Here is a 72,089-nt window from a genome sequence, read left to right as displayed (position 1 = left end):
AACACTGTTAATTCAAAAAAAATCAGGAAACTATTTTGTCTCTTTGATATATATAATCAATAAACAAAAACGAGAAAGATGGTAAAAGATTTTTTTGAAGATAACAATGTTAAAAGAAAATCACTCTCAAATTAGATCATTTCATGAATTTCTTTAATGAAATTCCAGATAGCATAATATGGTTCTATTGCCTGTTGCATTGTTTAACCCTTTTGCTATGGTTATATCATGAGGCTTGTTGTGTTTTCCTTGTGGTTTTTTGATCCAGCTATATGATTTGTGGTCATCACATATAGCGTTAAAATGGAGGAATACCCATATAATGGTCGCTAAGTTCGCAGCTTGTTGTGTTCGTAAATAAAATTGAGTGTCAGCAAAGTTATTGATCTAGCCGCAACAGATATTCATCGGCCGCTGAACCAGTGCTGCAGCCAAAGAAAAACCCAACCCAACAAAGTGGCCGCCATCTTGAATTAGTAAAATGATGGTCTTAAAGCATTGTCAAACCCTGATAGATTTTTAAAAACTGTCTTCAATACGCTTAGATTGTCGATAAGATTATACCAGGTATTTTAGAGTTAATCATAATTTTATGGACTTGGTTTGAACACAATCTATATCTTTCTTAGGAACTTGAATGCAAAATGAGCGGGAAAACAGAACTTTGATCTTGAAAATTTGATCGAATGTGTTGTACAAATGTATAAGAACAACTTTTTCTTTTTTGTTGATGTTCCTAATTTTTGTTGTTATTCTGTCCTGATTCAGCGGAATTTTCCCATTGTCTTTAAGTGATCGTGAGTCATTGTAAGAGACCTCGTAAACGTGGATTGACTCCGTTGTTTTTCAGACTTATACAGTTCACAGTCTTGTTGAGTTATACGAAACAACTCGGACAAATATCAGGGGACAATAACCTCCACACTCAAGCGTCCTTCAGGTCAAAAATACAAAAACTTAAAATATATACAATTTTATTGGATAAAACCCGCCCTCTTCAGCCAAGCGAGACAAGCTTGAGCTACTGAATTCAATTCGTTGCTTTCTCATTTCCCTACCACATGCACTGAATGCCGATTTTCTGCTGTCCGTTTGCTGACGGTGGTATAATAGGAGTAGAGCAGAAGAGGGTTTCTACATCGGAATTCTTTCAGATTATCACCGGCGCGCCAACCAAACAAGTCGGGCTGTAAAGGGTCAGCCAGAGTTCGCCTCCGCGAATGTCAACACATTGTACTGAGGCCCTTTCGTATTGGATCAATGGAATAGTCCTCGCAAAACCAGGCAAGTACAAATTAATTAATCAATTTTTTTTTCATTTCGATGTTTGAATTCATATTAAAAAAATAAAATAATTAGTTGACACATCTTGGCTAAAAAATGGGTTTTTGTAAAATAGCGGACATGCAATGTCCGTCTTTTAAGCTGTCCTTTTAATTTTCATAGATATGGCATTGTGTCTGAAAATAGTAAAGCAAACATAGTTTAATATTTAATAAAATTAAAAGTTCACGCCGAGTGGATTTTAACCATGCCTAATGTCTTGTGGAACTGTGGTCTGGTATAATCAAATCTTAGTTCAGAAGCCCGTTATTGAGAGGTCATGATGTTCACTAAATTAAATCTAACGGTCTTCTCTTTTAAATATGTCCACCAATAATTTCTTTGCAATGAATTTCATAGGAAAGAAGGAAAAAGAAATGGGGGGATAGGTTTGTCCAGCACGCCAGGGATTTTTTTGTCGCTGGTATTTAAAATTGATACAAATGACTGTTCAATCATTGAATAAACATCTATGAGATATTAGTTGTTCGTTGAAATCGGTAAATTTTACGACATATATTGCTAAATATGTATAAATTAGTTTTTTAAGCTCTATGAATCTGTCAAGTTTATTAGGTTGGTTTTAAAGATTACAGCCTATGTTTGTTAATCTCTTTTACCCTGTGGCGAGTTTACTCTGAATGTTATTTCAAATCATTTTCAATGGAAGAAATATATGTACATGTACACTAGTGTCTGAAGAAGTCGAATAGAGGTCACGTGACAAAATGGCGTCCCAGGTCAAAGCCCTATGATGGCTGCCGTGGAAAGGTCCTGGCCGATTATTGCACGCTGTAATCAGTTTTTGCATGCCAACACTCGTTGGTTTAATGCTAGATCATTTTGTTTTAACTTGGGTCATTGTTGAAATGAAATTCAATAGGTTTTTTTCTCATTATTCTATTAAATCATGTTGTCATGCTTGAAAATATTAAGAAAGTGTCTTATGAATATTAAGTGTTTTCATCACTGTGTCCTCCTTTTTGTGCCTACATTGTTTTAACCAATCACATGTCAATTAATAAGTGTACACAAAATATCAAATCTGTGACAATGAAGAAACCTTTTGGTTTATGTTTTACTTAAATGTTGTGCCCTTTACAGATAATTTTCCAACAAAGCAAGGTCGATCAATAAAATTGCTTAAAAGGAAAAGGATTTAGAGCAAAAATGGGTAAATAAAATGGTGTCATTTCCTCAAGGATATATTCAAATGAAATTAAATTGATTTTTAACGGGGGGAAATCAGGGTATTGATATGTTTTAGGTGTTTTGATCTTGGATTGTGCCTGTTCCAATGATAAACAGGTTTACGCAATTTTTTAACTACATCGTATGCTTGGCAATATAAATTGAAACTGTCTTTTAAATTACATATTTCTGTATTAAATACAAAACTTACAAAAGAAGATATAAACAGTTGTTTTTTTAGAATGTTTCGTGATTTTTATAATGAATTTCCTTTGTGATTAAATTAGGAGGCATTAATAAAGATTGTAAGTGGCTAAAATGGAAGATGGTTTACGCATTGAACCATTTTATTTATTACATCAAAGCCCATGGCCTTGAAACTTGTTATTTTCGACAAACAATTTTGCTATTTTTTATTTGGACATGCGCAGTAGATTGTGGTGAGAAAACAGCGGTATAAAACGCTGCCATGCTTAAGGCGCTTCACTTGAGAAAGAAATTTTAATGATTGTATAATTTTTCACTTTGGAAGACCATTATATAAATCGTTTTCTGAGCAATGCAAATTGCAATAATTATCAATGTTTAGAGTAACTACATGTATATATATATATATGATGCTGCATGTGGTATGAAACTGTTTTTTAATTAAATTTGGATTTATAACATTAGATTTTTCATACTCATGTCACTTTGCATAAAGGTATTTCCATTTGAAAATATTTTTAATTAAAAATTGTTTAATTACAGATATAGTTACAAAATTAAACACTGTCTTATTTCTAATTACTGAGTATCTTAGATTGAGATTTCATATTAAAATTACTTTTACTTACTCTTGGTAATAAAAAGTTCGTATGCATTGATAGCAATTTCGCTTTTGCTTGTTACTTGTTCTTGAATTTACACTCTGATATTTAAGTGAATATAGATTATCTTGATAACAGTTTCTTTGATTATTACTTTTACACCAGTATAATAAATATTTTTAGATCTAAGCAATTTTTAATAGCAAGAGTTATTCGCCGTTGGCCGCCATGTTCGAGGTCCACATGCCTAGATTCTTTTATTCAACCAATTTTAACTTGTCATATTGAGAATTATGGTGTAAATAACACTAACTATTCGAACGAACATTTGTTAGAGGCTAATCTAGTTACCACTTCTCCTATTGGTAAGATTTTCCCCGGTATACATCCAAGATGGCGCCCAAGGAAAATAACTCAGATGGAAAAATAACTACAAAATCAATCCATTTTTAACATGTTTGGTTAAAATGGAATTTTTGAACAACAAAAACACTAAATAAAATTATTAGGAATACAAACAATACCCAACTAGTGTCTGCTTTCAGGTTTAACCCCGGTTGGTACCACATGTATATCGTAATGATTATGTAATAGATACATGTAATACATTTGCTATTTTTGTACATGCCTGATGCCTGCACGTGTAATAACATAAACATTTATTCACTTTATGATTAAAAAATACAGCAATTCTATTGGTTTCTAATTACATTAAGATTGGCATCGGGCTGAGAGCTGATGGAAACTACTCACTGCTATTTCTAAGAATCTAAGAAAGAATGGTAGAGATCTGTACTTTGTGAATGAAGTTGTACGTTGGCTTGCTACATTACATACATTTTAATAAATTATTGTTAGTTTTGCATTTTTAAAGGTATATTTGTAATAAAAATATATTTTAGTTCAATTCACATAGTTTTATATCTTTAAGGAAATAAAACACAACGATGATGTGCCAGACACGATACTTAAATTCAGAAACACCCACATTTCAATCACTGCCATTTCATTATATTTGTTAGAAGTAGGTATATAGTTTTTTGAACGAAATTGTCTAAGAATGTCTCAAGTTACTTTAAGATGCACCGATTACATATACATGTAACTGCTTTCGTTCATTTTTAAAACAAAATGAGTTTCAAAAAAATTGACTTTGTTTAGAAATTAAGTCGTTATTTTAAGGTGGCTCTATACACCCACAGTTTATTCCAATTTTCAATAGAGGACCACAAAACATATACTTATCAAATATTAAAATGACGATAGAGATACTATAGGTATTTTTAAAGAATTTTTTAATGTTTTTTCGTGTTTTTGTAAAATATTTTTTAAAAAGACAGCTATTAACAAATTGAGAGAAATTATTTTGTCATATGATGGATATCTCCTTCGGACACATAAAAAAAATATAACAATTCTTAACATTCAGAAATGTTATTATTGCAAATTATTTTTGTATTTCCCCAAAACATATTTTTTCATATTTTCTTACTCTGTTGACAAATCATCTGAAAAAGTTGCTTGATGTTATAAGAAAATGTATTTTAATGAATTTGACATAAAAAAAATTGAATGAAAACCATTGCAAATAAACACAAAAAAGATCTTAAATTTTATTTGGTATGAAAGTTCCTCATGTAAGGGTTATCGTTCCTAAGTCCCAAGGCCCAAACACCTTGGGGACTTTTCATTTCTGAGTTGAAGAAAATTTCCTGAATATAATGTTGGAATGATAAATACATACATATTTCATTATATACTTTGCCCTGTATAAGTGAATATATTCGCTTTAATGCAAAACTAAGTCAAATAAATAAAGGGGAACATTGACTAGGCTAATAGGATTTATGTATCCCAACCTGAGAGAAATTCAAAGCAACCCTCTCATCCCCGTAAGGTGTCGATATTAATGTGCATTAAAGTATAATTGAAATATGTTCACCTGTTTAGAATTTTCTTTAATGGTATTCAACCAAAAAATACGTTTTAGAAATTTTTGGAAAGTTAAAAAATGTATTGTTCTCAACGGGAATCGAACTCATGACCCACTGGTTTGTAGTGCACCCACTAACCCACTGCGCTACGGTGTAACATACCGATGATGCTAAAGAAACTCTTTAAAAATTTATAATTGATTTTATTGTTTGTTTCGAAAAATAATACCACACAACGTGAAGGTGTCACATACCACATTACTTGTAAGTAATGAATTTTCCAATTATCAAATTAAATCTATCCATTTAACAAATTTTTCAAAATAGCGGTTCCCATACAATTCACCTCAGTTTAAATCAGCCAGTACCGGAAATGCATGTTTCCAGATTTACTTTTTTGCGTACTGCGTCATCAAAAAGTGGTGTATAGAGCCACCTTAAAAAGATCATTCCGTATAATGATTATGTCTTCAGAACATCATAGATAAGATATAAAATCGTATTTTTGTCAACGTATAATTTGTTTTTTGCTTTTTTGCAGGTAGATGACTTATGACGTCATCGGATCCAAGAATTCGAAACTACTAGCCAGAAAATGGTATTTGAAGATGACGTAACAGTTAGGCATTGATGGTGAGTCGGAAGGAGACAACCTATTCAGGTAAAATTATCCAACAGATTGATTATAGGTCAATGAGGACAATAATTGAGGTTGAAATTTTTGGCATGGCCAAAAAAAATAAAGTTTCAGATTAAAGATTGCGTCGGTTTTCCAATTGCTCTACTGTCGTCTGACTTTACAGATGGCTTGATGATTGTTGCCATTTTAAGACAATTTTCTGATCTATAGATCTCTTTTAAAGCTGCTTGGTCCGATTTGCCAAAACATTTTTAAGGTATCCAATCCAGAGTAGGTCCTAATTTTCTTACCTTAAATATATCCATCATGTATTAAATACTCTGATATTAATTGGAAGCATTTTAGAGTAGAAAAGGATTTACCAAGAAAAAGTTTCAAAAATGTTATTACCTAAGCAGTAATTAATTAATGAAGATTGCATTAATGTCTGTTGGGACAAGCTGATTTTTGGAAATGAAAATTTTAAAGTAAATACGAAGAATATCAATATCAATGCTCTTGTGGAAAGATGTATTTAATCATTAGGAATAGAAAAACTAAAATTGAAATTGAAAACTAATTTTATACCGGAAAGACTTTTTTAGAATTGATTTTTATAGATTAAAAGCATTGGGACAGTTCTTCGAGAACAAGAAATTGTAAGGACACATTCCGCTCTTACACATGAAAAATATTTCCAAGTACACTGAGTATTAAGCTCATACAAATCTTTACTGCATCCAGATCCATTGAATCTGGAGCTGTGATGGATCGGATACCTTAAAATCTTATTTCCTTTATTTATAGCGAATGTCGAAGTCGTAACACAATCACACCTGCCACGACGTCGGGGAGGGTGGGGGGCTAATCTTAATATGGTGCGATATCGCGGTACCCTTGTATGTAAAGTTTGTTTTGTAAACAAATTTTGTATATCATTTTCCCATTGAAATATGGCGTATTTGACTGGGGAAAACTACTCAAATGCCTTTTATTATACACGTACTAAGGAAAATCACCATTTAAAAACGTACATAAAATTTGACATAAAATCGGAAATAGCGGCTTTAAAAGAAGAGCATAAAACATTTATAATTTAAAGGTAAAATATTTGGAATTTTCCTTTATTAAATAATAGTTTATAGCTAAAACAAAATCATATCTAAAATTTAAGGTAGGTGTGATGATCAATTTGTCGACTACGTTTAATTTTAAATGACATTGTTTTGAAAAATAAAATGGATAGGAGTGTAAAACAAGCACTTTATTATTAGAATGTGATAATCATGATATTTAAGCACGTGTTCACGGTGTGAATTGAATTATATACATGTACGAATTATTTACTCGTATATAGTTTTTTTTTATGTTAACTAATTAGCTTGCTCCGCAAAGTATTTTTCATGAGCGTCTTACTTTGTTTTTGTCTTGGCAATGTCTGCTACATGTACAATGTAAATAATTAAATTGGACATCACACATAAAACGGCTTAATTAAATTTAATGGATTAATTAAAATATAACGGGTTTTTTCAATGTCTGTATATGTTCAGCCTTGTCAGTATGAACTTATCAAACCAAAGACTAATATCGTTGGATTAAGGTGTTGTCAAACCATTATTCAATCGAAATTAGATTCGACGTGCGCTACATTTTGTATACATGTGTCTTTTTACATGTTTTATACATATGATTACTTCTGCGGCTTTCCGAAAAAGGGTTTCAGTGCGGGGAAAAAAACTAATGTAAGTAGATACTTTCACTTGTTGCATGTTTATTTACATCATATTATTTATAAAAATACAAAATGAAAAGCGATCAAATCTGAAATTATGTTAAACTCTAATGGGCCACACCAAGAAAGAATGCGATAAAATTTTAAGTAAAATAAAGTTATCTCCCTTAAAGCGTAAAATACCGCTGAAACAGACAAGTATATTTTCACATCTGAATTGAGTTTTGAGAGACTAAAATCCAACTTATACTAAATGTTCCTTGTTAATCTATATACCATTGTAGATATATATCCATAGATATCTTGAATTGTAGTAAAGAGATCTAAATGATATCTTGTAAAGAGATGATATCGTTTATGAATGAAATATCCGATATCACTTGTTCGATGATATCTCAATGCTATGATATTACGGTAAATGAATGGGTTGCTAAAGCACTATAGTATTGTGAAATCGTTGTATAGCAATAGTAATATAATGATGTCTAAAAATAAGAACAGGTGTCTATGGTGATTAAAACATTACTTATGCAATTGATAATTGTTAAAAGAAGAATGAGCAAATATGTGACATACATCAAATAGCACACATTTATTTTTTTTTTGGTTGGTATTGTTTCGTAAATACTTCTTTTATCAACAATTGATTTGATCAGACAATACATTAGCAAATTCGAACATGATATCGATATCTCGAGAAGATTAAGCGTGTAAATACGAAAATGAGTCAATGCGGTTCATCTTGAAAAAGAGAAAAAGATAGGGCAAGATATAACAATGCTATCCACACAAAATACTGATACTAGTAATACTTTCTTTAAAATATATATTATTTGTGATTCAATATCTTCCCGTAATAAGTAAATGTATACCAAGTCTTAGTTAAATAAAATAAAAGCGTTTAATATCTTTTATAGGAAAATTAAGTATAATATGACTTAAATTTTGTATGATAATTGTTACTCTTGAAAGGAATGGTTTTTAGCTTGAACTGGGGTCAATCTATGGATGAATATGTAGACTGTGTTCGGTTCAGTACACCTTAAACTGGATTCATTAAAATATTAAAAAATCTCTTCATTGTTTGAAAATTAAAAAAAAATAAAGATTTCCTTTTCTCTTTGATGGTAGTTTGTCTTTGATATTGGTCTTCATTATGCACATGCACACCAATTTTTGATAGCTGTCGAGAAAAAGGTAGATATTTGGGTGAGGTAATCGCTAATTATTTATTATCACACACGCCCAATGCTACAGCTTTCTTTTGGTTGGATCAAGAGAGATAACTCGAAATTTACCGTACACCTAGCACCTCACCTGGACATCGATTGCAAAAAAATCGATATTGTAACCGGTTTTTGTGTTGAACGAAGAAGGAATTTCAAAATTAAGGTACACTATGTTGGGGTACCATGGAGGGCAGATAGAACAAAGTGAAAAAGAGGGCGAGAGAGAAAGGAAGAGAAAAAGAATATTGCAAACTTTGCAGGTTGATTTGTTAATCTATTTCATCATTTTGTCAAGTTCATCGCAAGTGCGCAACAAAACGATGCCTTTACAGGAATTTGAACCAGGTTGTATTTTAAATTAACGCTTTCTCTTCTTCAAAATGGAGGCGACATTCCATAATTTTTAAAAAGAACATTTATCCCGAGTTTTAAATATCACGTCTTGAGCAAACACATTGGATCTTTTGTATAAATATGCAGCCTTTTGTTGGCGTTCAGAAACCGTAATAAGAAAGCCAAGCCAAGCGAATCTTTTCTAAACCTGATTTTTAAAAGCAGTCGCCTATTCATTGGGTATTTATAGAAGACTCTTCTTTTGTCATGGGTTCAACCAGTGACCAAGCGCATTCTACCTTACCGTACTCGTCAGAACCCTTCTGCGGAGGAATATCTTTGGAAAAAAACATTTTGAGCAAAAAATTCAAAGTCGTCAAACCGTCCTCGGCGTCGAGTAAAAGAATGCGTTTTTGATAATATTTCGAGGGAATGTCAATTGAGGATATAATTTCAACAGTGTATATACCTTTCCGCGCATGCGCCCAGGTGACAATCTAAATCCATTCACCGTACATTGTTCGAATGAATTCAAAAGTTATTATGCCAGTGTTCTGAGCAGAGGAATGCGCGTCCCGAGACAGAACGGTCCACAAAAACCGACTAGTCGTAGGAGTTCCGGCATCTGTAATGGACCTATCGCCATTTCCCCGTTGATATTGTCGCTCCGTAACTTAATTTGAGCACAGGATAGTTTCCTCTGTAGGGTTTTACAGGTAAGGCTCACACCTGGACGATTGGTCGTCCCACCTTAGGCGCGAGCACTGACAGTTAAGTCTGCGTAATGGACGAGAGAAGGGAATTGGAACGTTAGAATTTATAATCGCTTTTTCGTAGTAGCCTCTATTTATAATTTTTCACATTTGAAGATGTTACGACTGTCAAAATATACACAAGTTTTATTTCGTTCACGCTTGGCATAACAAAAGGAATTACCGTCGTTTTGGTCCTGATAATTGGTTAGTGACTTTTTATCTACCGGTGTGCTATGGCGTTCCTTGCAGAAGTTTGCTTCATATAAATATTATCCGGCTTGGATTTAATCGTCAAATCCCTGTGTAAAATTGATATTGTGACCTGTTTAAAACTTCCATGGAGGCCAACGACGGGAGTTTGAAGTGTTTTAAAAAGGCGGGAAACAAAAATTTGTAAGGAAGCACGTGCTACTTAGCGTAACTCGGAACTCTACTACTACGTTTGGGCTTTCGTCATACGAACACAAACATGAAGGAACATTTGTTTATAAAATTTTATTTCTTATGCCCTTTCCTCGGATGGGTGTGTGTCTATTCCATGTTGAAAATGGCCATGACTAGATCCACACTCATCCAAGAGGAGGGAAATCACTGCAAAGTTTGCAACCAAAAAAATGTCAAGAGGCGTGAGAAAGTGTGAGAGTTTGCGCAATTTGTCATACATTGTGTGAATGAAATAAAGTATAGAAACCTTAACAGTAACACAATACTGGCGTTACAGTAGTTTTTTCTCTCTATATACATGTTCAATTAATAGCAGTTGTTTGTATTGTCTATAGGACTTATTTACCAGCTGAATGAATTGACGAGACTTAGGTGTTTGTACTATAACAATGACTTTCACTTGGCAATTTATTTTTAACAATAGGATTTTCCCTGCGGTGGCGGATTGTGTAAGAATTGCGCAACCCCCCTACTGAGCCCCACAATTGTGGAGTAGATAGCCATTGATTTTCTATGTGTAAATACCTTAGATAAATATCTCAATCTAAATACTTTCGCCGTGAAGTAAAGCTCGATGTTTTATGGTCACTGGCTGCATTGTACATGTATTAGGAAGTCCCTTAGTGTTTCACCCAAATTCGCCCTTCCCCATGAATTGAATTTTAGAATTATTTTTAAAAATTATTTGAGTTTCTACCTAAAATTATAATGTCTCTTTTAGAGGTAAAAAGAAAAAATGCAGGAAGATTGATAGTATAATCATCACAATTTATGACTTGGTCTCTTGTGAAAAGGTTTGAGTCATCTGAACATGAAACCTACATGATTTTTTTGTATGATATTAAATTTTTTTATGGTCCATAAATTGTACTAAGTGTACGCAGTGAAAGGCATCAATATACATTAAAATATGTGATCAACGAATCGAGAGAAAAATAATGTAAGTACCTTTTTAACAAGTCAGCAAAATTATATTTTCCAGGGTGTTTTTCCCTTCGCGGGCCCCCATTAAAACGTAAAAGGAGCTGTTTGATCGCTGTTGACCAAATAAATGCAATTACTTCACGGATGACTGACTCTGAAAGGAATGCAATGAAATTCAATATAAAAACCGAGAGAAAATATATTCCAAACTTTACAGGGAGATTTTTTTTCTTCACCTGAACAAAAGCTTTTAGTGTGCTATACCTCGTCGGAAGCTAAGTTGCATTTGTAAAGAACAAGTGACTCACTATAGATTGTAAGGAAAAATCTTAAATGGGTAATGAATCGGTTATGAAATTTATATTTTGTTAAGGCATTAATATGTATAAACTATTTTTTATGCATCAAAATAAAGCTATATAACTTTAAAAAAAAACGTTCAAAATAAGTTTTCCTCATTACTGACTAACAATAGTTAAACTCTTTATATATAATGACATCAAGTGATCTTATTTCTTCGAATAAATACAGTTGAAGGAGTTTATTTCCCATGTGCTTGAAGTAGCTAAAACTAGTTTTTTGACCGATGTATTGAGATTGCTCTCACGGCCCGTGATCACGAATAATGGCCACCCCAAGACCCCAGCCATACACTGCATGCAACATTGGTCAGAGGAGAAGCCCTGAAAAGGAAATGGGGTGTTTTATTTCGCTGTCGAACTGAGCCGTTTTTGTCTGGCTGCCTAGAGCCGGGTATAGGGTTTTAGACTAGGCATTGCAATGAGACGCGCCCTAGATGCGCACTAAACAAGCAAATAGCCGAACTGAGATTAAAAAAAAGAAAGAAAGAAGTCGAGTGTTTCAGAGGTGACCTTGAACGGTCATTGGGCCAGTGTATATTGTCCAGTCCAGGTAACCGGCCCACCTTTAATGCTATTAAACACAGACAGATTTTAAGGGGCGAATCGATGGAGAAATTGGAGAGGGTGAAGCGCTTATTTTATTTGCACAAAACTTCGCCTCCCGCAATGTCGGGAAGTTTATTGTTTGCAATGACAGACTTTGAAATTCGTGCTCTTAGAGCTTTTGATTCCTGGAAAAAATTGTTTTAAATTTGTTACATAAAGGTGGAAATGAAAATGCAGGTTCTGTTTTTTTCTTTCTACGACAAGTCTCCGCATTTCCTGCATGGATGCATTTTCTGAATACCCATGGAGAATATATTTTACGATCCTCAAAGGGTTAAACTATGTTTTACAGCATTAGAATTAGTCAATGGGCGCTTATAAGGGTATAACAAAGTATCACCCTTTTAAGTATTTGGCTATATTTAAAAATACCATTTTCGCGGAAGAATAAAACAATGGTCTTTTTCTAACCAAATGGAAATAATTGTTTCATTTTTTACATATCAAAACCAAACAAATAATATAGCATTATTTAAATTAGTTGTAGCTTTTGTGCAAAATTCGGAATACTTCATTCACTTCAGGGGTATCCCTTCGGCGCCCCACATCGCAGGTACATTCAAAACCAATGGGTTGAAACGAGCTACCGGGTCGGTACCTTTAATAACTCCAATAATACAGCCGCTCTGCTATAAGAGAATACATGAAATTTTTTTCTGCTTGAAGATTGTAAAAAGATAGGCTTTAACTGCGCGTTCTCAAAATATCACGTGAGGTTCAGATTTTAAAAAGAACTGATGGAAATTCTACCTCTTAACGTTTTTTGTATTTTTATTTCGAGTAAAACACGAAAATAAGGTGGGAATTTTGGACAAAAGAATACCTGTATGCAACTGATATCAAAACTTGGTTTGTAATAATGTTTTATATGTACATAATTTGTTCAAATATGCACGCAAAACTATTTGCTAAACAAGCGTGTCAATTACCCCGGTATTATTTTTATTTCGATATTATCTCAAAACATTATACCTACATTTATTAACCCCTTAAATTCACCTTTGTTATTCTAAACGCATCTCTTTGAGCAACTTTATTCTTAGATCTACTCAAAAGTTAGGGGAAATGCTAAAAAGCATGAGAATGGAATCGGCTTTACCTATAAGGCTATAAGCATTGAATTTATGCCTGCCTTTAAGTACTAAATGCACAGATAATTACCAAAGAACCCCTAGCTACATGTAGTAGTTTTCAAGTGTACACAGATTCAGTTTTGGCTGCGTAAAAAAAATCACGGCTGACAAAGATTCAGTTTTGGCCGCGTAAAAAATTCACGGATGAAAACTGCGAAGTAATTGTAGCTCGAATGAGTACAGTGGAAAACCCCGAACTTCTGTATGCAACTAAAACTGTCTCCACGTCACAAAAGATATGCTTCAAACCCAATTGTAAGATGAGTAATTGTATATTGACACAGTAAAATAGCTGGTAATTTTAATTTTACACAACGAATTTTTTTTTTTTTAAAGTTTCAAATTTCAAACCAGAAAGGGGTGGATTTTTCCCTTTGCAAATCACGCACGTAAGACAAATGAAAGTTGTCCTTTATCGAAAGCCGTGTTATAACATTTTTTCTGCCTGAAAATTGTTATTGTTGAGAGAGAGAGAGAGAGAGAGAGAGAGAGAGAGAGAGAGAGAGAGGAGAGAGAGAGAGAGAGAGAGAGAGAGAGAGAGAGAGATTTTCATAGATATGACATATCAACCATGCATTGCAAACTCATTGCCATTTCATTGCCATTCAAATTAATAATTGTATCAGTGGAATGGCTTTAATACATCGGTTCTGGATTGCATTTTTTTTTAGTAATTTATACCTATCGTCTGCTCAACATGACGCCTTGGTAACATGACAGAGCTTATGGCGATCTTTGAGTCGGGTTGTGATCTGTAGCAGTCGACACGGACGCTGGGAAAATTCAATAGTCACACCAAATGTGCTCTACATATTTATAAAACTTTCATTCATTTTTTATCTAAATCCAACATACTTACATTTATATTCATGAGTATAAGGACTGGTATATCTGAATCAGCAGTTGTTGAATTTGTGATTTTTTTCTTTTGTAGATGAAGAAATTTATTGAATATCGAAGGGATCCATGGATGTGTTTTAGAGGAGGAAATCTTTAGGTTTTGTGCGGATGGTGTATACTCGGTTTGATGATGTCATACTCCATCACCGGGTAAACATTCATCCGCATAAAGTCTGAACTTTCAACAAACTGGATGGCGCGTGGAATCTGTGAAGTCACTTTGAAGATGCATGTAAACCGAAGAAGTACACATACCAACGTGCGAAGAGAAAATAATGGGTTTACTTTAACAGGATTGGTTTTACATTAAAAGACGCTTCCTGTTGGTTTAATCCCAGTTGTAATGTCTGCAAACGAAATCTTCCCAAAAGTCTATAAGCTATCTATAAAAATCTATAAGCATTGGTTATTATATATCGATGCCCAATCAAGGAGTGTTGCAAGAATACTTGTCTCTATAGTTAAAAATTCCTTCATGTTTTGACACTTTCATCTTTATTCTTATTCCTAAAATTGACATGCTTAAATAATGATAATCATAATAAACCTTTTACCATTCTTTAGTGTACATGTAGTTAGATTGCGATTGTTTTGAAATAAAACTTCGTATTAATATCTATACTTATAAATTATAAATTTTGCAAATAAACTACGAAATGCCTGCACCAGAGTAACTGCTCACACCTTTAGTATTTCAACAGGTGTGATTTGATGTCTGTAGAGATGAATATATTTACTAGGAACTTATTTAGGGTGTACATAGAATTAAAATGACAAATGTTGAATAAATCAAATGATCCATTTCGTTTCTTGAATGAACGATTTTAGTTTTGATGGACATAACTGAACGCGATTTGACTAATTAACGTCATGGCGGAAAGTGTAACGGGGAAGTTGAATTTGGGGGGGGGGGGTCTTCTATCTAGTTCTTATTTGGCACAGTGATAAAAGTTAAAGTAAGATTTCACCCTAAGTCTTATAAAGTGTGAAGTTTGCATGATTTGAGATAAAAAAGGTAGGCAATTATCTGATGATATTTCATAATATACACACGTCATATAATACATAACAATTGATATCGTTGATTGCTAGACTAAGTATTCAAAACTAGCAAGACGTCAACACGTTCTGAGGTTTAAAACTGGGAAAAAAAACAAGATAATGAAATTAATGTTTTCAATACAAAAATGATGGAACTAGCTTACTTGACTTACTCCACTGGTGGAAAAAGAGGTGGGGTGGGGGGGGGGGGGGGTAAAGGGCGATCGTAGGATTTCGATCTCCCCCTGTCTTGAGCGATTGCTCTTGCCTCTCCTCTAGTTTTGACAACCTTTTTCAAGTCTGATGTTTAAACTCTTCGCAAAGTATATTTTGGCCTTGCACACTGTCCTTGAGAGTCCCATTCTAAGGCTTTCAATGCAGATGATTGAATTTGCCTTGTCCAGTTTTATCTGCGTGTTCTTGTGGTTACTTTCATTGGTTGTTGTTTGGACCAAGGGACCTTCTCCACAAAGCCGCCTTGTTCATGGCATTTGGCCACCTTTAATATCCCATGGATGTTTTTTAGGCATCGTTTACAATGACTTTTACATCTTTGTTAAACGGTCCCCTGAACCGATTGTTTCTCTCCAGGTTTCAGATGTATATTAAATATTCTGAGCTTGGTACTTGTTTCCATTGCCTTGCCCTTCCCCACACTGGACGGTCCTAGCATGGTCAAAGCTTGCTGAGCTTTAGTTAAATTGATATTGCTTAGCCCACATTTCCTCTAATTTTCTTAAATTTTGAAAACATTTTGATTACTTTTTTATGCTTCCAATATCAAAATATTCCTGATTTTACGTATTATGAAGAATTTATATAAAGATTTACATGGACAGAAAAGCTAATATATTGATCATTTAATAAGAGAGAAAAAATAATTTTAGTGATTTTTTCACAACAAATCATTGCATATAATGGGCGCTTTAAAAGGCTTTTAAAAGTGTAATTTGATAGGCAAATCATATCTTAAAAACATATTCTGAAACTCAAGTAACATATCATTAGTTCACAATAGTTAAAAAATCCAACGTTAATGTTGTTTTAAAAATGATAAAACAGACTCATTAATTAATCTACTGCAATTTTGATTTGCGACACATATTCCGCAAAAAATATAATCCCTGTTAGATTGTGAACATTGATTACTTTTTCTATGCCAGGTTGTATAATAGTAAAACAGATAGAAAAATATACTATTTTAATTCCCTTTTATCATGAATAAATTTAATGAACAATTAGTCAAATTTACGTTTGATAAGTCGAAATCCAGACAAGACCCCTTCCTTAATCAAATACATGTATTAGTACCTGAATATACGTGGGTCGTTTAAAAATTGGTAGATAATGACATTTTTCTTTTTAATACCGGTATTTTAAAGATCCAACACATTTTGATATTTAAAAGTATTACTTTGATCGATATCTTGTTTCATTCCATTCGAAAAAAAATATAGAATTAATATTTTATGCTACCTGATTTAAAATAAGCATGTTTTGTTACTGAATAACATTGTGACGTAAAAAATATAACATCAAAGTTGCGTATGTCAGTCTCTAAACCTACACTTTCATGATATAAACCTCTTAGTGCCATGCCAAACTTAGTTTCATAACATTTATTTGAGTATCATTAGTTAGGTCTCTGTTGTATGATTTTTATATTTATATATAATAAAAAAATGTTTTCACTGCTAGTATATGGTGTCCCTAACGGCGTCGAGGACGTCATCTTTTTTCGCTCCTTTTAAATGATCGAGAATCATCCCGGGGGGCCTGTCGTCTGTCAATAATATTTCTTCAATCAACCAATATATTATCGGTTTAGCGCCATAACTTTAGACACAGTTTTTATCTTAACTTTCAATTAGTGTTTGTCGTGATGACGTCTTTGCAAAGTTCAAATGATTTTAAGATTATCGTTTATATCCATTTCAATTAAACATAGGTAATCACAGATTACAAAGCTCACCGAGACGAGACATCACCCTTATGAGACTTCACCTTTATGAGACCACCTTTATCATATTAAATGAAAATCATACTTAATGATCTTGGATATTCATTGATTCTGTTTTGACACAATATCGTATATCATCTGTTAAAAAAATGTATGATAATCATATGTTCATATGTTAATCAATACAATAATATAAAATTAAATATTGCATCCTATCATATTTACAACATATATAATATAATACAATAAAATACCATTATGAACAATGATGAGATATATGATATTGTAACGTATGATATGACATTGTATTGTGTTATACGTTATTGTATTGAATCACATAATACAATATCATAATATATAAAACAATATAGTATTATATTACAATATCATATTACATAATACATCATAACATTGAAACATATGATATTATATGGTATAATAAAGTATAATATTGTATGATACTGTATAATTTTTGATACATAATATGATATTGTATCATATGATACAATATAATTTGATACAACATTGTATCATATCAAATGATACAATATTATGTGATAAAGTAAAATATTATATAATACAATATTATATTATACATATTGAATCACATGATACAATGATATATTTTACAATATCATACCATACAATTTCATGTGATGTGATAATATATCATATTATAAACCAATATCATATTATACAATATCGTATGATACGATATAATACAATATTACAGTATCATATTATACAATTTCATGTGATATAATTCTATATTACAGAAACTATTATCATTTTATACAATATCGTATGATACAATCTTATTGAATATACAATATTGTATCATAGGATACAATATTATATTTTGCAATATCTTATGTAATAGTTTCATGTGATAAAATAATAATAATAATACGATAAAATATTATACAATATTGTATCATAATATACAATACTATACATAACGATATCATGATACAATATCATTACATAAAATATAAAAAAAATTGATACAATTTTATATCGTATCATATAACTTTTTATAATATTACATATGATATTATATTGTATCATATTAAACAATATTGTTTCATACAATTCAATACTATATCATAGGTATCATTGTTATATCATTTCTAAACAAACACATCTATCTATCGAGCAGGTTTGAGTGAGGTAGGAGATTTCTTTAGCATCCTTGATAATGGAGATCAGGCTCTGCATCTGAAGCAACCTCTGCCTTTCATTTATAATATAGTTAAATCAACTATGCAAGCTATTAACTATAAAACATGTGACCTGTTCCAAAAAAACTAAACCTCATCCAGCATCCGAAACCTATGGCTCAGATTCAGCATTCAAGCCTGTCAGGTACATCAGTATACATAAGACGCATCTCCATGCAAGTTTGGTAAAGTTCAGACCAGTAATAACTAAGATATTATCATCAGAGGGCACTAGCAATTTAAACCTTAACATGCTCCAGCATCCGCAACCTTTGGCTCAGATTCAACATCCATGCCTGTCAGGTGCATCTGTATCATAAGACACAGCATCCATTCAAGTTTGGTGAAGTTAGAACCTGTAATGACTAAGATATATTTTTTAGCATCTTTGATAATGGAGATCAAGCTCTGCATCTGAAGCTTCCTCTGTGATTCATTCATATTACAGTTTAATCACGCAACTATGCAAGTTTGAAATAGTACTATTATCTATTAAACATGTGACCTGTTCCAAAAAACTTAACCATATCCAGCATCTGAAACCTATGGCTCAGACTCAGCATTCAAGCCTGTCAGGTGCATCAGTATCATAAGACGCACCATCCATGGAAGTCTGGTGAAGTGAAGACAAGTAATAACTAAGATATAATCATCAGAGGGCACCTGTTTTAAAAACTTTAACCAGCTCTAAAAACCTTAACCTCCTCCAGCATCCGAAACCTATGGCTCAGATTCAGCATTCAAGCCTGTCTGGTGCATCAGTATCATAAGACGCACCATCCATGGAAGTCTGGTGAAGTTAGGACAAGTAGTAACTAAGATATAATCATCAGAGGGCACCTGCAACAAAAACTTTAACCTGCTCTAAAAACCTTAACCTCCTTCAGCATCTGTAGCCTATAGCTCAGATTCAGCACCCAAGCCTGTGTGGTGCATCAGAATCATAAGACACACCATCAATGCAAGTTTGGTGAAGTACGGACCAGCAGTAACTTGGATATTGCTATCAAAGGGCACCTGCAACAAAAACTTTAACCTGGTCCAAAAACCTTAACCTCCTCCAGCATCCGAAACCTATAGCTCAGATTCAGCACTCAAGCCTGTCTGGTGCATCAGTCTCATAAGACGCACCATCCATGGAAGTCTGGTGAAGTTAGGACAAGTAGTAACTAAGATATAATCATAAGTTGGCACCTGCAACAAAAACTTTAACCAGCTCTAAAAACCTTAACCTCCTTCAGCATCTGTAGCCTATAGCTCAGATTCAGCACCCAAGCCTGCCTGGTGCATCAGTATCATAAGACACACCATCCATGCAAGTTTGGTGAAGTACGGACCTGCAGTAACTTAGATATTGCTATCAAAGGGCACCTGCAACAAAAACTTTAACCTGGTCCAACCACCTTAACCTCCTTCAGCATCTGAAATTTAGGACTCAGATTCAGCATCCAAGTCTTTCAAGTCCATAAGTAGGTCCAGATGCATCATCCATGCAAGTTTGGTGAAGATAGGACAAGTAATAGCTTAGATACCGGACCTGCAACAAAAACTTTAACCAGGTCCGGACGCCGACGCCGACGCCGAGGGTATAGCATAAGCTCCCCCTGACTTCGTCTCGGTGAGCTAAAAATGCATTGAAGAATAATAAGGCTATTAATGCGCTTCTGATCTCGCCCCTATGCATCGGATGCCGCAACAGTTCTGTATGTAAAATCGAGATTAATATACAAAGGAAGTATCTAAACAAAAGCTTGGACTTTGGGTTGTTGTGTCAAACAGCAATGTGACGTAAGCCTGTCTATTTTATTGCTGGCCACTCGGCCCTGGCTTTTTGAAATCTCTGCATATTTCACTTGAAGCAGCATCATTTTAAGCTTCAAGGTCTTGTCAAAATGGCTCTGTGAACTTCATTGTTCTTAAGGTCGGCATTAGATATGACGGAAGCTTCCTCTCTAAAGAGGTATTCATTAGGTTCTGTAGTGATTGGAGATTATTGATAAACGGTTTCTTTATTAGGTCCTCAGTCAGTTTTTTTTACTGAAGATCAGAATACAACTGATGACTACCTACGAAAGTCATCAACAATTTTGTGATATACCGTATAACTGCAGATTCGGCATCTTGCTTGATGGATTTCAGTGTTCCGAGACTTGAAGCAGGCATTGTGGTAAAGAGGAAATCGATTCAACCTGATCCGCAACAGTTAATGCAAAGCTGGTGCCCCGATATTTATTTCATGTGGAGGGTCAAATACTCTCTCCACATTATTAATAGGATTGGGTAAAGACAGTTCCCGTTCAACTAAATGAACTAGTTTTCGACATTAACGGAGGAAATGTTTGATGGGTGAAATTGTGTTAACCATTTTACATACATACATGCACGGTGTAAATCACGCAATAATCCCACGTCAAATATAGTCGTTATAATATTGAACGATATCAAAGTCCACTCTTATAGAGATACAAAATGCAAAATCGAATTCTAAACAAAATCATTTTAAATAAAACTAATTAAGACCAATTGCAAATTGAGTGCATGAATGCAATACTGCACATTACTATTAATGCAAAAGATAGGAGAGGTAACGAATTGTTTTTGTTTTGTAAAGAAAGCAACTTGCAGAAAGTGTCCACAAATAAAGGAAAGCTTATAACAAGTTCAGCTTCTCTCTCTATCTGAACCATCGACCTTGAATACGACATTGAACGATGGGACTAAATTTTTCTCCGAGACCGAGACGCCATGTTTCTCCAATAGAATTACAACTGTGAAATAGTATGCATTTCTCATGATTTTCTGCAGTAATAGGAAACCCATCTTGGTATAAATGCAGTGGACGCTACATGTAAAAATATTTTTCGTCATCCCTCTACCCATTTTATACGAGAGCTGACATCAAATTTCCTAGTAATGCAATTTCTGAGGAGAGAGAGCCATGGCAACAACTAGGACGACAACCTGCAACTAATCCGGCTGTATTCGGGATCCGGTTTCTGTAATTCTACACGGTCGTCGACCTTGAAGTGAACTCTCCCACCGCTTACGTGACTCTTCAATTAAAATTTCATTTTTTTTTTAACTATTTTATATTTTCGACAATAAAAGAAAATACACCAGAGTTTCATTTTTCAAACATTTAATAATGAAATTTAAAAAAAAATAAAGAAAAGAACAGAATATTTTTTCGTGTGTTTTTACATTGCTGACAATGAATAAAGCAATGGAGACAACGGAAAAACACACCAGCCGCTTTTAAAGGTAAATCAAGTATATAGCAGAATTAGAATGTGAAAGAATGAAACACTTCCTGGAAAAGCCTGTTGGTTGCTTCTCTTTTAGGAAAACGAACCAAATTCTATAAATAGAATCAAATGAATCTAAATTTCGATACAAAGGACAATCTCTAAAATTTCTTATCAAGAAGATCTTCTTATACTAGTACTTGATTTACCTTCTGCAGCACCAAACAGGATTAATAATTGTAGTATACAGGACAGGCCAGGTCAGACAGAACTACTAGTATCTTGTGTTTAACCTTTACTTGCCCTTGCATACCACATATATGACTATAAATGAAGACAATTGACTTATAATAAACATTCCGGGCAAAATTAAATTGTTTACATATGGCAAACACTGATAATAATTTGTATGGATAATCAAACCATGTACAGTAGACTGTAGGATATAGAATAACCCTGGATACTTTCAATGATAAACATATTTACAAGTAGTCTGAAGACAACTCAATTAAAAACCTCCAGAAAGATTTTTTTTATGTCTACAAGTACAAAAAATGTGTAAACTCCCATCCTAAATAATCATTTGTATCAGAGTATCCAAACTGTTACACTAACATCATGTATTACTGTGACATTCAGTTAAAATGGGGTGAGGGTAAGAACAGTCATTCAAAAGTTGATTTGCCTACAGTGAGAAATCTTCTCACATTTGATTTGTGCATAGGGGTTTAATTCATTTTTTTTTTAAATACTTATACATAAAGTTTGTCTTCACAAATAATCACATTCTGGATACAACATATTAATTATGATCAATCTCCAAAATAAAAATCTAAGACATACACAAAGATTTCCCTTTTAACATTTACTGGATGGAGCATATCAGCTATTGGCTTTTCATTCCAACAGTTTATTTATATTTTGGGACTGAACATAAAATTTATCATTGAATCCAGTTTCAAATAAAACTAAACTTTGAACTATCAAATTAGAATGAGCAGGTTACATTAGAAAAAACAATAACCAAATCATAATCAAAAATAAAATTAAACAAGAGACTATTACTTGTAATCCATATTGTATATAAGATAAGCTACTCATTCTGTCAACATTTGAGGGTTTTTAAAAGCAAAACAACAGCAATTAGCTCATTAGAATGAAACAAGCCTAACAACATCAATGAAAAATTCATTATAATAACACAGGAAATTTTCACAGTTCTAATTAATACAGAATAACATATGTACCAAACTGACACAAAAATGCATAAATATGCAATATATGACATGACTTGTTTAAGTGTGTCAGTATTAATATAAAAAAGACCAAAAAAATGCAAAAATATCATACTTCTTCTGCAAAGTATTGCTTAGAACATACAAAATTTCCTGATGATTTTTTAAAGATCAAAAGCATGTTAACAGGAAAATGGATAATTTGAAGTGATTTAAACCACTTTTGAGTAAAAAATAAATCTGAAAAACAACAGCATTCAAAGTATCCACAAACCAGGCTCTTCAAAAACCCTCAACATGGAGAAAAAGTTCAAAGTTTAAATCGGAGTCCTTCTACATGGTGGCTGCCCGAACAGAGTGAGCGCCACCTAGTGAGGGAGTCATGGCCAGATCTCCTTCCATCTTCACTTCCATCTTCACTTGTGGCACTTGCGGACTGAAATCAATGAGAAAAACTTCAAAGCCATGACTAATTAGAAATGATGAGATTATTTGTAGAGAATGCAGTAAGCAGTAGTCTGTAATTTATTCTTTGGTCAGTTTTGTAATCATTATTTGTGATACATCCAGGATGAATCAGTTTGTCCTACTGCTATTGAAATACTGGTTCACTGATATTGTGATGAAGCTAAGCTGGCTTTAAAACAGAACTTCTGTTCTTTTGTTAACAGATATGTAAGAGTCTAACGTAATTTTTTAGGAAACAAGTTTCCAGTAATTCAGGAGAATTGTGTACCCCACTTAAAGAAAGAAGAGGATGTAAGATAAGGAAAACAAGAGGCCCAGGGGCCACATCGCTCACCTGAGCAACAATTGCCTTAATTCTGATCAAATTAGCATTACAGTATCAAAATATCTTGACAACTAAGTACAGTAGATCTTGCTAAAAAAAAATTGAAAATCTGCAAATTTTTATCCACCTCTTTTTTTTGGTAAATACCAAGCCCCTTTTGTTGTTGTACCTGTAAGAAGATTTTTCTCTATCCTATATACCCCTACCCCCCATTTCGTGGCCCCACTTTTCTCTAGGGAATCATGGTTTCATCAAACTTAAATCTGCATAACCTGTGCTTTCACACATAGTACTGAGTTTTGTAATGAAAACTTTCTCAGAATATTTTTTAAGATTTTCTCTATATATTCCTATGTAAAAATTCAAACCGCCATCATGGCTCCGCCCTACCACTAGGGACTGTGATTTTGAAAACTTGAATTTACACTACCCAAGGATGCCTGTACACAACTTTAAGCTTTTCTGGCCAGATAGTCTTTAAAAAGAAGATTTTTAAAGATTTTCTCAATATATTCCTATGTAAAAATTCATCCCCCATTGTGGCCTCACCCTACCCCTGGACTATTATTTAAACAAACTTGAATCTATATGATCTGGGGATGCTTCCACTCAAATTTGGGCTTTCCTGGCCTAATAGTTTTGAGAGGAAGATTTTTAAAGATTTTCTCTATTTATAAAAATTCATCCCCCATTGTGGTCCCGCCCTACCCCCAGGGACCATGATTTGAACAAACTTAAATCTACATTATCTGAGGATGATTACACACCAATTTGAACTTTCTTGGCCAAATAGTTATTAAAAGAATTTTTTTAAAGATTTTCTCTATATATTCCTGTATAAAATTTATCCCCCAATTGTGGCCCCACCCTACCCCGAGGGACCATGATTTGAACAAACTTGAATCTACACTGTCTGAGGATGCTGCCATTTTAATTTTAGCTTTTCTGGCCTAATAGTTTTTGAAAAGAAGATTTTTAAAGATTTTCTCTATATATTCCAATGTTAAACTTGATCCCCCAATTGTGGCCCCACCCTACCCCCAGGGACTATGATTTGAACAAACTTGAATCTACACTATCTGAGGAAGCTTCCATTTTAATTTGAGCTTTCCTGGCCTAATAGTTTTTTAAAAGAAGATTTTTAAAGATTTTCTCTATATATTCCTATGTAAAACTTGATCCCCCAATTGTGGTCCCGCCCTACCTTCGGGGACTATGATTTGAACAAACTTGAATCTACACTATCTGAGGATGCTTCCACTCAAATTTGAGCTTTCCTGACCTAATAGTTTTTGAGAAGAAGATTTTTAAAGATTTTCTCTATGTATTCCTATGTAAAACTTGATCCCCTAATTGTGGCCCCACCCTACCCCCAGGGACTATGATTTGAACAAACTTGAATCTACACTATCTGAGGATGCTTCCATTTTAATTTGAGCTTTCCTGGCCTAATAGTTTTTTAAAAGAAGATTTTTAAAGATTTTCTCTATATATTCCTATGTAAAACTTGATCCCCCAATTGTGGCCCCGCCCTACCTTCGGGGACTATGATTTCAACAAACTTGAATCTACACTATCTGAGGATGCTTCCATTTTAATTTTAGCTTTTCTGGCCTAATAGTTTTTGAGAAGAAGATTTTTAAAGATTTTCTCTATATATTCCTATGTAAAACTTGATCCCCCAATTGTGGCCCCACCCTACCCCCGGGGACCATGATTTGAACAAACTTGAATCTACACTATCTGAGGATGCTACCATTTTAATTTTAGCTTTTCTGGCCTAATAGTTTTTGAGAAGAAGATTTTTAAAGAATTTCTCTATATATTCCTATGTTAAACTTGATCCCCCTCTTGTGGCCCTTCCCTACCCCCGGGGACCATGATTTGAACAAACTTGAATCTACACTGTCTGAGGATGCTGCCATTTTAATTTTAGCTTTTCTGGCCTAATAGTTTTTGAAAAGAAGATTTTTAAAGATTTTCTCTATATATTCCAATGTTAAACTTGATCCCCCAATTGTGGCCCCACCCTACCCCCAGGGACTATGATTTGAACAAACTTGAATCTACACTATCTGAGGAAGCTTCCATTTTAATTTGAGCTTTCCTGGCCTAATAGTTTTTTAAAAGAAGATTTTTAAAGATTTTCTCTATATATTCCTATGTAAAACTTGATCCCCCAATTGTGGTCCCGCCCTACCTTCGGGGACTATGATTTGAACAAACTTGAATCTACACTATCTGAGGATGCTTCCACTCAAATTTGAGCTTTCCTGACCTAATAGTTTTTGAGAAGAAGATTTTTAAAGATTTTCTCTATGTATTCCTATGTAAAACTTGATCCCCTAATTGTGGCCCCACCCTACCCCCAGGGACTATGATTTGAACAAACTTGAATCTACACTATCTGAGGATGCTTCCATTTTAATTTGAGCTTTCCTGGCCTAATAGTTTTTTAAAAGAAGATTTTTAAAGATTTTCTCTATATATTCCTATGTAAAACTTGATCCACCAATTGTGGCCCCGCCCTACCTTCGGGGACTATGATTTCAACAAACTTGAATCTACACTATCTGAGGATGCTTCCATTTTAATTTTAGCTTTTCTGGCCTAATAGTTTTTGAGAAGAAGATTTTTAAAGATTTTCTCTATATATTCCTATGTAAAACTTGATCCCCCAATTGTGGCCCCACCCTACCCCCGGGGACCATGATTTGAACAAACTTGAATCTACACTATCTGAGGATGCTACCATTTTAATTTTAGCTTTTCTGGCCTAATAGTTTTTGAGAAGAAGATTTTTAAAGAATTTCTCTATATATTCCTATGTTAAACTTGATCCCCCTCTTGTGGCCCTTCCCTACCCCCGGGGACCATGATTTGAACAAACTTGAATCTACACTACCTGAGGATGCCTCCACACAAGTTTAAGCTTTTCAGGCCGATTAGTTTTTGAGAAGAAGATTTTTGAAAAATACCAACAAATTTTCAATAATTCTCAATTATCTCCCCTTTAAAGAGGGCGTGGCCCTTCATTTGAACAAACTTGAATCCCCTTCACCTAGTGGTGCTTTGTGCCAAATTTGGTTGAAATCTGCCCAGTGGTTCTTGAGAAGAAGATGAAAATGTGAAAAGTTTACAACGACGACGACAACAACGACGACGACGACTACGACAACGACAACGACAGACAATGGACAAATTGTGATCAGAAAAGCTCACTTGAGCCTTTGGCTCAGGTGAGCTAAAAAAATTAAAGATTGATCTTGACCTTTCAAAGTTTAGCATTGAAATATAATTGGTCTTAGGTTTAAAAAACAGGATCTATGGTTTCATCGAAAAACTTCCAAATATAAAATAATCATCTGTAATATAGAAATTCCTGATGTTGTTTCACTATATAAGTGGTGATCTAGAGACCTTGGCCTTTGACCTTTTGCAAACCATGAATTCAATTTCAATAGCCTAAAGAGAATATGTTTTCATTTTGAAACCATTTTTGCGATAACGGTATTCAGACCATAAATTTTCAAAAAATTAATAGGTCTGTTTGGTAAATCATGGGGGATTACAAACTTATGATATAAATTTTCTTTGCAAATAGAAAAGGAAATTTTGAGATAAAGTACTGAAAGGAGTGTTATACACAGACAAAATATTTTTTTTACTTGATGACCTTAACCTCTGACCTTAAAATAGGGTTTTCAAATACCATAGGGGTTTGTGATACATTTCATGGGAAGAAAGCTCAAACAAAAATTAATTATCATCTGGAAAATGTTATATGCACTGTGTGAATTTGAACCCTTGACCTTAAACTTTTGATCTCAAAACAAATAGGGGTTTTTAAAGGCTATAAGCTGCTGTGATCTCAATTAAAATTTCATTGCAAAGGCACAGATGCTTTTATAGATATATCCTTGAATAGAAAGTACAGTTGAACTTTGATATCTTGAACACTAATATCTCGATTACAATGGATATGTCAAAATGATTTGTAAGTCCCAACCACTTATTTTTTAACTATTATACCCTCCAAATCTCAAATACTCGGATATCTTGAAGTTTGTAAACAGTCCCATCTAGTTCGAAATAATAAAGTTGAACTGTATATGTACAGTATTCCCCATGTATTACACTGAGAAAGAATTTAATTATTAAAATTAATTATGAAAGAAATAATGAAATTGACCTTTTAAGCTCAAAATTAAAAGGGGTCTTCTTATAGCCCATTGAAAGTTGCGATCTCAAATTTTTTTGCAAGCTCAATGGCTTTTAAGATATTATCCAGAGAAGAAAGTATTAAACAGAGATGGAGAAACAGAAAAAATGGATAAAATGATAGGGATAAAACATTGACAAATGGACACACTAGCCATCCATTACCATAGTCCATCTGTTTAGCACTCGATGCATTTATAAAATGGCAAAATTGAGTAGTTATTTGGATTTCATTTAACAAGTTTTGATATGACAAACAAATTATAAAAGCTTTTGAGTTATCAGTCAATAACATTTTTTAGCTATGGTTTATTCAATACATTATTTTCTCTCACTTCTTCCAAATATTTTCATATTTACATAGTAACAGACAATCATGTGTATATTTATTCTGATACATTCTCTATTTAAGAGTTATGAAAAAGGGGCTACATTTCTGCACAAATGAAAATACCACGGTTTGTTTGGGCAGTGATGCTGAATATGATGAATATGGTATCCATAGTGTTATTGACAGATATGTGACAAATTACATATACTTTAGGTGTACAGTGGATCTAACATTCACTATCATGTAAACTAATAGTATCAGTAAACGGAAACTAGAAGGCCACAACCCTACATAGATGCAAACAATTTTCCTCTTCTATTATTTTCATAAACTTGTAAACTAATACATTCACCATGAACTTGAGTGGTGTGTGAATTGAAACCCAGTATATTTCAATATAAATATTTCCTTCTTTGATGATTCATGGCTACACAAATCAACTGTTCTCCATCAAGTAGATGTATAACAAGGCTCCTACTTATATCCAAATTAAAGCTCATCCTATCCACCTAAAGATCATTCAAAATCAGAAGGGAAAAATTATGAAGGAAATGAGGAAATTAAAAGCGTTATAAATAGTATATTGTAACGCATCTAAAGAGTAAAGTATTTACACCTCGCGGTCATAGAGGATGATTTGCATGCCCATGAAAGTTTAATTATTTGCTTTCTTTCCTTAGTGTAAATATTCTCCTTTCTGAACTTTGAACTAAGGCTAACTTAAAGACTGCACATTTTTAAAAAGCATTACATTGTATCAGAGGTTATCTTATTGGGTGTAAAAAAAAAAAAAGATAGTGCACTTAGTATCCTCTGCAGTTTGTCTTAAAACTTTGGTAGAATCTGTATTGTGATGAATCCCTCAATTCATCATATCACTTTACGTAATCAGGGTTGCTTTCAAGATATGTGTGGCTTTTAATCTGCTATGTAGAAAATGGTAACCTAGATTTTAATTGCCAAAGATCATATTCAAGACCTGTACAATTACAACCACTTTACATCAGATATGATATTTTATTTACATTATTTGATGATATCCCTGATCTTTTTTAACTGAATGAATACTAACACGCATTACTATAGATCTGTTTGAAATTAAAAAACAATGTCTTAAAGTGTATATTTCTGACTTCAAATCAAAAGTAGTAGCCAAACAGGAGCTCCTTTAACAGACCTAGTCCAAATGATGCTAAAATTAACAGAATTTATTCTGTCATCTGTGTTAATTTAAATGATGTTATTGCATGGAAATTTCAATACTATATATAAAAGTATCTTTCTAATAACTGTCAAGTATTACTCCATCTTATTGGGTATTTAGTCTAAATTGCTTCAAAACTATTCTCTTAGTTAATAAAATATGAAAACTGCAAAGTTTCATGTACACCTTTATAAGTACCTTCCTTTGGAATGTATTTATAATTACATACTAACTGTATTTCATCTGAAGCATGTTCGATAACTCTTGACAAATCACTTGCTATGTATAAGTAAATATAATTTATGTAAATAAAGTGACAGCTGCCCCCCCCCCCCCCCCCAATTTTAAATTTATGAAAGTGTGTTCATTTCAGTAGATCATAAATTACTATCACGGTAAATGAAAAATGTTGAATTGAATAAAAAACAATCTATAATTTCAAACTAAATGTGCTATATGATTGCCATGTGTAAATCCCCTCTTACCAGTACATGTAATTCTTTGTCGAAGTATTGACACAAAAGAATTTTAAAACTGTTTGCAAAGTAAAAGGGTGATAATTCTGTTGTAAGATGGAACATAATCAACACAAAACAACATAATCCAAATATGGGCTTAAAGTCTATAGAAACAGCACATTCTTTTACATAAGGAAGTCACCGTCAGATGTGATGAAAGAGGACAGAAGGATGGAAAGAAAGAACACGTTAGCAGAAATAAAAAAAAATACAGTTGTGTTAAACAGAAAGAAAAATGCCTAGCATAATAAAATCCACTCTTACCTGTCTCCTTTGCCCAGTTCCTCCAGGAATTTCATTGCTTCCAGGGCAGCGGAGTCTCTGGCTGATTCCGCAGACATTCCGCTCCCATGGAAAACTCGAGGAGGGTTGGACAAGAGGGTCACTCGACTCAAGTACTCACTGGTAGTGCCCTGAAAATAACACACATAACATACCCTTAAAAATCAAAACTAAGTCAAGTACAAGCATCTAATTGATGTGTTCCATAGGGCATACACCAAGTGATTCCTGTTACATTAAAACATAAAAGAAGAAATTTCTTTCAATATTTGCCCTAAAATTCAAAAGTTGTTTAAATCTCTTGAAAATACACAAATACCATCTTGAATATGTGTGTATATAAAGTACAAATTTATACACTTATTTTCTTATTTCAAAAAATAATTATGACTTCCAACATTTTGGTGTTTTTCTAAGATTTAGAAGATTAAGATTAAGATTAGTCAAAAATGATGAAATATGGCACATTTTCTTGTTGTTTTATAAGAGAAAAATGTGTCCGCAGCCATCGCCCACAATTGAAATTAATATATTTTATGTGATATCACATAATAAAGTTATAATGTGAGATTCATCGTGGGCAACAGCTGCGGACATTTTTTTTGTTGAATTGCAATGCAATTCAAAAACTTCTGTTATTACATACAACGTATACCATGTTATTGTTACCAGTAACTTTATATTTCATTATTAAACCTCTCTGTTTAATCTCAAAATCCATCTAGTGTTATCCGAGTCCATACTTTATATTTAAAGTCCGGTATAAACAAGACCTTGTTTAACATTAATTAACTCTGCATCTTAGAAAAATAATTTTTTCTTTGGTATAAAATATTATATTCTAATGACAAGTAGGACAAAAGCAAGTTTATTGTCCCCCTTAACAGCAACGATTTCCCTCGGTTTCGATTCGGAAAATAGTTGCTGTCTTGGGGGACAATAAACTTCTATTGTCCTCATTGAGAGTAAATAGGTGTATAATATCTGACCAATAGCAATGATTACCTGTCCAGACTGGAACTCATCAAACTTGATGTCCACATTGTTTCTACTGGTCAGCTCTCGGAGATGAGCCTCGGGCCTTGTGGCTGTGTTACTTATCCCATTGTAACCAATGTGGCCATCCAGTGGCTGTGTCCCACCTATCAAAATCAAAGGAAAAAAATCAATATGTCGGTATATGAATGTTAGGGTAGCTTTCTAAACAGTTAATAAACCAGTGACATGAATTGAAATGAATCCCTGCCTTTCAATGCACAATGGGTAAGGATGTAAAATGCATGTGCAACATGTTTTCTGGGGATAACAATTTCTGAAGACACTGAGATATACCTCCCACTTGATACAATAATCAATTTCTTGCCTCGTCCCTTAACTCTCACTATAACTTACCCTGGGGCAGTCTGTAGACTGTCCCATTGTACTTGGCGTCGGGCAGCCTCAATAGGCCGGGAACCAGCTGTCTTCCTCCACTGCTTTTGCTGTTACTGGAACTCTCTGAAGGAGTATCAAAGACATACAATGTCAACAACCCAAGACAAAAGTGTACATGTACATTTATGTTCTATAATTTACTAATGTTAATTAATTTGGAGAATATTTATGCAAGATCAGTTGTAATAAAACTAAAAACAAATGATCAAGATTTTCCCATGACAATGTTTCATACATCAGTTCCTAATAACTATTCCGTCTTACCACTGTCCTCTGTTGATTCTTGAAAGTGGACTTTCTTCATCCCTGTTTCCTGAAACATGAATGAAATAAATACAATGGCATGTACCAGTTCATGAACTTCCTCAGTGATTAACTTAAGTTTCTCACAAACTTTCTTCCTCAACGTAAAACTTTACCCTCAACATCATTGAAATTCTAAAGTTGTTTACCCAATCATCAAAATATTACAGAAACCCTGCCCTTCAATTTCACAACAATTATATAAACAATTGCTGTGATCCCAAGCACTGTCACAGAGAGAGAGAGATATATAAACAGACTACATGTTTAATGGAGAAAGTCAATGATAATGAGAGAGAGAGAGAGAGAGAGAGAGAATCAGAGAGTACTTATTCCAAAGGACTGTCACACTAAACAGGCACCATTCTAACTACCAATCTGAATAATGACCTTGGATCTGATCAATAACCCCAACTTTACATTTGACTTCAACCATTGAGTTAAAAAGTATAAAATTTCTCTCTTGTACAGTTCAAAAGTTAGGAGGAAGGTGATATTTCTATATAGGAATACAAAATTAAAGACAGATCAAACACAATTTACCCCTAATGGATCCAAATTCAAGAAACAATAAAATATAAACTCAGGGAAAAATGATCTCATTTAAATATTTTACTACAATTCTCAACATGTTATAAAGTTTAAATACTGTGGAATCATCAAAATCATGCAGGCAAATTTTCATGGATTATCCATTTATCTCCAGTTCAAGGAGACATAATTTTATTGATCTACTTGATCAAGTTGATTCTGTGTTTCATAATTCAAAGAGGGGGTAAATTAGTGAGTGATGAGGATTGGGAACCACCCGAAAAATCCACAAAAAATGAGCCCTCATAAATTCTAATGATTGTACAGTAATCTCCATTGAGAGAGAGAGTACCACTGAAGTAGTACTGACCTCCTGATTGCTGGCCGACTTGATGGCAGGTTTGGCAGGCTGGGGAGAGGGTTTGTTGTAGCCAAGCAGGGTCAGCATGGCTTCTGCAGCATGCCGCTTGGCCAGCTTCTTGTTGGGGCCAACACCTGTGCAGGTTTGATCATCAACTTGTACCTATAACAGTGGGTCATTTCAAGATTAAAATATATTGTTTAACACTGGTACACAATATATGTATGTACATGCTCCTATTGACTTTGAAAGAAAAACATTCCATTCAAAAAATGAAAATTAGTTACAGCATATATTATAAGTCAAGTAAAAATATCCTTGGACAAGCAGAAAAATGCATTAATACATGTAAGATGATTACATTGAATCGAACAATCTACTTGCACTATAAATCTAGGACAGTCACATGTACATGTATCCAAATGATTTGTTATCCTCTTACAGGAGATAAAGTTGTTACCTGGATGACAAATTCTCTGCGTCTTGGAAGACCTCTTTCATTCAACAGAGTGTAAACTGGTTCCTTTTTCTGCTGGGCCTGTTGAATCTGGATAAGACGACTGATCGGGTTGATTCCCACCCCATAATTGGGGTCTGCCTTCTGCATTTGTTGCTGAAAAAATTGTGAAAAGTATTTCAATACCACTATAATCTATTTATAAAAATAAAACCCCTTACATGGTTTGTGGAGTTAATATAATGTAGTAAAACAGTGTAGAATCCTACATCAGTGTGTACATGTACTCTTTCAAGGAAAAGCAAATATGGCATTAACATTGTCATAACACATCAAACTGTGAATGTTTCAAAGTTATGACCCATATATGAAATAAATCACCAAAGACAGAGATTTTTCACCAACATAGAACAATTTAATCATGTAAGAAGGAGGGAATAAATCTCTCCAGATTCAAAGTTTGTGTATGCAAATTGCTTTTATCTGTTGGTTTTTGCCATTAACATTTTCTTGATGACAAAAGCCATATTGTTTAAAATTTCACAATACATGTATTTTCACATAGAAATAACTGATTAAGAATCCACAAAAGAGGGTTGCGACACACTGGCCATACCTTGATGATGTTTTTGTTCTTTTTCTTGCTGATCTTGGTACGGGGGCGGATGACAGAAGGGGGAAGGGCAGGTAACTCCTTCAGCTTCTCAAGCATCAACTCGGCTGCCTTTTTCTTGGACACTTTCTTGCTGTTCCCCTCTGACTCTGTCTCCATGTCTCCGACCTTACACCTCGTCACAAACGTCTTCATGTGAGGGGGACCAGACTCACGAATAACCTAAGACATGATAAAAATTTTATTTTTCTCACTTTATCAACAATAGCTTTTTGCAATGATATCAAAATCTAAACACTACAAATTTTAAAACCCTTAAGTGATCAAATGTGGCAATTAACAAATCTGTAAAAAAACAGTACCATTAGATATAACTTCTAACAAAATACACTTGAAATAAAATATTAAAGCATTGCGGTGTAAAAATTTGACTCATGTCTCATATTAATGAAAAGCCTGACTATTATTAACTTACATCAAAGGTAACGCTCATGTTCCTCTTGAGGGCCACCTCGTGTACCAGACTGATCTCCGACTTGGCCACATCCTTGTCATCTACAGACAGACAACCTAACAACTCACACAGCTGCTAATACAAAACTTAATGATGATCTCAAAATATGCAATCTTATTTATTTTATTTTCTATTAAAGTTCAGTCCTTCAAATGCAAAAAAAAATAAAGAATAATAAAATCTAGATTTGATTCAATTTATAAATATATTCTCAGTGTCTGCCCATCAAACTTGAGCCCTTACTTGATGTTCCCTCTGTTTCTGTCAGACTCTCAATTTTCTTTTCTCCGTCGTTCGGTACAGGAAGTTTGCGAAGGATGTGGAGAGCTTTTTTGGCGGCATCATGTCTGGCATCTTGGCGAGTTGGCCCCTCCCCTATGAATTCCCTCTGACCTACTTTCAGGGACACATAGAAGACTCTCATCATACGTGGGTAGTGATATCTGAGGAAGATAAACGAACCAGTCAATAAATTCAAAATCAATAATCAGATATTGCTTCATCTAATATGTACACAGTATGACAGTTTTACACATTATCTTTACACTATATCACATGTAAACAGTATGAACATTTGAGCATAGGCAGCATCTTTTATCAAGAATTGAATTACAGTACTTCTGACTGAATCATTCCTTTATTGTAAGCATTTAATACAAAAAAGTTGCCATTACAGCTCATTATATGTACATCATTTTGTACTCATCACTTGTACTCATCACCATGTCTAGTTAAATATCAAAATTCAGCAGTAGTATAAACAAACCATGATATGTCAGAGCCATTTAATATCTATCAAGTATCAAACCTATTTCACAAACTTATACAAAAAGAACAGATCAATACACAAAAAGAACTAAAAAAGAGATACATGTATTAAAAAGTATTTCAAGCAAAAAAAAAAAATCACAGAATGCATACCTCTGATTATATAAGCCTCTGTAGTTGTAGTTTGGGGGACACTGATAATACGGCAGAGTTCGCTGGGCCTCCATGGGTTTGTAGAGTGTTTGTTCTCCCCGCTTCATGGCAAGGGCGTTCAATTCCACAGTAGGGGTGATGGGCTGGTCCCTGTAGTCTGTCATCCAGCCTAAAACCACAGCATGAGTCAGTATCATAAGGCTGGTCAGTATACAGTGTACCGTAAATAGCAAAAACTCAAACTATTGACAATAATTAAGTCTTTTTAATCATAGTCTTTTTTTTTTTTTTTAACACTTTAAAGGCACTCTGAGAAAAATTCTCAATGTAAATCTCAATCTTAACTGTAGGTTTAAAACCTAAAATGAAATATATCTTAATGATGAGCATCTACTACTAAAGAGTTTCCCACATCACTATCAAATAAAACATAACAAAGGAATACTGACTATTCTGGTTGGGTTTGGGGGGTTTAGCTGGAGGGTGGTTAAATGCTGACTTCTCTAGGGCCTCTGCTGCTGCAGCATGCTGGGCCTTCTTTATGCTGGGCCCCGATGCTGCATACTCCTCAGTGTCCCCAAGTTTCAGCTGGACGTAGAAAATCTTCTTGTGGGCAGGACCTTGTTCATCCACCAAAGTGTACTGGTGAGAGATCTATGGAGTACAACAACACAGTGTGGGATCTTAGGGTAAGATAAAGCACAAGTATGATAAAGAAACATACAAGGGCACCACAAAGCGGACCATCCCCTTACAACATGAAACATTGTGGGGGAAAATGCATCATGTAATTGAGAATTACAAATAAATATCTTCTTAAAACCACTTAAAATTAACTCATTTATTCCTATCTCCAAACTCTAGGTTGTATAAATTGTGGAAGGGGGGAGGGGGGTGATACATTCATGTGGTTGTACAATTCCCCTTGACACCCCATCCATTTTAATTTAGTAATTTTATTTTATTAACTTTGTTCGATGAATCAGATATACATTACGCAATCAGACGATTATTGTACGCAAATATGTTTCATAATGAATAGAAACATACCTAAAGATCTATAGCTATCTGTAATCTGCTCTCTGGTAAAATTCAAGTAAACATGTCGTAATTTTTTAACCCCAATTTCTTAAAATAGAATAGCATAGCTACAGCAATTAACATAAAATAAATTCCCAGTGTATCATGTCGACGTATTTGTCAAAGGTCTTCTAATTCTTGGATCTGTTTCACTTTTATTACTTCGAGAAATATAGCCTGGAATTAGGCTAAGACAGTTGCTTGTTCCGATAAACCTTGAGTGAACTTATTCTCCTGCACGCTTTGATTTTTCATTTTGAACATCCTTCAAACTCCCCATTTCTAAAAATATATTTGTTTCAATTTTTACAAGGCCCAATTCCAACAAAGTATGAACTCGTGGATTTAAAATGTCTATGGTCAAGTTGTACATGAAATGTCTGTTTATATTGATGTAATTTTAATGATATCTAAATATCTAATAAAATAACTTGAAAATGAATAGGGTTTGTCCTTTAACATTGCTAACATGGTATACAAAGTTCAATAAACATGCGTGTAAGGATTTTATTTGAGTCTTGCCTATAATGCTGAAATAGACACACTTATACACAGCACAGATGCTAAAAAGCCAATCAGACCCAACCTAACAGAAAGTAAACCCCAACTCAACCCTGGGTTTACTAGAGTGGACCCAGAGTAAACCCAAAGTAAACCCAGAGTAGACACAGAGAGTAAACCCAGTCAGAAGTATACCCCTGAAAGCAGACACTAACTGTGTATTCGGAATATACAAAGGGTAGGAATTACAGGCAGTAGGATAGTAAGATTAAATACTAGTCTGCTTCACACTTCAGTGCATACAGTTGACCTCAAAAGCAATTTCAAAAGCAATTTCAAAATACCCAGAGTAAACCCCGAGTAAACCCAAAGCAAACCCCAAGTGGACCTAAATTTTCAAAAAGTAAACCCAGAGTAAACCCCAAGTAAACCCAAAAAGTAAACCTGGGGTTTAGTTGGGGTTTACTCTGGTGTTAGGTTGGGTCTGATCAGTACTGTATATCCCCTTGGCAACAAGTTGAGTGAGGGGACGATAACATATTTTAAACAAATGAGAGAGTTTAAAAAAAGAAGATTCTTAATTTTTAAAAAGTTAAATTCACGTACCTTGAATATCAAATATACGAACACTAAAAATTCAACATGATAAATAATAGTTGGGTTAAATAAACTGATGTTTATTACCCTTCTCTTTCAGTGTTTAAATACATTACTGTATCATGTGTATACAGCTTTATTTTTGCCTTCATTTAATTTTCACCATTCCACATTTGCAAACATTTTCACTCTGTCTTGAATTTGCCCAGACACAGTTTTTTTTAAAGAGATATAATCTGAGACTTTGGAATTCATTACGTCTTCAATTCGCCCACTGACAACAAAGGCAAAAGGGGCAAAAATAAAACATATTTCCTAGCATACAGTATTTATGTACTGTGCATGATGACATATAATTCTTAACTCAAGATGAAATCTTCCTCAAAGCATATCAAAATCAAATTATTCTATACAACAAATTACCTTATTATATCGGGCCAATTCATTAATAAGACACATTGGGGTTTTCTCTTTTGTGTTTGCCAAGTTGTTTGTAGAGCTTTGTTCATCAGTTGCTGTGTCGGGGCTTGTAGCAGTTGCAGTTGTGCCGGCTGTGTGTTGCTTTGGAGCTGTTGTTGGGTTGTTTATGGGAGCAGCAGTTGTTTGTTGCACCATACCTATTAAACATATCACAAACACAATGTTTTTCTGTACTGGTACCAAATATTAGTCTTTGCCACTACAGGCAGTATCAAATCAAGGTTCGAAGTGGACACCTGTTTTGTAGTAAATAGTATTGTTAACACAATATAAGCTGCAATTTTTTTTTTTCGAAAACTTTCACTATAAAATTACAAACTACATGTACTATTTCAATGACTGAGAGAATGAAAGATTTTACATCATATTTGTGTGGGGAAACTATTAAGAGGCTCTGATTTACAAAAAGGCCAAATTATGTTATATTTTACATAAAGCTGTGAACACCAGAGCCTGAGAGGACAAAATTATTCTTTAGATTAAATTCAACACCTAGTTTGTCTTGATGAACAAAAAGGTAAGTATATATTATTAGATTGCTATTTATCCGCACTGGTGGCGCAAACATATCCTGGTATTAAATGTTTACAGTCTCAGGAATTCCATCAACATCAAATATCTGATGTCATCCCTAATAAATAAACATGATAAATTGTTTACAAAGGTCACATCTGACGTCACAGTACATTACATAATGCCTTATCTAATTAGCAAGACTTCTTCACTATCAGGGTTTTGGTTTAAATCAATATTTTGGTTAATTCTTGCCTTTTTACCATGAACAAACTATGGAAAGTAGTCACTACAATACATGTATATGCAAATAAAAAGGTGCAAAAGCATGTACAATATGTGTGATAAATCCATAAGGGATACATTATCAAGGAAATCTAACTAACATTAAATGACATCTCAAATACTGGTACAAACCGTTCTGTGGCATTTGTCCCACTGGCAGTCCTATTGATCCATTCTGATTGGCTAATGGGACTGCAGCAGGAGTCACCACAGCTGCATGGTTGGCTGCTGGTATCTGATGCATTGTGGGATAGTTTGTTAACGTTGTTGTTACTGGACTTTTCTGTATAATGCCCACCATAACTCCTTTTGCACCTGTAAGACAAACATTTTTATTTTGGGTGAAAATTTTCAGATTATAATGAAAAAATACAATGTATAATTTGAAAGAGTTTTTCAAGTTTGCTTGATGAAAATGACGACAGAAATCATCTCTATGGAATAAATTTTGTTTTGGATTTGTTTTCACCCTTACAACTGATCATTTCACACGACAAGCTGCTAAGAGACAATTAGATATTGCAAAAAATTAAAACAAACAGGGTGATGTTTGACATTAAAATTTCTGTCATGTGATTACAAAAACAAACCTAGAAATAGAACCTATTATGATAACTTATGCACTATACACACAAGAAGAGTGTAACCTTGAACGATATGCAAAAAATATCCGTTGAGTAAAAAAAAGGATTTCTACAGACTTCTTGATTTAACTAGATGCCATGCTGCAATGTTAAATATGCAGCCATCATAGAATCAGGAAAGATCTTTTTTTTTTTGGTGATGGGCCAAGACAAAACTCCTTGCTATTCTATTTCTTGTTACCTGGATTTATCTATTCTTGACCATCATATATTTTTGTAGATAATATTTTCAATAATGAAATCAATATAAAAAGTTAACAACAAATTGGTGTGTTTTATCACTATATCAATAGCAACCTCAGTCATATCAATACATTGTATATAAAAATTAAAAGCTAATTAATGATAAAAATGATAGCACGTGCAGCTCACTAGCACAAAGCACCGGCTAGCACTGTGAGCTCTAATAACAATACTTGGGCAATGAGAAAATTCACACTGTTGCTCCCTTTGACACATACTGGATTTTCTGTCATCAGAATTGGACCCATAATTCCATTTAAATTCATGTTCTTGCAATTAATAATAAATTGCAAGAACATCATGCATTAGAAAGGTAAATAAACATTCAAATGCTTGCAATTCATTCTTAAAGGTTTTTCTACAAAGGCAGACATCACTATAAACTTAAATTAATAGCATACTCTGACATCATAATCAGAGAAAAAAAAAATCTGTATTGATGATATATCAGGATTTTCAAAGATGCAAATAATATTATTTTCATTATTATATCAATAAATCATGGTATTGTATAAATTATAACCACAGATTTAAAAGTAATCAATAAAACATTTTTCCAATAGCTGAAGAAAAAGTTACTTTTTTCAATTTTTTTTGCAACATTGTTGCACCTGTTCTTTTTTGTTAATAACAACAGATTTTCCTTCTTTTTTTTTCAAATGCTACATATGTATACCTGGTTGTATTTAATTTTTAAACTGTGCTCACACAAACAGTCACACGTAAAACATCTTAAGGAACTTTTATCAGGTTGGGACCAATCGCCCAAATAGGAAATAACATAATAATCATTATAATAATATAGTAAAAATTTTTGATATCAATCTGCATTAATGTGTATCAAATGCAACTACTTTTGGTTAAGAAGTTTTTCTACATGTCTATAGTTTGTAAGATTGATCCCCAAGAAATTTTGGATATACTGAGGGATCAATCTCTGTAACAGTACGGTTCCAGAAAAAGTTGTTTACCAAAAGTTGTTGCATTTCATCTTAGTATTCTAATGCAGATTTATATCAAAAATTTCAAAATCAAAAATTTTTATTTTTTGCACTTAAAATTTATATCCCATTTAGGCTATTATACTCCAAACAGATTATTATATCCCATTTGGGCGATTGGTCCCAACCTGTATGTATATGTATATATGCATACAGTACCTTGATTTTGTGTTTGCGAGTTTGTAGTTTGACTAGAATTGACATGCACACCCATCCCTGCATTTGCTTGAAAAGCGGTAATTCCTCTGGTTTGCTGAAATAAATTTTAAATATATTTCTGATCACATAACAAATATTGACTTACATTTTTAAAAAAAATCATAATTAAGGTTCATTATCATATATAACGCATCAAATCCTAAACTTTAATCATATTTGATAGTGGATAATGATGAAATTGATATAAAGCATTAATGGATCAAGTTACAATATATGCCATACATGTACAGATGAAGGGATGGAAAAGAGATGAACAATGTTACGCATTCAATTTCTCCTCTAACCGTTTATTACCTTCTTCATCATTAATGAAAAGTTTCACAATAAATGTTCCAAAATAAAACTAAAAAGGGCCTAATTGTTGTTTAACATGTATAAGAAGATAAATGTTTGGCAAACAGTAAAGAGAAGTTCAGACCACCATGTTTTGTCTGCACCCAAAGTACCTAATCAATGTCTTGAAAGCGCTTTATCTACTTTGAGCAAACTGCTCAGTTTCTAAACATATTTGTAGAATCTTCTAATTATCTATATTTTTAAAATTTTCAATATTGAATTTTTTTTATATTTGATTGACACTTATTGTCACGATTTAGTTCATATAGTTTTTTTTCAGTCAAAATTACTTGACTGGTTCTTATAAAAGAACTAGTTTAATCTCGGTTTAGCAACGAGAATAGCTTCAAAATGGCGACTGGAGGTGCAGAGGGGTTTTCAAAGGTTTAATTTTTAGGGATATTATTTCATTTTCTGCATAGTATTTCGAACCAAACTCATTTTTAGAGATGTCGATGATTGCAAAAAATCGAATAAAAAGTTCATGGACTCCGCTGAGTAACGAGGACACAAATAACAAGGTAAACAGAAATGTGGCAGGTGCCCGATCATGTTTTGTTTGTCTCATGCAAGAATGATTTTTTTTTACACATGTATCGAGTTGATATTTCCTTGTGCAAATCAATTTACTGAAGCGATGTCGTAACAACTGGGATATTTAATGCAGTTAACACTAGGATTTAGTTTGCATGTTATCTTTATTTTGTAGATTTTTGAAGAGAGATTTTCATTGTTGGGAAAATGGGTATGTGTATTTGTATAAACATTTATGAAGTTGTTGCATTGTTTGATATTTCAGTCTCCAATATCATATCTACTTATATTTCAAGACTTGGTTTGCTTTTCTGAAATTGTTAATTTTTTATATTATTCTCGAAAAAATTCATTGTCCAAGAAGGCAATAGCTAACAGATTAACACAATTTGTATATGACCTCTTAATGTTTCTCAATACATAGTGTTTAGCAAAGTTCTATTTATCAAATACATGAATACTTTTTTGCAGTATGACAAATGGACAGATGAACAAAGAAGGAGAGTTTTAGAGGACCTACTAAACAAATCTAAAATAAAACAACTGAAATATGTACAAGATATCGTAAATGAAAAAGTACCATGTATTCGTGAAGACTTTACCAGAGAACTTCCTAAAATTTTGTCCATTTATATCTTCTCTTTTTTGGATCCAAGAAGTTTAAGTCGTTGTGCAAGGGTAAGCATAAATTTTTAAATAAATGAATAATAGATTACCAGTTGCAAAGATAAAATGAGTTTAAATGAAACAATTTTGAGGTCAAAAGATTTTCATAACTAACCAAACAAGTTTAAGATGGCTCACTACACCTTGAAATATTTTCTCAAATCAGCAGAAAATTAATTGATTATGATTGATATCATAATGGATAAGAAGTATTTAAGTCTAGTAGGCAAAACAATATGCAATTTTTGATGAAAATAACATTTTCAAAATTTTAACTCAGTAAACGCGAACAAAAGCTCCATGCGGATTCAAACTCATGATCTGCGGTTCAGAAGCCGAGTACTTTAACCACTGAGCTTCGATATATACAACTGAATCGAACGATATAAACAGTTTAATAAAACATTTAAATCGCCATCTTGTGACGTAGTGTCTTAAAAAGTATAAGTGTAGTGAGGGACCTTAAGAGCCATAACATTGACTATGGAAAGTAAAGGAAGATCAGAACACAACTGTACAAAACAATGCAGAATCACTATTATATAAAAAAGTGTTATAAATTACACAAGTTGACACATAATGATTAAGATTCAGTTCTACTTTGAAACCAGGAAGAGCAAGGAGATAATCATTAGCACATTTGAAGACTAGTTTACTCTAGTAGAACACAATATATCAAGAAAAAACAAGGTCTCATATGTTGTTGGAGATATACTGCATGTACATGAACCATATGCATAGTTATTTTCTTGAACTAAACATATCCAATGATGAGAATAAGCTGTAAGTTAATTGTGTCTCAGTGCCCTCTAGCAGTCAGTAGGACAGCGGTCATTTTCACATCAGAGTCTTGAATGATTGATTTGATTATTTCTAATACTGAGCTAAATTTTAACATCAAACATTGATGAAGTCATAAACAACATACAGAACTCAAACTCATTTATTATGAATTGATTTTTATTTACCATGATTATAGATATAAATGCATAATATGTTTTTAAATCTATGATTTTTGTTATGTAGGTGAGCTGGTACTGGAAAACTCTTTCTGAAACGGATTCTCTATGGATGCCTAAATGTCTTCGATTTGGCTGGTTTCTGCCATTTACCCCTAGTCCTTATGAAGTTGGTGTTTGGAAGAGAAATTACATTGAAAATATAAAATACATCCATGTGCTAAGACCACGGGTAAGAACATAGCTAAAAATGGCACTTGTTGATATCCGATATGTATGTATTGTATCAGAGTCAGGACTTTTTCAAACTGGGGCAGGTTCAATTGAACTGGCAATGTTTAGGCATCAAGCATTCAGAATGGGAAATTTGAAATAACAACTATCTAGTATGGGAATTTGATTTTCTTTTGTATTTTAAGAAAAAATAAACTTTAGAAATGGGAAAATATTTAGAGGAAATTGAGCTGAATGTCTAAAAAGGGCAAGTAAACAAACACTGTTACTTACCGATACTCTCCATCATTATATATTGCCAATTGTCATTGATGCCTGATAACCATATTTTGATCGAGAAAATCTTTAGACGATTTTTTTGCTCAAAGAGTGTCTTTGTTTTTATGAGATACAATACCTTGAATTTTTTTTAGGATCCAACACTGATGCTTGAGAATCTGCAGCTGGAGACGGAGAGAAAGCGAGTGAAGTCAGCCAGAGCCAGTAAAGACAAAGACAAAAAGATTCCATGGAGAGGTTCAGACCCTAAACCAAAGGACACATGGCGTAACAATGTCCTAGATAATGACGATGTTGTGGACAGTGTCAAAAAGAGGTAGGATCATTGTTGTAATTTCTGAGGAAGTAAAAAATTTAAACATGTAATTAGTTCTATAGAATGTTTTATAGATATTTTGAATAATTACATTCCCTATTTGTATTGTGTGAAGTAAGTGAAAAAATTGCTATTCAACAGACTACTGTAAATTCCTTATATTATGCGAGTACTTAATTCCATGATCCCGCTGTTTTGTATCAAATCGCGAGAATATAAATTCGGGAATGCGAGACTTTTATCCATATTTCTTACAGTTCCCAACTCTCAGAAAATAATGGGGAGGTTTTGAAATCCTTGCGGCGTGCTTCTCACGATTTTACGTAAAAATATAAATAGATATAAATTTCTCGTTTAATTAGGAATTTACAGTATCTGAATGAAGGATGTCCTTAATAAAAGGGAGTTTTTTTAATTGGTTGAAAGCACTGCAAAATAAATCTCAATTTCTCTGTTTATTACATTATGATAATTATTCATTTAAAAATCTCTTTCAATGATTTACAGACGAGACAGAGGTTACTATGGTTATGAAGCAGATGAGATTGCAAAGAATGCCAGGAGCAAAATTAAAACAGGAACCAATGTTATGAACCAAACTAGGAAATCCCAGTCATTATCTGTAAGAGCTAGTTAAAGTCATATATAGTGTATATAATACTGTAATACCAGTACTGATAATGATTATTCATATTATTTTTCTTTGTAACAATTTCTTCAAAAGCCAGAAAATGAAATGTAAACATTTATTAGCTAGTGGGTTTCAATCTGATAGAAAATTTAGACTATGCTAGAATACCTTAATTTAAAAAAATACTGTAGATTTGGAAAATTTCACCAGAGACATAAATAACAGAGATTGGCAACTGATCGAAATCTCACCGTCCCTATTGTAAAGTATTCCCAGTTTAAATTAGTATATCTTTCTAATAAACAATTGTATTGAAATATAAACAGCTAAAACCTATTACCAAAACATTCAAAATATTATATTTTCATTAGTTTATGTCTTATAAACAATATTAAAAGGAATTTTAGGAGGCAATTGGCTACTCGTCTTTGGAGATTTCGTCGACGTTTTATAGCTGGCCAATATATTTTCTATATATTAATCTTATTTTTTCATATTTTTGTTTAAAAAATGTCTTAAACCCATGCACATTTTTCATAAAAACAATACACTTTTGGTTTAAGATCATTATCTCAGTTTACTAATATGTAGTTCTCAAAGTAAGGTTGGTCCTGTAACATTTTTCAACAACAAAACACGCTAATGGGGGAGTTGCCAATCTGTGTTATTTATGTCTCCAATTACACTATGGATTTAATTTTACCCTGTTCAAGAATCACCATATTCCTGCGTAAATACTTTTGTTTCATATTAAATTAGATTTTTCTATACATGTTGTGTAAAACTAAAACCATCTTGATTGATCATTTGTAGCAAAAACGGAAATCTGAGCATCATGGCATTAAAAATACATAATAGAGTACTGGTACTTGTTTTTATTGTAGCAATTGTATAGCGAGGATTCAACAATTGGACAGCGACCTCAGTGGGCGACCATGACCTCACCCTACGTGTCATTTGAGGCCAAGGTCTTAGACAAGAATAAGCGCAACATAAGTCCAACTCGCAATAACACAAACTCTACACACACATTTTCACCGATTAAATCTGGCTCAAGACCTGTCACAGCAAGATCAGAACGAGATCCTCCCAGTAAGTATTATTTTCATTTTGTTTAACCTTAGGTTGTAATACAGAGTTTCATTCACAAGAAGAAGTAGTTGCTATTTTTTGCATAAGATTGACTTTCTCCATAATACTTGATCAATCTGCCTTGACATTACATGAAAGTTTTTGTTAATGTTTCTGTCAACTTACTGTAAACAGTGAAATATTCGCCACTGTTTTATTTTCGCCCCCTTTGCTGTCATTGTAATCTGGTGAATTTAAGACTGGACATATTCCAATTTCTCAAGTTATATATCTTTAAACACAACTCTGGGCGGGCCAATTCAAGACAAAGCAAAACCGTTTGCAAGTGAAGAAGAACGAAAATAACATGGGGCAAAAATATTACCGGTAATAACCCTGCATACAGTATTTAATTTTTATCTTAGAATTTTATTTTGATGTGTTGAATTATTGCTGATTATTTTACCTTTGTAACATATTGCTCATCACTTTGTAGCTGCCAGATTGTTCCCCGAGAAGCCATGGACAGTTCCAGATGAAATGGACTCTGAAGAGGAAATATAGAATATCCCGGTCTATGTCTTCAGAATTTGGACATTTCATATATATCCATATGTTTTTGTCAAAATCAATGTCATACATATATGGGCAAGAAGAAAGGATTCGTGTATTGGATTGTTTGTGGAGAGAGAACCTAGATAAGATGTTCATATGTATGTGAATTATCGAAATTAAGTGTAATTTTACAACTTGAGGAAGTGTGTAAAATATTATTTTTATGTAGATCTTCCAGGATGTAGATGTCACTGTTACTGCGGGTTAGTAGATTAGTTTAAAGCTGTTTCTGATTTATTAGTCCTTTTATTATGATATTTATTTTTATGTAGTACAAATGTACTTGTATTTATTGTCTGTGTTACAAAAACATTCCATCCACAGCATACCGTCCAATGTAATATGTACACATTGTCCCACACTTAAGTGTAAAGTCAATTTCTTTTAATTTCTTATAATAGTATAACCCTACATAAATTTTGGGTCACAATTTATATCAAGGATAGAAAAACACTGCTTATTCCACAGCTCGTCTTTTTTATGGTGAACAAACATATGTTTTATAAATCTATATTTAGTACATGTATGTATAATTACACTGTGCTTCTAGCTCTGGCAAAGAGCTATTCGTGTATTACTAATTTACTTAGAATATGATGTAGATCGTTGAACTTCAGATATTTGGTATGAATTAATGATATACATGTAATGATATACAGATATGATATACAGATGCTGAAACATGTATTTAGTCTGGGGGATTTTTTTGCTAATAGTTTTTTTTTTAAGGGTTTTGTTCTTTCTTTATGAACTATAAATAAGGTCAACTTATGGATAATTTTAGAAATTTTTGTTTTTCCCAAATGAAATCTCATGGATTTATTTATCTTTTTAAATTACCTTGATAAAGTTTTGATAATTTTTTTCTCTCTATTTTGATAGACGTTCCTCAAAAAATTTTTCTAAACGTTATTTATTTTAAATTTGTATGTACTGGTATATGATGTTTGACCTTACAACTGTTATAAAATTATGGTTTCTGTAAATTTATATATGTATAAGTGTATGTAAATGAGCCTCTACGATTTTGATATTACATAAATATACAATGTTGCATGAATGTTGTTGGAATTAAATGCTTTAGTACAGATTCATGCTGTGTTCAGTCGTTGATGCATTTTGATGTTGATAAAATCATAGCTTATCGGTAATTCCTTCTCTCTTGCATCCTATTAACTATTGGTATGTTAAACAAAATGTGTTAAATTGTTACTTTATTACAGATGTATGTACACAGTAATTACTGTTGACATATATTTGTACGTTTCCTTCTTGTACGGTTGATTTCCGGTAATAGATTGGCTCATCAATTTTTAAGCAGCACTGCACACACCTGGTGTTGCTGTGAATCTTTTGAGAAGCTGTGAATCTTTTGAGAATCAGAGTAATTTTTCTTATTTATTTTATAGCGACATTGCAGAAAAAATACATAACCCGCGTTATATTAACATCTTTCTATTAGCTATAATTGATAAATTGATTATGAAAAGTAAGTAAAATTTACTAAATTACTGTTAATATACGTAAGTACGTTAGCTAAAACAAACAGCCAAATCGTCTCCTGTGAGACTTGAGTCTGACACCGTCATGATTATTTCGTGCAGTCCGTGATTTTTCCAAGGTCGCTGCAGGTTTGGACCAATCGATAAACAGGGCGTGTCAATATCTGTCCTGTCATTTTCTTGTCAGTTTCAGTCGCTGTAGATTTCGACCAATCGATAAACGGGGCGTGTAGATTTTAGTCTGTCTCTATAAGCGCTCTGACTTTGTGATTTTAATCATTTAAGTTTTCTATATTTTGTCCGACCACTAAGACTTTTTTTTTGATTTATATATATATATGATTTGACTGTCGCAAACGTAAATATAACATACATTGTAAATAAATAAAAGTGTCAAAAAGTTAACAAGGTCATGATTTTGGTTACCCTGAGAAACCTTTCTGTCACAGGGGCCAAGCCCGTTTTAGCATGAATTCCAATGTAACCATAATTATGTTTACATTGAAATTAATGTTAAAACGGGCTTGGCCCATGTGCTTTCTGTCGGAAAACACGAGATAAACATGACATTCCTCGTTGAAAGAAGTGAGATTTTTTGCAAATTGAGGTTTTATTCAATAAAGCTTGCAAACATATATTAAAAACAAAATACTGGATATTAAAAGTAATTCAAAACAAGGCAGAGATAATAAAATATAAAAAAAAATATCATAAAAGACAAAATACTTAAATGGTCCCCTTTTCCACACGAGTCCTAGCTCTTTCAATGTAATTATAAACACGTTTGCCCATGACACCGAAAAATATCCTTCATTGCACACATGTAGCCGCACCCGGAGAATAGTCATTTGTAAGTATAAATTTCTCCTAATTGTCGTTTGCTACTTGAGGACTCCTTTCGTCAACAGCTGGCTTTTTACAAAGTCCTGATAGGCCACTTTACCATCGTTATTGGTATCCAGTTTGTTGATCTTTTCCTTGATTTCGTCGTCAACTTCAATTCCCATGTCTGCAAAGCCTTGCAGAATCTGTTCCTTCGTTGCTCGGCCGTCTTTGTTGTCGTCAAACTTGAAGAATATGTCTCGTAGTCGCGATGTGCTTGATTGATGATAAAATAATGCATTTATTTGCTTAGTTTTTTTGCTACTATTTCATAAATAACAGCAACATTATTAAATCAAGAGACCCATGGCCTGCATTGCTTATTTGGGCATCAATTTTACATGTAACACAACTTGCTATCTTAAATATGCTAGTAATCGCCAAAAATCCTAATCCTAATCCTGTCTGAATATATCCCTGTTGTGACCCCTTTTTGACACATTTGAGACGGAACATGAGCAAACTATATATTAAGGACTTTTTTTTTTAAAAAGTGGGTCTTATTTGACTGTCAGTCAAACTTGAATGCACCTTCTACGGGTAATTATTTAGTTTAAATACTTTAAAAGAACATCATGTGAAAAGTTAATACAAGAATGTGCTAAAAGATTTTCTAGAAATACTACATGAATTTTTAAATTGGCAGAGAGATTGGTGCTTCATTTTTACAACCTTGCATGGAGGTACTTTTTCTATCGAATGCTATGTGCCAACTGCGTATGATTGACATTGACTAAGTGGATCACTTAGTATAATTATCAAAAATATGCATCCCACCCCCACGGCACATACAAGTATCCCTCGGACCCTTCACCTAGAAAAAAAATATGGATCTGCACAGGCGGTTGAATTGAAAATAAATTCTCAAAAGTTCGTTTTCTGCCGCAGATGTCATTTTATACAGCTAAAATTATTTTTAAACGATAGACAGTCCCACAAACATAAAAAGTCGAAGGAGAAAGTACGAAGGCGAGAGTGCGAAGGCGAAGGAGCGATAGCAGTATCGCTATTTCGCCTGCGCACCCTCGAACTTTTACCTTTGCATTTTCACGCTTCGCAGTCGCATCTTCGCACTTTCGTTCCTTCGCTATCTTGCATCTCCGCTTTAAAGGAGAAAGTGCGAAGGGCGAAGTGGCCCATCAGAACACCATACTCACCAGCTTTATGCATGGGTGAGCAAAAAACTTTGTATGCAGACATTCGTATGAAGTATAATGTACTAAAACTACCCTTCTGTGACTCCAGGACGTTTCATAGCTGAGTAGAACTCATCAATGGTTATATACCCATCTCCTTCTGGATTAACAGCTTTCAACAGCTCCTGCAAAACGGGAAATACATGCAGTAATGCGATGAAAATTGACATTCAAAATCCTAATTATTAGCTAGTAAAAGGGGCACACTCCCGAATATGTTCAAATTATGCATATACCGGTATATGCGCATTGTACAATGCTAAAACAAGATATAATTTCCGCAATTCAGAAATCGTCGCGAACAATGCTGAAATTGGATACACGCGGAAAAATCTGATATACAGTATATATGCGCATTGTACAATGCTAAAACAAGATATTTCGAATGGTCAGCTAAAGTTGAGATATACGTGAGATACAGAGTTAATCCTTTGTTATAAATATTTATGTTAATGTTGCGTTTTGGGGGGTTTTTTTTACATAAAGGTTGCTGGGTAGAAAAAAGCATGAAAAAGTACATACTTTGGAGTAACAAATAATAGAAAAAGTTTAAATAATTAACTGGAATATTGAACAATATCATTAGTAAAACCTGTTTTACCAGTATGCACTGGCTATGTAACTACCATGGCACGAGTCTTGTATACACAACAAAGAATTGTGGGATCTTTTTCCCAGTTTTAATTTCCATTATTTTTAGCTCAAATTGTGACTATGGTGGATGGAAACGGATACACTAAAGATTGTCTTCAATTTAAGCTGCACTGACCCCCCCCCCCCCTCACTTAATTAGAAGTAAATATCAGAGTCGATATATATAACCTGCATACTATTCATATTTTATGTTACATGTAACTAAGTTTAATTTGCTTTGAACGTTTTATATTGAAGTAGTTTTTGCAATTGGATTCTGAAAAAGTATTGCTTCGAAGATTGCATTACCGGGTATGTGTACAATTTACATTAATTTTGTAGATACATTGAACTTTTCTGTATAACCGTACCACCCCCCCCCCCCCCCCACCCAAAAAAGTATGCGGTGAAAATCTTAAAATCCTTTTCCTGACTTCATCATATTATGAACATGAGAAATATATTTTGTAATGTGCATTGTTACAACGCACATATATCATATAGGCCTATAAAATCAGTAGAGTTAATTTTATTTATGTCAAAGTCTAGTCGGTTGTACTTTTAAAAAACATGAAATAATATAGAGTTATTTCGTAAAGATCGGGACACGTAGATTGATTGGATTCGTTTAAGGCACATTTGATTGTACCTGTTTGGAAATATTTTGACAAGCAACCCCCCCCCCGCCAATATTAAATTCCTAACTGGTGCTAACAGCACCACTGTCTCAAATAGTTTACATGATATTTTATCTACAAGTGAATTCGAGAGAAATGCCTATTGCTTAAAAAATAGTTTTAAATCCCCCTTAACCATCCCCATTCACCGAACCTACAATACTAACCAAATAACTTTTAATATAGATATGATCTTTAAAGTTGGTATTGTGGGTCAGGTGGAGGTGGTTATATAGGGGATTTAAAACATTTAAAGCGGTAGGCCTTTTTAAAAATTTCCCATATAGAATAAAAAACATCAAGAGTAATTATACTCTATTCATGTACATACTAGTACTTGAAAAAAAAAATCATTAGACCATATGTACGCATGAATTATAATGCCTACTTACATCTACTTTCCATCGTTCTCCGTACCCCAGGAACATCATTAGTTTGACGAACTCCGAGGTGGTCAGTTTCCCTCGGTTCTCCTTGTCCATCGCCGTAAACTCCGCCTTAAAGTACAACTTCTCGTAGTCGTCAGGGTTAGGATCCCCTCCCTTCTTTTGGTAAGCTTCATCTTTGTCTGACGTGCATTTACTGTCATTAAAATAATTGAAAAAGTTTAATGCCATCCCTGATATAAAATCTCTTCGGTGAAGGTCTCTATGCATACAATATAGGTAACTGGTTTCATGCACTGATACTTCCGCCGATCAACACAATGCGTAAAAAAATTTACTTCAAGGATACGTATCTCGTGACGAAAGAGAGAGAGAGAGGTCCCACAAAAAATTATTTCCGCAATGTCATGACCTTAGTACCTAGGTGTACTATAAGTTCCTATCCCAAAGGTGCTTCTTGACAGGACTCACCCCCTCCCCCACCCCAACCCAATTATGTGCAAAAGGAAACGGGGTATTTAAAAAAAAAAATTAATGTAATTTAAACAAAAATAATTTGATATGTTTTTAAATATAATTCTATTAGACAGACCCCAATGGGTCTTCTGTTTTATGAGGTAAAAGGGGGGGGGGGGGCTTGGGTGTCCTGTTAACAAGCACCAGTGTCCTTCGTATACCCCCCCCCCCCTTCAAAATCGTTATAGATATATCATTTATAATGAAAACTATAACTGAAGTAATGGGCCTGATTTTTTTAGATGATAATGTTTTTTGTTGTATGTAAAAATGCAACGCATTTCAATTGTACGACAGGTCTATGGAGATTTCTAATACATGTATAATTAAACATCAAAGCGTCAATTCAATGTTAAACTCAAGACCTGCTTTCCACCTGCAGCTATATGCAATACGTTAAAGTCAACTTATGACCTGCCCTTGGTAATTAATAATCTGTTAAGCTACTCGTTCAAATTGCACCAAAAAGATTGGAACGTGGATTTATTATTCGCGATGCAGACGTAATATTTATCGCAAACATCGATTTCTCCTTTTATGCATGATGCACATTCTTTTACTATTGTCTGCAAAATTTCACAAAATATTTCTGCCTTTTTTGTTATAAGAAAAAGATAAAACCCTTCGTGCAAGCATTAATATTTATGCCATTATACATAACAAGTAGTAGTGTTAACATATTAAACCTTTGTACGGTCTAATAGACAAAACATCTACTGTTATAGGTTTTAAGCAAAAATGATGATATTTTGTAAAAATGCACGCGAGAGGAAAATTGCACGCCCCCTTTCCCCGAACATAGTACGTGTACCTACCCCTCAATATTTTGATACTTAGATTTCTTTCCTCCCATTGGTAACAGTCCCCCTATAGGTTTGACTACAAAGCTCAGCAGATGCTACCTCGGTCTCTCTCCCGTAAGCTCGCTCTATTCGGGCTCTCGCTATGCCTCGCATCACACATCATTTGGTGAAAGGTCTTTGTGCGCTGTGGCTGTATCCGAAAGCCATGCAGCAATTCAGAACTCGTGTATGAATTAATTGTTTCACTCATAAAGTGCTTTCTCCCTAAGAGACACCCTCTCTCATCGGATTACGTTTTAAAATGTATCACATATTAATAAAAAATATTCGTCATGCATGGTGGCTGTTGTATTCAACCAGACATCTTTATCATGCAGACAGTTTGATTCATAAATAATAGATATTAACGATTTTTTTTCTCGCTACATAATACTGAGTAGCAATGTTGAACTGATGAAAAAAGGTATAGTGAGATTAAATCTCACTGTTTAAAGACAACCACCGAATTTCTATAGTAACAGCATTGAACTTGTCTATTTGTATGTTTAATCAATACGGTATATAGTTTGACGACAGCTTGTGCATTATCAAGTCGGCATATTATTTATAGCTGTATAAGACGAGCTGTAAGAATTGCATCCCCCCCCCACACGTTTGACTTACAATTCTTTTTAAAATAAGAAATGATTCTTTTTGCTAGGGAAACTGAACTAAAAACCTTATTACTGAACTTGTGCAGCATCTTTTTTTTTCAACGAAATATTTTATATTTTTTGTCGCTGAAATATTAATCATCTATAAATTTATTTTTCATTTATATATAAGATATTTCTGCATGTTTTTAAAATGCAAATGCATTTCAATCAAATAACATATTGAGGTAATAAGACAACAACTGTTCATAAAAATATGGGAAATCGTCAAATTAACCTTTTCAAACCTTCTATAAAATGATAAACATTATTAGGAATCCAACGCATAAAAAAAAGAGCAATTAAATTTATGAAACTGCTACGTACGTCAAGGAAGCTTGTTGCCTGCTCGCCATCTTGTACCGAAAGAGAGTAATGAAATGTACTGAATAATAACACTTTTTATATCAATAAGGATAAAAAAAATTCTATAGTCCCTTGACTTGGTTCATCGGAAACTCGTGATATATAAGAGCCACACACTAGTTGAGCTCTGCCAATTTTAGACTGCTAGTATTCGCACTGATCTTCTTTCCACCCGAACCCCAGAAACCGCAGTTATTAATTCATGTATAAATAAATGTGCACGTGTATACTCTCGAGGATTCAACACTTGTTGAACAAATATTGAACTGTTCCATAATGGAGTATTTTAATCATATTATATACGCACATTGTGTTTATCTATTACTTGTTCTATTTCATCTTGGACTAAATAATTCTTATCTAATCAAACACTTAGATGACACCAGCAAATAAAATGATTAATGTATGACCTATAAATATAACAATTTGTTGATATGATTGCACAGATTCACCCTCGGAGTTCATTCTTGCCATTAACCAATATTGTTTGTAGACAACGGTTCTCTTGTACAGGAATATCATTCAGAATGAATTTCAAGCGTACCAAATCAATGATTTTAACTTACGATATACACAAAGTCTGTCCGACTTTTCAAAAATCACTCTGATGATGAAATCATTCAATACGCTTAATCTTAGAAACGCTCGCAAACTCGATCGTTGCAACTCAACCTCGAGACTTTAATTCCCATCAAGCAAATTTGTGTTGGGGGAATTCTTTTCGTTTCTCTTTGTTAATTCCACACATAAAAACTAACAGCAAATCTAATCAGTTTAAAAGGAAACGAGACAAAATTCACAAATTAAGACTTTTAGTTTTTTGGGGCACCAATTAAAAGCTTTCGAACTTAGTGAACTAGTATTTTGAAACGTATTTGTCACGTGATCACTCCACCATGTACATGTATGCGATGTTAAGACATGCAATTTGTGTGTTTTGTTTTGTCAACTTCTTGAAAAATCAAAACTTCTAGATTTCGTTCATTGAGTTTGTATACTCGTATAGGTACATTTAATATTAAAATGCAAGCATAAAAATTGGCCAATCTTGATGCGATAAACATTAAACTTAATGATATACGGTTTGTTTCAAATAATATGGGAGTTTGGTATGGAACAGAATATTTGATATGCCTTCTTTTCAAAGAAGATCATTTACATGGCAAGTCTTTCAGACAAACTGGTATATATTTAACAGCTTCCTGCTTTTTAACATCAAACAATATAGTTTTGTTTGGCTCGATGGCGTAATTTATTACTCAATGTCTATATACATGTACATGTATAAGCTGTTTTTGTTAATGTATCGCCTTAAGTTCACGAAAGTCCTGTGTTGTGTTTTTTTTGAACGGATGTACTTCTTTTGATTTTGCTGGTTCAAAGCGATTTAAACAACAGGCCAATCTAAAATAAGCTAGAATTAGCCCTTTGAGTATATATATATATATATGCACTTTTCAGCTGTCAAAATGTTAATCACAGTCAGATGCAAACTCAATCGGTGGGGGGGGGGGGGGGGGGGGCTTAAATTGAAACCCCAGGAAGTCTGTGGGAAGTTTAAGTTTAAATTTTATTTAAAAAAAACCTCTTCTTTCGGACGACAGGTTGAAATAGAAAGTTCCGATTTCACCGCCCGTAGTAATGACACACCTTGGCGCTAAAGATGACCCAAGCTTAATATATCAAAATGCTTTGTGCTATATTAAACGCGTTGCATTGTAAATACAAAAATATTCTAAAACATTTATCAAGTTTAAATTGAAAATTGTTTAGAATTTCATGGTAAGACTCAATTCATAAGCAATTTTTGTCACGTCAAGCATATGAAACATCACCGCGTCATAAATTGACGTTTAAAAAGTCATTGCTTTTTTATTATCTCCATGATATCTTTTGTCTTTTAATAACACCTTCAAAAATAAAAACCGGATTTGTGAAGGTTCCATAATCTTTATGATAATGGAAATTACCTATAAATAACTAATTCGTCATAATAAGTACATGACGAAGTTAACGTGATAAAAGAAAACACGAGACCTAACCGAGGTTTTCATATTCTCTTTCGAAAAGTGAACAGGCATATAGCCTTCACCCAAGACTACGAAGGCCTTGCTTGTCCAGTTCTCAAAAGAGAATAGTGTTTCCAAAGTTTGGAAAAGTCCTAAATTGTTTATAGACGATTTACTGTAAAAGGAAATTTAAAACTATCGTATTTTGAGGAAAAGGATGTTATAATGACTCAACTACTATATCATGTCATGGCATTTCAAGTCAAATTATTAACTGGGTAAAAAATTATCTATGGAATAGAAAACAAAAGGTAGTCTTAGATGGTTTTACATCTTCATTGGGTCCTACTAACTCTGGTGTCCCACAAGGATCAGTGTTAGGGCCATTCTTATTCCTATTGTACATTAATGATATTGCCTCTGACTTGTCCAATAATGTTCGACTATTTGCTGATGACACATCACTCTATGTTATTGTTGATCAGGATATTATGGAAGCAGCAGATTCTCTAACAAAGGATCTCGACAAGTTAGATAAATGGTCCAAAAAATGGATGGTTGATTTTAATCCTAAAAAAACTATAAACTTAAACTTTACTCGGAAAAATATTCCTCATCCTACTATTAAATTTGGTAATAATGGTCCTGATATTACAATACAAAATAATCATGTTCATTTAGGACTTAATTTCCAGTCTGATGCAAACTGGAAATTACATATACAAGGCATATATGAAAAGGCTTGTAGTAGATTAAACATGTTGCGTATGCTCAAACACACACTTTGTCGCGATGCATTAATAAAAATATATCTGTCCTTTATCCGACCTGTTTTAGAATATGGCGATGTTATTTGGGACAACTGCAATGACAGGGAATCAGATCTTTTAGAAGATGTTCAAATCACAGCAGCTAGAATTATCACAGGCTTAAGAATCAATTCCTCTAGAACAAAGTTGTATTATGAATTGGGATGGGATATGTTATCAGAAAGAAGAAAAGTGCACAAGTTAATTTTGTTTTATAAGATGGTAAACCACATGGTACCTACTTACCTTGAAAATCTTTTAGAACCATGTATTCCACCTATAACCCCATATCCTTTAAGAAATCATGATGAATCTACTTACACTATCCCTCAAGCCAGAACAACATCTTATTTAAAAAGTTTCATACCATCTACAGTTAAGCTATGGAATGATCTTCCACTAGCTATTAGAAGTCTTCCAAAGTTGGCTTGCTTTTCAAATGCTATTAAGAAATATTTTTTTAAGACTCCAACAAAACTTTTTAATTTAGGGAATCGGAGGGAAAACATTATACATTGTCAACTAAGAAATAATGCTAGCAGTTTAAATGCTGACTTATTTTGTGATTTTATTCGAGAAAATTCTGTTTGTGATTATTGTGGTTTTCATACTGAAAATGCAAATCATTTTTTCTTTGAGTGCCCAAAATATAATGATGAAAGAAATTGTTTCTTTCATCAAATATCTATGTTAAATCTCCAAAAACCAATTACCTTAGATCTATTACTGTATGGAGATAATGATGTTTCATATGATGAAAATGTTAAATTGTTCAAGCTTGTACATGAATACATTAAAAAATCCAGAAGATTTGTGTAAAGAAAATAATGTAATTAACACATATACTGAAAATGTAAACAAAATTATGAATATACCTATATTTATATATATATGCTGTAACCTTATTGACAAAACTTGATAATTCTGTTCTACTTTTGTTATAACCGGTTTTGTCAATTTTATCTTTTTTTTCCCTTCTTTTTTTCTTTTGTTCACTTTGCTACACAAAAAAATCATGTATTCTTAATTGTATCATTTAACTCCACAATTCTTGTATTTTATACATATGACTACCTTGTACCTAGTGGAGAAGGCTTAAATAGGCTTTGCCTGCTGCCCAATCCTATTATGTAAATATTATTTTGCATAATAAAATATGTTCAAACACAAACTACTATATCATAAAGGTCCAGTGCGTTATGATAAAGAGATCAAACAGAATATATCTCTTGCAAAATTCATGCTCACGAGCGCCAACTTATGTGAATAGGCCTAAGTTGTGTTATTATACATTGATATCTACAACAGAATCACACCATATCTAAAACAATCCCAACTCAACTTCCGTAAGTATAATAAACTAACCTAACTGAAACAGGTGGCCTCAATTGATCGTATTCAAATTAATCATTTTATAAAATCAAAGGTAAACCATAGTTTCTCGGCCCTAATTAGTGACTAAACTACCTATTATTGGCAAATACCTATTAACTCCACTTAGAGACGTACGTCTCTATGGCGTACGTACACATAGCTAATGAAACCCTTACCAGCATTTGTTGCCCATCATCAGCTTTGACATAAGGGAATTCCGGAAAATGATAAAGGTGTAAATAAATAAATACAGGGTGGCTTAAAAATATCCAACGTCCTCGGAAAATAAAACAACAACGATTACTTACCTGGTTCTAGACGACGCTTAATTACACCGATACAGGTGTAACAGCTGGGAGGAAGAAAGTAGTTCACTGCAACAGTAAACGTTGCAGCGAGAAGTAAAAAACAAATGTCAAGATCTCGCCTGTGTATTTTCATTTTACTATACACATACAAGATAAGTTTATCTGATAATTTAGGTCGTGTTCATGACCATACTGCACAGGTATTGTCAACAACATATTTTTATCACGGTCATGACCAGTTCAATATATTTTTCCTGATGTTCTCATGAAGTTATAAGATCCGCCTCATCCAAAATATCTTATATTAGCTGGACTGCAAAAGTATTGAAAGAGGTTATGTCCGGTCTTTTCTGTCCCTGAATGGACAAGATCAATAATAAAAAAAGACACATATTACGATAAGTTGTAGAATTTGTTTAATAACAGTTTTAGAATAAATAATGTTCAGTCAATCAAACTATTATAGTAATTAAAACACAAACCTTGGTTTCTGTGCATTTCATGACTTGTTTGGTGGGGTTTTTTTCAAATAGGTAAATTGGTTGTTCTTTGCAATAAATTATATAAAAACACTAGATTCGGGGAAATGAATAATAATCAATCATGGTCATAATTATGCTGCATCAACACGAAATAAATTATTTTGTCTAAGTTTCATATGATAAATGTATCTGTATGAGCCCTAAAGAAAGAGTAACATTTTCTCATGATTTGACGTCTGTCGGGCCCTATAGGATTAATGTACATGCTGTAACTGAATCATTGTGTTGTCACAGCTGTTTATTTTGAGTACAAATATTAAATATTGATTAAAAAATTGTTTTCTGAAAGAGAATGTATAAATGAGCAAAACTAGACAGTAAAACTGCTGCTGGGGGGGGGGGGGGGGGGGTGAAGGAGGAGAACAAAATCTGATTTAACTTTGACATTATAATCTGTCAGAAGTTAAGAGAGATTTTTAAACTGTATATATAAATACACTTTAACACTATTTTACTATTTTGAACTGACTCTACAGAACCTCCCATTTGAAGGCCATAACATTAAAATGTAAATTAGAATGACAGGTATAAGGATTTCATCCATGAACCCTTTTTTTAATTTTTAGTGTTTAAGTTCGCCTTTACATGTTTATGCCTTGTCATTTTAGGTGTACACCAAGTGTTATGTTCTTACTTCTCCATTTTGCGCTGATACATCGTCTTATTAATAATATTAATAATATATATATAATGACAACTCATCATCATAAAAATGTCAAAGTAATGTAATATATATTACAGTATGAGCATGAGACCAACTATCAGCATAAAAAAAGGAGAAACATAATGGAAGGAAGACATCGTATAGTATGAGTAAATATGAATTTGGTCATATTCAAAGCCTAAATTAGTGTTGATGGATTAAGAAGAAAAGAAAAAAAAAACATACGCAAAAAATATCTCTTCATAACTAGAAACGAGGCTGTTTTTACTATTTTGTAACTACAGACCCCCCCCCCCCCAAAAAAAAAAAGAAAAGAAAAGAAAATCGTAATTACGATATAACATAATTAATAAAAAAGCACGATAAAAAATCTTTATTATGACTATTGTCTCGTAATTAAGGCACAAGTTCTTATCACAGAATCACGACAACATTAAACGTTATCATTTAAATGTTATCATTTTAAAAAAAAAATATTCAATTTGGTTTAAACGTTTAGTTTTGAAAACCAAATCAAGCAGTGTGGCAATTTATGAAAGGTTAAAGAACTGCAAATACTCTACGGTACAATTGTTTTAGCTTCTATAATTCGACCATTTTTGAATAAAAAAAATCATATCTAGATTTTTAATGTATTTTTACACATACTATCATACGAACTGTGATCAAAGAGAGAGAGATAACTTGCCTTTTGAGAATATCAGATTGTTTTTATAATAATTAGCACTGTCAACCATTCTTATTTATAATTACGATGAATAATACGAAATAACCTAGGAAAATGATCTATTTAGGTATGCGTTGAAACAATATACTTGTACATAATCTGCAGTTTTGAGTAATTTTTAAAAAAAAGTTGACAATATGTGGTATATATATATATATATATATATATATATATATATATATATATATATATATATATATATATATAGATAGATATATATATATAAGAAGCACTAGCAAACCAACAACACTCGTTATCTAAAGTGTCGGATCAAAAGATACACGCTTATAAGATGAGATATAAAAAAGCACTAAAAATAACCAACGACACGAACAATAAAGTAAATTATTGTTAAATTTTCGGGACAACCCGTCCCTTCTTCAGGACAACAAAATAACAAGAGGCCCATGGGCCACATCGCTCACCTGAGGAACAGTAGGTATGATAAAATCAGCTTAATGGAGTCATAATACAAACAATCTGGACAATGTACAATAAAACATGTAGATCCTGTATAAATAAAAACCATTTTCCCCCCTGGATATTCTTATGTTTATAATCATTAGTCCCTTTTCTAACAGGATGATTTTATAGTCATATCACATGTTGAGTATTGCAGTCCTCAAAAAGATCCCTTACAATTGTTTATATATGGGATATTTAGCTACATCAAACTCTGAACCTTCTTGTGAGGCAAAAGAATTGTCCTGGAGCCAAAGTCTTAACAATTATAAAGAATCATCTGGCTGATTAGTTTCTGAGAAGAAGATTTTAAAAGATTTACTCTATATATTCCTATGTAAAACTTTAACACCCCCTCCCCAATGTGGGCTCACCCTACCCCCAGGGATCATGTTTTCACATTTTTGAATCTACACTACCTGAGGATACTTCCACACAAGTTTCAGCTTTCCTGGCTGATTAGTTTCTGAGAAGAAGATTTTTAAAGATTTACTCTATATATTCCTATGTAAAACTTTGACCCCCCATTGTGGCCCCACCCTACCCCCGGGGGTCATGAATTTCACAACTTTGAATCTACACTACCTGAGGATGCTTCCACACAAGTTTCAGCTTTCCTGGCTTTCTGGTTCTTGAGAAGAAGATTTTTGAAAATATCTCGAAATTTTTCATTAATTTCTAATTATCTCCCCTTGAAAACGAGTGTGGCCCTTAATTTTCACAACTTTAAATCCCCTTTGCCTAAGGATGAATTGTACCAAGTTTGGTTGAAATTGGCCCAGTAGTTCTTCAGAAGATGTTGAAAATGTGAAAAGTTTACGGTCAGACGGACAGACAGACAGACGGACAGACGGACGACAGACAAAATGTGATCAGAATAGCTCACTTGAGCTTTCAGCTCAGGTGAGCTAAAAACTACATAAGAAAGAAGAAAAACTCTACAAAACTAGCACTAAACTACAAACTAAATAATATATCAAAACTAGATAATGTATAGACACCGGTGTTATATAGTGCCTTTTCCCCCTAGCCATCTTTCCCCCCGGAAAAATGGCTATATAGCAGTTCTTCCCCCCGGAAATATGGCTATATAGCAGTTTTTCCCCCACGGAAAGCTGACTATATAGTGGGCTTTCCCCCTTTTTATAGCCAGATTACCCCCACGGAAAACCTACTATATAGTGGATTTTCCCCCATTTTTACTTTCCGGCCATGTTTATTGCGGACCACTCGTGACAATAATTTGCAATAACTGATATGATATTAATTTCTCACAAAAAAGGATAATTATGGCATTTATTAATACATAGAATAAAATACATGGTTTTTCAACCCCAAATATGAACTAAGGCATGCGCCTTCATAACATGCATGTGTCATCATCGTTTATTTCACCTGTTCTCACCCCTTTTTGGAACACCTTTTACACAGATCTCGGAATACCTCGAATCTTTTTCATCTAATCGATGCTTATCTACAGTTTTGACTTCGACGTTATGAACACGCGAGAACACATTTGAGTGAAAATACGCTGGTTTGGAAATTTAATTTTCCAATGTATCACCATCAATGTATAAGCTTCTCCCAGGGAACTAACTGACCAATCTTGACATAATTTTGTAGAGGAAGGGAATAAAAAGTGGAAATGTATTACTCCCTTCGTCCAAAAGGTTATCAATTTTAAATTAATACCGTTAGAATTGAAGATCTTAAAAACAAATATATATTTCTTCTGCTAAATATCAAATGGGAGACAGGATGCAATGATATGATGAGAAACTGAAATGTTTTAGTATTACTTTGATTGATGGGGTTCTAAATCATGGGTAAGGGGTATTTTAATTATGTATTAAAAGCATATGTGAAGTTAGTGTTTACCATTTCGTTTTAAAGTTACGCATATTCATATTTTTAAGCAGATTTCTACGAAACGCGAGATATTATGATTTAAACATTTTAAAAAACAATGAAATGCCTTCACTACCAGAACAATGTCGGTATCTTTGCTGGTTACTTTGGGAAATGTGAAATGGAGCATGAACTTACTTTATGTTTATATTGTCACTCACTATTTGCTAATTTTTCCACTTTTAAGTTTGCAACGTGATTTATAAATATACAATTTTGAAAACGATGTCATATAAATCAAGATGTACCATTCCATTACCTAAAAATGTATACTATTTGTTTCATATTTTTGTAAAAGATTTACTTGTGTACCATATCATTTCTTCGAACAATTAAACAAGGGTAATTAAAAATACAAAACAAAACAAAACCTCAAAAAACAATTAACACATATATTGTGATGAGCTGACTTTTTTTTTTTAAATATAAGCTTGTTTTTCTAATCAACCAACAAGTAAAAATGTCGTATATGCGCTTAGGTTGGTTATTTATTTTTGATTTTCGGTTTCTCCTTTTATGAATAAACGTTCATTGATTTATTTATCTAATTATTTATTATATCATTAGTCATCTTATGAATTGATTAAATGTTTTGAAGAATAATGAATTTTACCCGCGTACCTTTTAAAAAAATTTTGTTTGTAAATTAAAAAAAAAAAGCAGCAGAATTAAACGTAATTTTCAATCATTTTGATAAAGAAATATATGAGTGGTTGTGTATTTTTAAATGGTGGTTTTACTTTTAAATGACCGTAAAAATATGTTCATGTGGTCATCTATAGTTTATGAGATATGGGGCCCTAAAAATACATATTCTTTATAATTGGATTTCAAACAATCGGGCTCGAAAACAACGAAGGCTCCTACCCTGCATGGGGGCTTAAATTTCCGGTGTCATCTACTAGTGGTATACCACTATCACTGTGAAACATTGATTTTAATCCTTACTGGATTTCCATAAATATTTTTTATAAAATCTGAACCAAAAACGTGCGGGAGAAACCCTACTATGGGGGAAAAGCTACTATATAGTAGCTTTTCCCCCCGGGGGGAAAGGCTACTATATAGTAAGTTTTCCGGGGGGGGGAAAGCTACTATGGGGGAAAAACTGCTATACAACACCGGATCAAAACGTGGCAGCTTCATCTTTGTATTTAAGATTTCGAGCCCGAGAAAGAAAAAGAAAAATCACGTCCGACGCAGCGGACGGTCTGTAAAGCGGACGGTCTGTAAAGAAGTGCTGAAAGATAACGCGAACGAATTAACTTGCTAATTGGGGGTTGCTGTTAATTAAGTTGTACTAGTAAGATAATTCGTAGTGAAGTTTGTTGGGAAGATTGGCCCTGTAAAAGGCCACATAAATAATCATGAATGTAAAAACTAATGGAAGTTAAATAAAGAAAAAGAACAAAACCGATTAAGGAAAAAGCTAATAATTTGAATAATTAACATGATTAATAGTTTGTACATGGACCCAAAAAGATGAAGATGGTGATATTGCTACGAAAACAAATCAGTACTTGGTTGTATTTAAATGAAAGCGTATCATATATATATATATATATATATATATATATATATATATATATATATATATATATATATATATATATATATGACACGCTTTCATTTAAATCCAAATATAAACTTTAAAAGAAAAACCTTACAAAGCCCAGCAAAAAGATAAATGAAAATGTCCAGTTTTACAAAAAAAAAAAAAAAAAAAGATTCAAGTTAAAAATTTTGAATTTTCTTCGCTAAATGATAGTTCATACAAAAAAAATTAGCTCTTATATATATATATATATATATATATGGTAATTTGTTGACACCCTGGTCTCTTTCAGGTAGTTAATTTTGTAGGTTATTGTATGACCAACGAGTCTGAACTTTGCTGATTCAGTGTTTATATTTATCTGAAGAAAGAAGAATTCAGGAGAGTACGGTATCATTTTCAATTTTTCGCACAATTATTCCTATATAAAACAAAATACTATTTTGAATGATTATTAAATGTTAATTTTTGCTGAATTGAAGGAAATGATTTTTTTACCATTTATTACCATTTGTTTCCTCTCTTTAAAATTGATTCATTAAAGCATAAATGGCAAGCATTCAATGCTTATATTTATATTCATACTGATGATTTTTTATATGAAATATATGTGTATCGTCGCTGTAAAGCCATTATGAACTCTCAGTCTGGGGGAAGAAACATACATGGAACAGCCATATTAATATATTATTTAGTACACTTCCGCAGCTAAAAATATAGTACCAGTAGTCTCGCTTACCCCAGACTCTCGCTCTCGAGACTTGCCTCGTGCGAGAGTCTGGTCCGATTCCTATTTGGTCTCCCTTAGTCTCGCTTACCCCGGACTCTCAAAAGTGTCTGGTACTATATTTTTAGCTGCGGAAGTGTACTAAATAATATATTAATGTGGCTGTTCCATGTATGTTTCATACCCCAGACTGAGAGTTCATAATGGCTTTACAGCGACGATACACATATATTTCATATAAAAAATCTTTTTATTTAAGGAGTAGATATAATTTAATGATTGTTTTTCAAAAGTACATATCAAATTGGTTATGTAAGATTCAAAATTTCATTTAATCTTACAAAAACAAATATACTCAAAACACATGGTGACGTTTATATTTGTGCTTTTGGCGCAGGAATTAGCAAAGTGTTTTCATCTATGCATATAACGCTTATATTTTAGATAATATTTTCATACTGATGTCTACTTGTGTGATATATTATGTATCGCCGCTATAAAGCCATTATTTACGCTCTTAGTCAGGGATATGAAACATACATGGAACAGCCATATTAACATGTTTTTAGATAGCTTCCGCGACAAAACATATAGTGCCAAAAACTTTGTGGAGAAAACACTTTTTTATTCAAGAGTAAATATAAATTAATGATTGTTTTTCAAAAGTACACATCAAATTGGTTATGTAAGATTCAAAGTTTCATTTAATCTTACATAAATAAATATACTCAAAACAAGTGAAGACGTTTATATTTGTGCCCATGGCGCATGCATTGGCAAAGTGTATGCATAGAAAATTGAATATCGCAAATTTCCAATGCAAACATAATGGGAAATATACATTGAATGTAAAAATAGGTAAATTTTAACTGTCATAATTTATGATTCAGTTCATCTAAATAAAATCACTAAATAGTTCCCCATGCATTTACGATGTACCACTGCAGTAACCCCAAACGACACTGTATCAACTAATATGACATAGTTGCAATAGTGAGAGAATCTTTTCCATCAATGATATTAATTTATCATTAACAAAATTAAGAGCCGTCCATTAACGATACTATTTAAAACATATCACTAATGGTCAAATTTGAAAATTTACTTCCACTAATGGTATAAAAAATAAAAACGCAAAATAAGGATATCGTTGACCCCTTGTGACACATGTATTATTGCATTATTTTGTAGATGGTCTTATACTGCATTATGCTTTGTGATTGGTGGTTCAGTATAGTGGGTTGAGTTTTACCAATAATGAAAAAATTAATCTGCAGGATAATAAAGTATTATAACGACAATGATAAAATGGAAATAATAATTGTAATACATATAGTAAACAGGATATAAATTAAAACAATTCTAAATTAGTCTGTTGAATGGTAATGTATTATAACGACAATGATAAAATGCATGGGCATAACATATATTATATTTGTTTTAGTAAGCATGATAATGCCAAGGATATTCTCAAAACAAAACAAAAATTATATATTTTCTATCATAATTTTGAGCACTAGTACAGGTATTTGCCCAAATTGCATAACTTTAATCTTCTGTGTTGACAATAATTAAACAGGTTTAAGGCAGAAGGGTTTCATAATAATATTTGTTGACATAATATCTCTATAAAATGGACAGATTTAAATAAAATAAAAATCATCTTGAATCTGTGATAGTGAACATAATTTACAAAATCTCTTGTTTCAATGAATAAACTTAAAATCTAACGGTGTTACCCAAAGCTTTATTCTTCTTGCATAAATATATCGGTCAACCTCTGTTTCACTTTAAGTACTCGCAAAGTGCATAATAAAATATTGTTTAAATAAGTACTCATAAACACTAATGTTCATTAAATTCTTTACAGTTCCATATGTATCCAAAACCTAAATAATTAATAAATCTTTATATAAGACAGCCAACATGTAGAAACTATCTTAGTTTCACATACATTTAAAATATCTTGGTAGAAATTGTCTTAGATACAATTCTCAAAACTCTTTAATTTCAATAAATATTTCAGCATATTGTATTTTAAGTTCAATTGTAATTGTTTACGTCTCAATTCAAAATAAACTATCAAAGATGTTACATTTTCTTAACACTTGATAAAGAAATCTAAATATATACGATCTAAATCACTTCCTAAGCGTTGTCCTCATAGTTCACACCCAAAACCCAATATACTCTCAATAGATGTATTAAATGATGACAATTTTGTATTTACGTTCGAATGCGATTGCTCCATCATTGTTATTTCGAAATGCATAAATATTGAACCACTCTTGCACAATTATACATATATATATATATTGTGCATTTATTGATCTTCAATTGAATTTGTATTTAATCCAACATCACCTCTGACATAAGTAAAAATTACTCAAACACATATATGGCGGAACTGTCATGGCTTTTTATTCATATCAACATTCACAGTTAACATGCCACTTGCATGTTCATACTCTATGCGCCGATCTTACCACTTGTAAGCTTTTGGCAGCATAGCACTCACAAAATATTCATTCAACAAACCATATCAGAGCTGGGGGACCTGGAGACAACAGTATCCCTCAGCAAATGGTTATATGTCAAAATTGCGCCAACACTCTCATCAATGTATCTGTCCTCATCACCACAACCATGGATTTCTTTTCAAACTTTTTAAACGCCATGACGATATCTGGAATTGAAAAAAATACACAGCAGCAAAAAGTATCTGAATAGCTATGCAAAACGTACAAAACAAGGTATATAGATGTTCAAACCAACCATAATATCTAGGGGAGGGGTGGGAGGGAATTTCTGTGTTCACTCGGCCGAGGATTAAAATGAAAAGGCCAAGAGCGCATGCTCAGGAATAAATAAAGTATCAGTCATGATGTATAGAACAAAAAATTCCGGAAAAATTTGATATTTTGTTAGATTTAAATTACCTAATTTATTCTCAATAACTGTATTTATCTGTAAGGGATAAATTTGATTATTTCGAAATGCATAAATATTGAACCACTCTTGCACAATTATACATATATATATATATTGTGCATTTATTGATCTTCAATTGAATTTGTATTTAATCCAACATCACCTCTGACATAAGTAAAAATTACTCAAACACATATATGGCGGAACTGTCATGGCTTTTTATTCATATCACTTGGGGGATGTTTTGGACACTTGACGTCGTAGCTTGATCTGTGGGCAGGGTGGGGTCTGTAGCACGTGCTTGGTTTGTGGCCAGTGCGGGGCCACGAGCTTGCTCCGTGGCCGGCATGGATCGTGTTGATCGAGCAGGTCTCGCGTAAGGGGACTTTGTTTTCGATCGGCGAGACGATCCCGCTCTCAACATTCCAGTGCTCATTCTCTTGCAAATAAACAAGAAAACTGTCAAGACTTAACATACAAATTTCGATTTGTTAATCTATAACTGAAAATTTATCTGCGTGCACGTCCACGATTTTTTAGCCAATAAAATGAAAATACATTGAAGAAATGTAATTGATGTGTCCTTTTTTCAATTTCGACGCTTAAATTAAATCGGATGGGTACTTTACCTCAATGATGGTATTTGATTTTTTCCGCTACTCAATTTCTGTGTTCACTCGGCCGAGGATTAAAATGAAAAGGCCAAGAGCGCATGCTCAGGAATAAATAAAGTATCAGTCATGATGTATAGAACAAAAAATTCCGGAAAAATTTGATATTTTGTTAGATTTAAATTACCTAATTTATTCTCAATAACTGTATTTATCTGTAAGGGATAAATTTGATTATGTACATGTATGCGCCTAAATGGGCGACAGAAGGGATAAAAAAAGACATTAGTGCAAATCGAACGACTAATTTTTAAAAACATGCTAAAATACAAAACGGACTTAGTCTAGCTTAAAACAAAAACAGCAGCCTCTTTTGCAAAATCAGCAGACACAAATGCAAAACAAACGATCAGCGATGCAAAACCAACAGTCATGCAATGAATTGACGCTATGTAGGGATAAAAGAGATATCAGCAAAAATCGTATCATGGGCTGTATTCGTTTGGTCGATTGGAGAACTGCAAACGTAATCATAATTTGCCTCTCAATATGGAGATCTCCGGTAGATCCCTTTTCTACTTGCCAAATAGCAAGTAGATGCTGAAGATATCCTGGACCAGTTTTAGTTGTAGCAAACAAATACATCTCTGGATAAAACGTAACCTGTAGAAAACGTACCCTTGATATAGTTTTCAAATTGTATCATTAATGAACAGCTAGGGTAGTTTAATAATGATTTTATCATTAATGGTCAAGATTTTGGCCGCTTGTGCAAATATGTACAATATTATACCAAAACTATATTCAAGGTATGCGTTAAGAACAAACACACGTCATGAAAAATTGCGGGCAGTCATGTTTGCTCAAATGCTTTAGACACAGCATAGTTACTTTTTAAAGAATATCTCTTGGAAACAGTTTTAAAAAATAAAGTTTTAGTTAAAAGTTATAGTATATTGTGAAACCGAGGCCTTTAGGTGTAAGGAATTTTTTTTTATCACTGGAACAAACATAAACTACCTTAATATATCGATGATGATGAAATGCTTTATCTAGTAATAAGAATTACTTAACCTAGTATGCCAAAGTATGAAAGACAACAGTAATTAAGCAAAAACAAATTAATCTCTTACGAATCAGAATTGAATGGCATGGCCTAAATATGATCTACTAGTAACTAAAATATTCCCTTACTGAAATCAAAATTAGGTCTATCGTAATAAGGTCAATGTGAAGTGATAACAATCCAATCCCGTATGACCATCCTTATCGTTTACTAGTAGTTCAGACGTAACAGTCGGATAAAAACTTACGAATAAGTAAAACACATTTATACACTCACTGAGGCTCTATACATTTAAAAAAAAATAATTGTCACATATAGAATTGTCTGAACCATACAGCCACCAAAATTATATTAAAAAACAGATAAATAAACTAAAATTATATTGTAGATACATGTATACCATACTGATAAGTGTTTGACACTTGTTATAATAGTATATTTTGCGTGTCCAATTTAAACATTACCAAATGAAGAATATTAAACTTAAAGTTTATGATTCTTATTAGTTGACTATCAAAATCAGAACAGGTTGAGATTTTACAATTATGTTAGAATATACATGTAATTTCTAGATTCATAAACTTTAAAACCAAGGTAGTGACATTGAGCTAGACTTTGTCGATAGTTCAATTAGAAAGAGAAATGTGTGCAAAGTGATTTAAAAAGCCCCAGAGATGTAATAGAATGGTTGGTGGCAAATGGTGAAACTTGTAAACGTAATGGACTATCTAACATTGGTTACCTTCAAAAATTCAATTAGAATACTTTATAATTGATGACTCAAACACGTAAGTGATAGACAGCATTTATCAAGGATGGAAATATATTAGAAGTTGGATATCACAATTTAAATAAAATCTAATAAACCGATGTCTTGTCACGCCAGGATGGCACACTGTACGTGCTTTGTTTTGGATTGAAAACGTGACTCACCCACATAAACAGATAGGGTGTGATATTAATCAAATAAATATAACTTTGTAAAATACCATTATAATGTTTTCAGCAAGTATTTCTAGTGCTCATTTAACCACAATTAATAAACAAGACGCCCATGGGCCACATCGCTCACCTGAACAACAAATTGCATGATTAAATCAGCTTAATGGAGTCATAATAAAAACATATGTGGACAGTGTGGTATATTACATGTAGATCCTGTATAAACAAAAGACTATTCCCCCCTCCCTCCGGATATTCATGTGTTTATGATCCAGTCCCCGATGATTGTATAGTCATATCACACGTTGAGCATTGCAGATCTCAAAAAGATTTTAAACAATTGTTTATAAACGGGATATAAACCTACATCATATTCTGAACCCCTTGTGAGGCCCAAGAATCGTCCAGGGACTAATGTCTAATCAATTTTAAAGAATCAGCAATATGTCAAAATGCTTGTATATAAGTAAAATCATACATGATAACATTTCAGTTTTAATGAACATTTAAAATGTTTTCCTTTGTACAACTAGATCCCCAATGTAGCCCCACCCTACTACTCAAAATTTTGATTTTAACAAATTTGAATCCACACTATCTGAAGTTGCTTTCACTTAAGTAACAGCTTTTCTAGGCACATGGTTTTTAGAAGATTTTTCTTTATATATTCCTACGTAAAGATTTCCCCATCCTACCCCCGTGGATCATGATTTGAATAAACTTGAATCTACACAACCTGACGATGCTTCCACACAAGTATAAGCTTTCCTAGTTGATTAGTTTCTGAGAAAAAGATTTTTATAGACTGTTCACTATATACTCCTACGTTAAAATTCACCCCCCCCCCCCATTGTGATCCCATCCTACCCCCGGGTGTCATGATTTTCACAAATTTGAATCAACACTACCTGAGGATGCTTCCACATAAGTTTCAGCTTTCCTGGCCAAATAGTTCATGAGGAGAAGATTTTTAAAGATTTACTATATATATTCCTTTGTAAAATTCGACACCCCCCCCCATTGTGGTCCCATCCTAGCCCTGGGAGTCATGATTTTTCACAACTTTGAATCAACAACACCTGAAGATGCTTCCACATAAGTTTCAGCTTTCTTGAC

General features: G+C 33.2%; 3 protein-coding genes and 1 long non-coding RNA gene across 8 annotated transcripts in view; 2 read left to right on the top strand and 2 right to left on the bottom strand.

Annotated features, from left to right (window-relative positions):
- Positions 1 to 3,194, top strand: part of LOC128171739 (uncharacterized) — a 16,699-nt gene extending 13,505 nt beyond the window's left edge. The window contains exon 3 of the long non-coding RNA XR_008242138.1: positions 1,155 to 3,194. This is a non-coding gene — a long non-coding RNA (uncharacterized LOC128171739). The remainder of the gene's footprint in view (positions 1 to 1,154) is intronic.
- Positions 3,195 to 21,640: 18,446 nt separating this feature from the next.
- Positions 21,641 to 41,503, bottom strand: LOC128175916 (double-stranded RNA-binding protein Staufen homolog). Of its 2 annotated transcripts, none has more exons than XM_052841817.1 (16): positions 41,339 to 41,503; positions 40,985 to 41,078; positions 39,070 to 39,252; positions 38,083 to 38,276; positions 35,931 to 36,135; positions 35,482 to 35,650; positions 34,804 to 35,003; positions 34,522 to 34,616; positions 34,050 to 34,268; positions 33,437 to 33,589; positions 32,986 to 33,138; positions 32,046 to 32,094; positions 31,740 to 31,844; positions 31,353 to 31,489; positions 30,330 to 30,478; positions 21,641 to 23,434 (listed from the first exon to the last, which is right to left on the bottom strand). In XM_052841817.1, exons 1-16 carry the CDS (start codon positions 41,348 to 41,350, stop codon positions 23,332 to 23,334), a joined length of 2,220 nt encoding a protein of 739 aa, XP_052697777.1. In that variant the 5' UTR covers positions 41,351 to 41,503; the 3' UTR covers positions 21,641 to 23,331. The 2 variants fall into 2 exon arrangements, with proteins under 2 accessions (XP_052697777.1, XP_052697787.1); XM_052841827.1 differs by having other exon boundaries at positions 34,522 to 34,601.
- A 199-nt stretch (positions 41,504 to 41,702) lies between these two features.
- On the top strand, positions 41,703 to 47,779 carry LOC128175924 (F-box only protein 16-like). Its single transcript, XM_052841840.1, has 8 exons — positions 41,703 to 41,901; positions 42,090 to 42,125; positions 42,386 to 42,592; positions 43,607 to 43,771; positions 44,187 to 44,368; positions 44,876 to 44,990; positions 45,884 to 46,091; positions 46,567 to 47,779. Exons 1-8 carry the CDS (start codon positions 41,830 to 41,832, stop codon positions 46,632 to 46,634), a joined length of 1,053 nt encoding a protein of 350 aa, XP_052697800.1. The 5' UTR covers positions 41,703 to 41,829; the 3' UTR covers positions 46,635 to 47,779.
- A 1,159-nt stretch (positions 47,780 to 48,938) lies between these two features.
- On the bottom strand, positions 48,939 to 58,835 carry LOC128163170 (calmodulin-4-like). 4 transcript variants are annotated; one of them, XM_052826716.1, is made up of 4 exons: positions 58,707 to 58,835; positions 51,968 to 52,157; positions 50,299 to 50,390; positions 48,939 to 49,285 (listed from the first exon to the last, which is right to left on the bottom strand). In XM_052826716.1, the coding sequence occupies exons 1-4, from the start codon at positions 58,736 to 58,738 to the stop codon at positions 49,069 to 49,071; spliced, it is 531 nt and encodes a 176-aa protein (XP_052682676.1). In that variant the 5' UTR covers positions 58,739 to 58,835; the 3' UTR covers positions 48,939 to 49,068. The 4 variants fall into 4 exon arrangements, with proteins under 4 accessions (XP_052682676.1, XP_052682683.1, XP_052682670.1 ...); XM_052826723.1 differs by lacking the exon at positions 58,707 to 58,835 and adding an exon at positions 54,300 to 54,492; XM_052826710.1 differs by lacking the exon at positions 58,707 to 58,835 and adding an exon at positions 53,293 to 53,576.
- Positions 58,836 to 72,089: the final 13,254 nt, after the last annotated feature.

This window comes from Crassostrea angulata, chromosome 1 (assembly GCF_025612915.1).
Source record: "Crassostrea angulata isolate pt1a10 chromosome 1, ASM2561291v2, whole genome shotgun sequence".
Classification (NCBI taxonomy): domain Eukaryota; kingdom Metazoa; phylum Mollusca; class Bivalvia; order Ostreida; family Ostreidae; genus Magallana; species Magallana angulata.
Note: the sequence above shows the minus strand (reverse complement) of the source record. Positions and strands in the feature narration are given on the sequence as shown.

Coding starts and splice junctions, on each gene's coding strand:
- LOC128175924 (XM_052841840.1), top strand. CDS start 41,830: ATGTCGATGATTGCAAAAAATCGAATAAAAAGTTCATGGACTCCGCTG. Junction 43,772..44,186: donor TCCATGTGCTAAGACCACGG/GTAAGAACATAG, acceptor AATTTTTTTTAG/GATCCAACACTGATGCTTGA. Junction 44,991..45,883: donor GGAAATCCCAGTCATTATCT/GTAAGAGCTAGT, acceptor TTTTTATTGTAG/CAATTGTATAGCGAGGATTC.
- LOC128163170 (XM_052826702.1), bottom strand. CDS start 52,231: ATGCATAGAGACCTTCACCGAAGAGATTTTATATCAGGGATGGCATTA. Junction 50,391..51,967: donor GAGAACGATGGAAAGTAGAT/GTAAGTAGGCAT, acceptor CCCGTTTTGCAG/GAGCTGTTGAAAGCTGTTAA. Junction 49,286..50,298: donor CGTCCTGGAGTCACAGAAGG/GTAGTTTTAGTA, acceptor TCATCAATCAAG/CACATCGCGACTACGAGACA.
- LOC128175916 (XM_052841817.1), bottom strand. Junction 35,004..35,481: donor AGAGGCTTATATAATCAGAG/GTATGCATTCTG, acceptor TATCTTCCTCAG/ATATCACTACCCACGTATGA. Junction 30,479..31,352: donor ATGAGTTCCAGTCTGGACAG/GTAATCATTGCT, acceptor TGTTATTTTCAG/GGCACTACCAGTGAGTACTT.